Genomic DNA, 72,089 nt, shown 5'->3' with positions numbered 1-72,089 from the left:
CTTGTTGATAAGAGATCCTGTCCAAAAATTGTGTTATTTGGTTTCTTACTTTGACTTCCATGATTAACTTTGATGCATTTTTTTCACTGGACAAAGCACTCAACCCCAATAGCCTACTTGAGTCAGATACTGGTCAAATATTACTCAACAAGTATTCAGTACAAATTACAATTACAAATGTATTTTTTAACATCTATGATTTCTCAAAATTCTAAGATTTTACAGAAAAGAAAAAAAAACACATCAAGTGAAAATAGCAGATCTACAACCTCGCAGCACATCACAATGAAACACGCTGTGAGCTTGTCTGCTATTCTCACATCATTTGAAAAGGGGCTTGAGTGGTTTTGTTAATTCATGTGGGGTTTCTCTTCCTAGAAATGTAGAGACAAGGTACAATATTTGTCTTTGAAATGTAGTGGAGTTAAGTATCCAAAATACAAATGTACAGGTCATTTAAAAAAAAAATCACTTAATTACAGTACTCAAGTAATGTACTTTGTTACTGTCCACCACTGTTGGACACATGCTTTCCCGTTACAATACTATGTATAACTCCCCATGGCAAACTGTTTGCCTCCTACACCATATCTGCTGGACACATTTCAGCAGACAAAATACTTGCACAATTAGTCCATACTGTGATGCAGAATGGTCAATTTATGTCGTACGATGGTGTCGCGCTCTGAAAATAGCAGATCTACAAACTCATTGTGAGCTTGTAGATCGGCCATTTTTGGTGCATGATGGTCTTACGACTAAGTATAAATTGGGCTATACGTTCATACCCCATCCTAGTGTACACTTTCACCCCAGTACATCAAGATGGTGAGGGTGTCCGTCGTACATTCTCTGTGGAAACGTCTTTGTCTTCATTCCATGGTTCAGTTTTCAAGCCCACCTCCTCACCAAGTACAGAAGTGGGAAATGTCAAAAGTGTAATGACACCGTTATAGTTTCTCTTATTTAATAACTGGCTAATAATCATCATCCATTTGCTTCAGAAATGGCCAATTTCTTGGCCAAAGTGAAAAAGAACACCACCACTGTAACTACATAAAAATATCGAAATCAAAGGTTACCATTTACTTTATTAAAAAAAAAAAACACGCAGATTTTACATGTAATTTAGTTTGTTTCAGAATAACGGAGGCAATGTTATAGCAAGAGCTAATCATGTAATGTAATAAACAAAAACATCTGATTAAAGAATCAAACTAAATATAATCATACAAAATCTATATAAGTTAATGTAAAATGGTCTCTAAAGCACATCAATTACCTACATTTTGTGAATACCAATTCAATGTTTTATATGGAAGGGACAACATAACAGCAACATACACTATGCAAGAACACAAAACATTACAAATAAGTGAAGTAGAGCATTTAGTTGGCATGGTGTGCAGTTGAGTAACACAACTTCAGAGTGTAAGGATAAGGCCCACCTAAACAGGGGAGAAAAAAAGAAAAGAAAAAACAATTAGAAACAAACACCACTCTCTGCAGATCGTTATATTGACTTGTTCAAAATTTTTGTTTTCTTAACTTTTTTGTACAATTAAAATACTAAAGAAAATGTACTTTAAGACCAATTATGACTTATTTGTTTGACTGTTATGTCAATTAAAACAGTGGTTCTCAAAGTGTGGTGTCCTTAGTTAAATGTGTTAATACAGAATCACTTTATTTTTTTATTTTAACCACTTTATCCATGTTTTATACATTGGCTATTCAAAAATAGATATACAAGCTCACAGCTTGTTACTTTGTGCTGCAATTTTGGATTCTCTTTCTTCCCTTTATTTTTTACATAAATCTCTTCTCTTGTGGGTCCCTGGCACAAAACATTTTCAGATGGGGGTCCCCGGCCAAATACATATCAATTAGGGGTCCTTGACATGAAAATGTTTGAGAACCACCAATTTAAAATGCAGCATGCTGAAGACTTACTAGGGTTTTTCATCTGGGTGTGGTTCATCAGGGCCAGGCCTTCCATTGCATCATTGATTGATTCCCACTCCAGTAAGCCAGATGAGCTCCGTTCACCTACCGCGGTAGAAGAAGCTGTGAGATTGGCTGCATCAGTCAAAATTGTGTGGATAAGTAGAACAATGTGTACAACAACACCTGCTGCTAATTTATGAGTGCTCAACACACAAGCAGTCTCACAATGTGACCGTCCATGTCTAGGGAAAATAATGACAAACTACAAGAAAATTAAACATCTTTCACAACTTTGTGTGTAATGATCCACCCTTACTTGATTACAAAATAATGACTACAGGAATGTAGCTGAACAGAATGTGTGAATTGGGTCAAAGTGTAATGTAACTCACTTTTTCCTGTGAAAAGTTTGACGCTGGAGGGGGGCTTAATTCCCAGCTCATCACAGACCTGAAAGAAGAGAGTTGTTTTCTGAGAATGCCTGACTGCATACAAACACTAGAGATCATCAACAACAAAAATAACCAGTCAGAAGGTGACCTTTGTTATTCTTACCTGATTGAAGATCTCTTCAGAGATGTCAGGTTGTCCATTGAAGAAGTGTAGGACATTGCTAGGATGCTGGATTCGGTTCTTTGCTGCTTGCTCTGGGGAAGTGAAGCGGTTGTTTCGGGAACCATGGAAATCCTTGAAGCTGCTACTGCCGTCCTCCAGCTCATAGCACTGCCCTGGCATGATGGCCTGCTGCTTGGACACACTACAGCCAGACACGGACAGTGTATATTATATCGTCGGTGTCCAGCCGGGAACCACTAACTCCATGTTCAGGTTTTTTTTCTTTTTTTCATAAATCGACGCTATTGAACACCCTTCACATCTGTGTAAAAAATCTAAACATTTGAACCAATGAAAAGTATTAAAAAGCGCCTCAGACGAAAACTCCCAACTCCATTGGATCCTCAAACTGTCCGTCAAAAACAAACAACTCCCCCCTCTCCTCTACACAGTGCTACAGCACAGCATTAGCAGTGTGCGGTGCGCAGTGAACGAGGAGGAACAACACGTAAACAGACTCCCCGTAGTCTGTTAAAACTATGCAGTGTACCTGTTTATCAAACTGCACTGACGCTAATGTTATGAAAACAAGTAATTATATTTCTAAAATCTATGAAGTGTTTAATGAGGAGAGCATTGTGATAAGAAAGACGTTCATAGCATTTCTGTCGCGCTAGTGTTCTACTACCTCTTAGCAGAAGTTATTGTAATATTTAAAGTCCTGTTTATTGTTGTAGGCCTATATAATAAGTGTCATGAAGCATCAGGGCATTAATTCACACGTTGTTGTGATGCATTGTGAGCTTGGAGATCCATTGTTAGCTTTTGGGAATCTGTACCCTTTTGAAACCTCTCTCAGCAGCGAGTGGAGCTACTGTTGTTTGGACACCTAACTCCATTTCAGCTTGATTTCTGCTCGTCTGAAACTTCTAACTCCACTCGCGCTGGGTAAAGTGTTGATTTACCCGCGATTTGGGTAAAGTGTTGATAATATAATGACACATGCAAGTATCTCACAATATATACAGTCACTATACCAACTTTGACGAGGTAGTATTGCTTTGTTTTAAAAATATAAGGTTTTCTTCATTTTCTGAAAAACGTATATCTTGTTTTTTCGTTTCCTGAACAATGAGCGTTTTGGAGTTAGCAGTTTCGGGCTGGACAGCAGAGATATGCAGTATCTTGCTAGCCCAAATGCACAGATAAGTTTACAGGGCAGATAATAATAACTTTATTTATATAGCACTTTTCTAAACATGAATCAAAGTGCTGCACAAATAAAATAAAATAAATAATGAGCAAATACAAATGCAACAAGAAATAATCATGAGCAAAAGATAATGAAACAAAGAAAAGCTTATTTACAGGAATGCTTTCTGGAACACATGTTTTATAAGAGTGATTTAAAAGATAGAATAAGTGAGGCGAATTGTCTCAGGTAGAGCATTCCAGAGTCTAGGAGCTTGGACGGCGAAGGCTCGATCACCCTTAGTTACAAGGCGTGATTTAGGGACCTTTAAGAGAGCCTGGCCTGACGACCTCAGGCCCCAGGGAGGTACATATGGGGTCAAGAGTTGTAATGAGGAGCAAGACCATTTTGAGCCTTAAACGTAATTAAAATAATCAATTCTAAAAACTACCGGAAGCCCATGGATGTCATTTTGCTAAATTGCACGAGCAGTCATGGCTTACCAAACATTGAGTTTCTGTCCAAAGAGGAAGTTGTTGTTGAGGTGTGTGATCGCTCTGTCCACAGAGTAACAGTCCCCCATCTCCACCATGGCTGCCCCAGGCTTACTCTTCATGAACTTGACCTGAACAAAGAAAAAATGTGTTACAAAAAAAACTGTCCAAACAGGACCATGCAAGTCTTGTTGACGGTGGGAGGTTTTGTGTTACAGTGGATGACCACTTTGAACTCACCCTCTCAACATTGCCAAAGAGACAGAAGACATTGAACACCCGGTCAGCATTGATCTTGGCAGGCTCAAGTCCATACACCATGAGGACCGGGGAGTCGGCATGGGGGCCATATTCAGGGGGAGGTGGCCCGTATCCTCCAGGGCCGCCGCCGCCACCACCACCACCACCCCCACCACCGTAGCGCTGGCCGCCGCCACCACGTCCACCACGCCCACCCATAGGAGGTCCCATTCGATGGGGTGGAGGTGGCCCATAGCTCTCGTCATTATAGTTGTGATAGCCTCCCTGAGGGCCACCTAATTAAAGACAATTATGGTAGGCATACGTAAACAAAGTGCTGAAATTTAATCTATTATGACATTTAAAACGTTATACATTCTACAGACATACCATAATCTGGTGGGTGGTCTCCCAAAAGAGCAGGCTGCCTCTGCCGCTTGTTGGGATTGGCATTGGGATCTAAAAGCATAAGAGAACAAAAACTGCCACTCCGCACTCACAAGTGCCAAATGGGTAACTCAAGGTACACGGGTCACTTTAAGCTATGGGACAAGGTTGTGACTGACATGCAAGAGAAGGGTAAGATATTCAGTGCCAAGGTCTGCAGGCTTGCTTATTTTTTTTATGTAGGAGATGAACATAATGGAGATTTTTTTGTATATACATAGTTTTTGTAAAAGATAGATTAACCCCTTAAAACCGGGAAAGCATCTGCGTAATCTTTTTGATTTTATACGTTGGCTATTCAAAAATAGCAGCTCTACAAGCTCATAGCGCGTCACTTCGTGCCGCACTGTGAGCTTGTAGAGCTGCTATTTTTGAAACATTTTTGAAACATCTAGAAAGTGTGAGAACTACCGATTTAGAAGGCATTTGTAGAACCGGCCTCGAGTCTTAATGGGTTAAGAACATATTTCATAGTATAAGCTCCCACATCTGTTATTCCAAGGCAAACACACACACACACACCTTGTGAATTGTTCCAATTGCCTTCACCGTCAGCATCTGTACAGGTACACACATCAAGTCCAAAATTAACATAGAAAAGACCACACATGTTGGCGATAGTATGCATCAATGCATTCCTTTAACTAGAGTTGTTCCGATACCGAGACCAGTATCGGAAAAGCTGCCGATACTGCCTAAAATGCTGGCATCGGTATCGGCGAGTATGCCAGTCTATGCCATTCCGATACCACGTCATTTATCACATGATATTTCATTTACAGTAATATTTTGATTGCTTCAGTTGATGTTGCACGACCGTTTTATACTCTTGTACTATTTACATTATGTGACTAGCTTGTAGCGGCACATTAATTATTAATGGAATTTGTATTTATTCCTAAGTCAGTGGTTCTCAAACCTTTTAATTTCAAGGACCCCCATAACTCTGAGTGTAAAAATGGAACCACGTGGTTCCATTTGGACACTCTTAAGAGTTACACACCTGTAAGGGTCCATTTACAACCCCCTCAAGGAACGCTGAGGGTTCCCAGACCCCACTTTGAACCACTGCCCTAGATGTGTTTAAACTACACACTGGTATGGGATCGGTACTCGGTATCGACCGATACGCAAGTTATGGGTATCGGAATCGGTATCGGGAAGGACAAAATGGTATCGGTACACCTCTACCTTTAACACCTAGATAATTACATGTTGCAACAAAAGTAAATTTATAAGATTGTAAGGAATCAGCATGGACACTATTATGTACCACCTGAAAACAGTTAGGCATGTTTTTATTGAACAAAGGAGACTATAGTTGACAATCCGAAAAGGAAAATTAACCCACATTGCACGTAAGCTTTTTATATACATTTATATATATATTTGTTTTGTTTCCACAATTATGTTGGTAGTAGCCAACATAGTGGGACCAAGGAAACTAACAGCTGATGCAAGGTTATCTGTCAATACATTGCATACTGAGCCTATTCACTGTCTGCATTTTACAAAGCGCAAGTACATTATTGTTTTCAAAACCTTTGCGAGTGGCCCTTTATAAATCAGATAGATTGCATCTGTATTCATGCAGTCTGTATTCATTTAAAATTAATACAGATACCTGCAATCTACAGTATCAAGCAGAACTCCAAATGAAGTAGCTACTTATATAAAAGCAAGAGTTGATATATTCCAACAGTATGTCAATTTAAAAAATACATTAAAAAAAAAGAAGAAACTCTCCAAAAGTGGGTTAAGTAATAGACAAACTGGATTTCTAATACCTGGGAGTCTCCAAATAAGTTGCTAATGGTAGTGTCCTGGTTCAACAAAAACTACCACGTCAATATTGGGTTAATTTGACCTTTGAGAAGTGGATATAAAACCAAATTTCAAAAGTTCATTAAATCATGAATCTAACTTTCAGGCATCACCGCTCACTGTGACAACCTGAGATATACTCCTTAAAAATAAGTGACAATTAAATAAAATCCAGGTCTGAAAATAAGAGTAAAGAACTTAACAGCTTTACTATTGTTTTTGTTGAGTTTCTTTTTTCTTCAATTTCTCCAAATGATTCATTATAAATTCTCTATTAACACTAATTTAATCAGGTTTGCCTCAAAATCTGAAGCCAATCTGTCACAGTAAACGCAATATCAATGATGAGGTTAAGGCTTAAAGAATTCCAGACCTGGCTTCATTATCAAAACTTTTCAAAAGTATATTATTTACATAATGGTTTGACACTTGTATACATGTACATTCATTCCCAACCAATCAGGTCATACTATTCAGCCATGTCTTTACATGTACTTACAGCACCACCACACGGAGCACAGTGGACACAGTGGGCAGGTAGGGGGCGCTCTTCTGCAAGGATGCTGCCCGCCAACCTTGTGACTCTGGCCTCAACTCAATCTTCCTCGTTTCCTCCTTCCTTCCTTTCCCACCAGAGTAAGTACATCCACACATCCAAGCTTGGTTCCGAGTTGCTGGTTGCTTTGGGTTTTTGGTTTTTTTTGTACAGTTGCAACAATAGGCTCACGTCCAGCTTACGGTGTTCTGACCGCAAAGCAGGGTATTTGCACCGTTTGAGACTGGGGTGTCTGCCTGCCCACAGACACACTGAGCCAAACCTGCATCACACGGGAGGCGTTAAAGGCATCACTATGGGCCAGTTGATAAAGTGGGGAGGAAAAAAAACAACGTAGAAACAACACAAGAACAGCACAGAGAGAAGAGGAGGGGGGGATGGGGGTAGAGGGGAGGGGGAATAGAGTACCAGAGTCCTGAAATGCAGAGAAAGCATTGGGAGAAGATTTGTTTGCATCTGTACTTGTATGCTTGATGGGTGTTTGATGCTTGTGTCTTCATAGGCCCCCCTGTGGTTGCTCTCCTCGTGTGAAAATGGCGACACGCGTGATGCTCGCTTTTGTTTTGTATAATAGCCGCCAGCCACTGGGAAACTGAAAAGGCGTCTAGTGCTTGTAGTCATTAAGTCATCTGGAATATCTGCAATGGTGGTGTGATGTCATGGAGATTTCGGCTCTGTGTGTTGCCGTGGATATTCAGCTCAGGTGTTTTGTCATGTGTTCAGCACAGGAAGGGAGAGTGATAGCAAAGGAAGCCCATACACCCAAGTCAAGAGATGAGCATCTGAACGTCTGAGAAAACGAGTGGCCTCTGTTTTTGTTTACTGCCTCAGTTATGTGGTGTCATCTGTCTCCGTGTGACGATGTGTGTCTGAAAATTCCTCTGTTGCGTCCTGTGGTTGTGTATGGCGGTCAGATCCAAAAAGGGCTGGGGAAGGTGTGGCCTTAAACGCCCACACACCTGACTCCTGCCCTCACCACACATAATGTGTTTAGTAAAAAAAACAAAAAAAGGGGAGTCTTCAGAGCTCTGGTGGCGATGGCATGTGCTGTACTTGTAAGAGGATGACGGATGGTTATCAATCTATCAGATGAGCCTGTGGTGGATATGCGGGGTGGGGGTGTCTGTTCACGTGGCCATGGAGTATTTCTGTCCCTCACCGTGATCAAACGTGGTGGCTACTGTCCACCACACACAGTAAAATGGATTCCCATGTCAGGTGGTGGTAGGGGTGATGGTGGAGTTGGGATAAGGAGGTACTGATAGTTGAGGTTGTGTGATTCCAGTGTCTGTTGCCCCCACTGTGTCCGATGTATACAGAATATTTGTGGCTGTGGTTGCTGTACTAGCTGTAGGAGTTGAGGTGAGCCCTGTATGAGTGTGCACAGTGAGGACACAAGGAGTACCTCTTTCTCGTAAGGCAGCCGAAAACTGACAAATACCTCTTGAAGAGGGTCTGATGGTTACACACCTGCATGAATCCTGTGGTGTGTATATATATATATATATATATAGTGGCCATGGTGTGTGTGTACGAGAGTAGAAATGAAATGTACCAAGGGGCTAGAACTGAGATTAAGGAAATAGAACAATTACGTGTCCCAGAAAAACTAAAATTCAACGCACTAACAAAACACAGGACCTTCTCTAAATATTGAATTAGTGGGCTAGCTGAAAGCTACCACACCAATGTTATCGGCGCTTTTCATTTTGTATACGTTTTTGAATTTCAGTATAGTTTCATCAGACTTTTTGCACATTATGAAATAAAGTCACTAGCTTAATGAGCAAGCAAGTATCATACAGTACTTTGATTAAACAGTGACAGTGCAAGTCCTCTTTCATCACAATGTGACAAGTGCCTGGCAATGTATCTGTAATTAGGGGCAGTTAGAATGCATTGATATAAGGGATAGTTTAGGTTATACTTTTTATTTATTGATATACATCTTACCCCCCTATTATGCAAGCATGCTGAAACTAGGGATGTGACCAAGTTTTGCAATTCGATTAATTGGGGGCATTAATAAGTATATTAAGTAATAACAAAAAAAGACAATTCAACGTCAGCAGGAGGACACGTTGCTGCTCACTTCAATTACATGGAAATCCCATGTCCTCCCTGACTGCATAGGGCGGCAGATGTTCACTATAACCCCCCAATGTTTTAGTTATGGAGTTTTATCTGTCTGAACTATGAATCTGCACATTGAAGACTAGTTTAAATACGAGAAGGAGGTGTTATTTCCTACCCGACCCTCTCCTTCTTGTGAGGTCATTGGACATTGGTGTGACGTCTTCATGGGTCATCAAGTACAGTATTACCACTACCATAACTCATACGTGTTGCACAGTGATTGCACAGTTCTCTACCACGTTTGACAGTCATATGCAACACTAAATCCATAAAGCCTGATTTACGTACATATACAAACTTTATTCTGCACTGCACTGTTTTTTCATCTCGTTGGGTAAAAATCATCCCACATCTTGAGGGAATGGAAGTAAATTCTTATAGTGGAAAAGTAAATTCCTATATAGAAAGGGAACATGACGTCACAACCATTGAAAGTAATAGCTGAAAACCTCACAAGATGGCACCATCTATCTATTGAACTCAATGGACCGGGGGACAGTTTCAATGTCACATCCCTAGCTGAAACTAGCATCAACTTGCATGTTGAAACTATAGCAGTACTTGTAGAGTAAGTGCATTGGTCCATTTGGTACGTATATGAACTACTGTTTCAGCAATGTGTTTCCATGACAATTAAACTAATTTAATGAAAACATCAGCCAGCATTAAATCTCATATAGCGTATTTCAGCTCTACATTTGAATGGTAGGCCTAAAAACAATGCTGTAATATAGAGACAAGTACATTTCAAAGTCAAAGGTGCTTCCATTTTGTGTGTGTGTGTGTGTGTGTGTGTGTGTGTCTATACACCACTGACCGCAAACTGCCCTGTGGTGATCGACAGGAACTACAGTAAGTATAAACATGAGGAAATCTCCAATATGTTGTGCATTTGAAAGACGATACCAAACAGTGTGATACTCTCTGGAGTGTATTAAATTATGGAGGAATGTGAGGGTGTGCAACAGCATGCTCTACAAGGACTGTGGGGTATTATGTGAAGGTTTGTGAGACTGCATGTGCTACTGTGGCAGGTGGCAGGTGCAAAGTTGAAAACTTAACATGCATGACCTTGCATAAAATAAAATAAAAATCGGCTGCCGGTGAGGTTGCTCCTCGTGCCCTTACTTTGTGGCAAGAGAAATAATGCATGAAGAGAGTGAAGGCATCACAGGAGTGCTGCCACTGAACACCAGCACAAATTCACATGGTGATGAATGGTTCAAAGGAATCATTCAGTGGCGTTCAAAGGCAACACCCCAGGAGGCAGGAGACCCTAGCCATCCCATATTGTGGCATGAGAGGAGAGGAGGAAGAAATAAAGTGGAGGGGAAGGGGTAAAGACTGTATATTACCATTGCCGCTCAGGTTGGGGTTAGTGTAGTCCCATGTGTCTTGGTCATTCTTGAACACATTGAGGCGTGCTGGCTGTGGAGAGGAACATACAACAATGAGGACTACATACAGTACCTTATGAATATCATTCGCTGTCGGGTGGAAACTGTTTGTTCAAAATGGTTACTTTTAAAGAAATGGAAAAGATAACCAGTGTTCCAATGGATCCCATGTAGTCATCTAGTCACAAGCCCTTGATAATACTTAATTGATTCAATATTTCTAACAGAAACACGTAACCACTTTCACTTTTGTTTTACCCCCTTTTTTCTCCCCAATTTAGTTATGCCAATTGATTGAATAGTTATGCCAGAGTTCCCTCCCCTGAACACGGGCCAATTGTGGTCGCATAGAAGCTCGACAAAGCCGGATGCACCACAGTGGATTCGAAACCCAAGACTCCACGTGGTGGTCAGCTACTTTACCACTGCGCCACCCGAGCACCCAAACCACTATTCACTTTTAAAAGCAGATCTTGTAGATTGACAATTGTTGCTACTTTTGTGTGACACTGTAGTATGACTAAGTAGGGCATTCATTTACACCAACAGAAAAAAACAAGATGCAAAGTTTCTGCCCGACAGGAACAATATGTAATCTTTCAACAAGCAAGACGGGCCTGGTGGCTTTAGGCGCTACCTCACCTTGGCGTATTCAATCTTCAGTGTGCAACAGCCAGAGTAGATGTCAGCCCCATTTAAAGAGGCTTTGGCCCTCTGGGCACTTTGGACTGAGTCAAATGTGGCAACGGTAGGTCAAGGATTGTGCTAATTACATGGTCAGAACTGACAAGTCAAATAATCTCTGCTTAGGAGACTTCCAATGACTGAAACACACTAACAGCAAATAGTGTGTATCAGAGATACAACATGCCAAATTGAAAAATAAAAATGGCGGCTGTAGGGGATATTTGTACATTCAGAATGAGTTTGTTAACGTGATTATCCTTGTCTCAGGACGAGAGAAAAAGATAACAGTTCTTGAACATTACATTCATAAGAAAAACAAAATTTGAACACCAAGTGGATCTGGAAAAGCAAGAAAGCTGTAAATGGATTATGACGCTGTACTCTGCAAAGGATATTCCACCATGGACTGAACCCCATTCTTCCTAAAGATGACAATCCTTTGCACAGGGCCACAGTTGTTGCAGATGGTGTAGAGTACATCCTGTTGAAGCATATAGAAATTGCAGTCAATCAATTCTAGTCAAATCACATGGGGACATTCAACAAGGGTATTTATCCCCTGTGAACGAGATATTTGTCCTGTTGAGTTCTTTCTCAACTTGAAAATGTACTTTCTGACACATGGTGAGTGAGATCGCATCGAGGAGCGCTGGAATGTCCGGAATGTCCACGTAGCAACACCTAGGGACATCTCAGCCCCGTGGCGACAAACTCAATGACACTGTGTCATAGAGTTTATGACACCTGTCATAGTTTATGACACCTGTGGTGTCAGAGTAACTCCAAATCGGAGGGGAAGAGGCGCGTTCGTTTTGGTTCACTCAACATCCCATTTTGATCACACCACAACAATTATTTGCACTCGCACAAATGCTCCCAAATTATCTTTTGAGGTTGCACAGATTACATTTTGGACACATTTGCAAACAAAATGGTCACAACGTATTCCAAGTATGAAATTTGCTCTTTTGAGCAATGGCTTACATATCCACATAAGGCAAAGACAATAAATAGCTACCATTCTGATAAATGTTAATTTTGTGTACACATGCATGTTTCATTTTGTTTTAGGTATGTGGGTCATAAGTTCATAACTTTATTCCAGTCCTTAGGCTACTACTAGACATTAACTAACCAGACAATGATGTTGGCTAACCGGTTGCAAAACTATCCGTTATCTCTACAATCTCTACTGCAGTGGTTCTCAACCTGATTTTGGGGGGGTCCCCAGGCAATTTAAGGACTTAAGACTTTTTTAAAGGGGTAGTTCACCCAAACAATAAAAATGTTTTCAATCGATTAGTCACCCCATGGAGACTTGAATTCATGGATATTCTTTTGTTTTGTCACATTCCTAAGGCAAAAATTCCGGTAAAAAAAGGCAGCCGTTCCGGTAGGACACACAAAGGAGACTCTCCTACCGGAACCGCTGCTGGTCATCAAATTATTGGCTTAGGAATGCAACAAAAACAAAAAATATCCATGAATTCATGTCTCCATGGGGTGACTAATCAATAGGGGAAATACTTTTGGGGGGTGAACTATCCCTTTAATACCTTAAAAAATGAACAAACAAACCATAAAAAAAGAGGCAAAACTTTTGAAAATAGACAATCTACAAGCTTGTAGGTCAGCTATTTTCACAATATTCATCTGTGGGAACTGAGTCAAACACGGGGTCGCGGCCTGAAAAGGTTGAGAACCACTGCTCTACTGCACAAAAATCTCGTAACGGTTAATAACCTTTTACTTCTTTAGAAAATTAAGTAGTTTCTTTGTGGCTGTGTTACCGTGGTAATGGGATAGATGGGGTTCATGATAGTTAGCAACAGCACGTTATTGACGCTGCGGGTGTCGTCTGGGTCTCCTGGCCGGGAGATCTTCTGGCTGGTGGAGTAATTGATAAAGGCAGGGTGGCCCGCAATGTAGACCTGGTTCTCTGATGCATAGGTGACAGCGTTGCAGGATCCATTCATGTCCTCGTACTCCACCAGGGCCTGACGCTTCTTGGGCATCATGACCACATAGCTAGAAAACAACATGTCATGCACACAATAACAATCGCTCATTTTGATGAGTAAACACAGTTGAAGGTAATAACAATAATTGAGCGTCAACATCTAAATTAAAACAGTCAGCTTCATTCACTCCTATCTTAAGTAGATCACCTGCTAACTTAAAGAACACATTATCTAATACTTAAGGAGCAGAGAATATGTGATATAATAAGGTCCACTGCTGTTTTCCACTCACTGGCAGTTACTTTTGAGGTTAGTATGGTGTTGTATGGGTATTGCTAAGCAGTATAATGGATCGTCTTTTTAAATTGACGACCATATATGTCAATCTTAAGATTACAGCTATTGAGATCTATGGAAACTAAACTGGGGTATAATACACAGGAAATATTCAATAAAATGATCAGTGTTGTTTAATTTCCAAAAACGTCTTGTTACCCGATGGGTAACATCTGTGGCTTGAGGGCAAGCACGTTCTATTTAGAATTTGTACATGTGTGGAGTAGCAGGACCGCAAAATCTTTGTATATGGGGAACATTAGCCTAAAATAGCAGATCTACAAGCTGCAAGGCTTTGTGAGGTTGTAGATCGGCTACTTCCGGAGAGTTGGTTGGGGAAAAAAGAACAGACCAAGTACAGAGCCAACGGTCAAGTTGACTAAATATTCAGGGTTTAAAAGTTTAACCATCTTAAAAATACACATTAGCATGAATCCAAATATCTATGAAATCTATGAAAAAGTTTAATCTGCAACACAATTTTATACAATATGTAGTTGGGGTCCCTGCTTTATCTGTCTCAGCTAATGGATCCTTGGGCTGAAAAACGTGTAAGACCCCTGGGCCCTGGTATTGTGGAAATGGATGGTGTTGTACCTGATGGCTCCAAACTCCTGCAGGGCCTCCGCCAGGTCAGACTCCATAATGCCGTCCACCAGGCCTCGGATGTGCACCACGGGGGACGGGAGAGTCTTATGGGGGTCATCATAACCCTCCTTTAAACCAAACCAACACGTCAGCCTCACATGAAGCACAAAAAAATGCACCAACTAGTGTTAATTTAAGCTGGATAATGTGATGGCTGCAGCAGTTAGCTACCTAACCTAGCCCTGGTCCAGATCGTTAGTGAGTTCTCTCTAACGCCCTGCCATGCGCGCTGCTTTGCTCATAGACCGAAAATTCCACTGCCGTGCGAGGTCTTCAACTTTAGTCAAAATAAACAAAACAAATTCGCTAATCACCGAAGGAAAGTAAGTTTTGTGTTGTTGAAAGTCTATTCTCCAGAGTGGGAAGCCTCTCAGCACCCCACATTCACTGTATAATACACCTTTGACGCAGAAAACAACATATATCCGCCAGATGGAAATTGTTGTATTTACTCCACTGCGCCCTCTACAGATCTGGTCAATGGTAATTTATATTAAACAGATCGGTAGAGGGCGCAGTGGAGTAAATTAAATAATTTCCATCTGGCGGATATATTTCATCTTCTGCCCAAAAAGTGTATTATACAGAGAAGATGGGGTGCTGAGAGGCGTTCCACCCTGGAGAATAGACTTTCAACAACACAAAAGTGACTTTTTCCCGGTGATTAGCGAAACAGGTGTTTATTTTTTTTTACTAAAGTTGGAGACCTCGCAAGGCAGTGGAATGTTCGGTCTATGAGCAGAGCAGTGCGCCTGGCAGCGCGTTAAGAGGGAACCCACTATTAAACGCTGTGGACCAGGGCTATGTTAGCTACCAGACCTAGCCCGGCCGGTGTAGCAAATCAAGCTATTGAACGTAACTCGTTTTAATTATTAAAAAAGGCGATGCATTTCCACGACTAAAGTAACAGAAGCTTAGTTATCAATTACCCTGTGCAATGCAATAGTTGTGTCCTTACTTTGATTACAGCAAATGAAACACGAGGAGCTTAGCTCTTCTCTGGTTAACTCGCTAACATTACACACCCATACTGCATGCCACCATGTAGTTTAGCATCACAATAAATAGCTACATTCACAAACAAAACGGGGGGGGAAGACTGGCTTAATTATTAACTTAAATATAAAAAATATAATAATAACACACCGCTGTCATCCCCCCGTCCTCCGTCTTCTGTCTTTTAGTTGCTCTGCCACCTTCTCCGTAGTATCGGCCCGCAGTAGCAGCCATGTTGTTGTCCTGTCTGTCCGACAGCAGCGCGCGACTGGTCGCAAAATGCCGAGAGGAACAGTACAGTACATTCTACTACACCACCCACAGCCTACCGTCACCAGCCTTTAGTACCCGCTTCTTTCATTCCCAATTATCCAGTGTGATCCGGTCTACAGTCCGTCTTCCGTATCCGGTTATTTGCACACACACATCCCTTACCAATTACTAGACCGGATCAGCAAACTGCTAAGCCAGTGGTTCTCAAACTTTTTCATGTCAACAAGAACCCCCAAATGTATATATATTTGGCTGCGACCCCCATCTGAAAATATTTTGTGCCAGGGACCCCCAGAAGAGAAGATTTTGTGTCAAAATTATTCAAAATTCTCGATTTTTTTTTGAAAATTTTGAAAAAATAGCAAATGTACAAGCAATTGCAGTAAGCTGGGGGGCTTTTTTTAATAATTGAAAAATATACACATTTGTGTATGTTTGTTGTGTACATTTGTGTATATTTTTCTATTCTTAAAAAAAGCCCCCCAGCCTAATGGCACCCTCTGCAATTGCTTGTACATTTGCTATTTTTCAAAGAACCCTCGAATTTGTACATTTTAAGTATTTGAAAAACTAAAAACCCATGCCTTTTTTTTTTGTTTCAGGTGCGCCCCAACAATGCACCTCTCTCTCTTTCATGAGTTTTTTCCTTTCGCCCATTTTTTACTGTGTTCTATTGATTATACGAATCCTTCATGGTAGCACTGGTAAAATAAATTTAGACAGGAGTCAAGAAGTCCTTCTCTGTGTCAATTTATTGTACGGATCGATCCAGGGAGTTCTCCAAGAACATTGAGAATACAGGGGTTCCCTCACACACACAACATTGGTCAGCTCAGCCAGTCACACAGGATTCTTTGTATTCATCTAGGGTCAACATGTGGTACAGGCCGACCTTTACCGAACCTAGATCATATAAACATTTAAAGCAAAACTGGACAATGAATATCCTAAACTAGACATGGCAGATCTTAAACATATATAATGTATAAAGTTTCCATACCAACATCTACCTTCTCGGTTTTTCACTCTCTGTGGGCAACACAGAGGATGTAGCACTGTACAGTATAGATAGGCAGGGGTCTTCAACAGGGGGTCCGGGACCCCTAGGGGGTCCTCAGAGTTACTACAGGGGGTCCGCCAAATCTTTGGGTGATAGTATTTTTCTTTTTACCTTAACCACTTGAACCCTAGTATCCCTTTTCTGAGGAGAACTTTAGCCAAAAATAGCAGATCTACAAGCTCACAGCGCCTGGCAGCGCGAGGTGTTGTGAGCTTGTAGATCTGCTATTTTTGGCAAAGAGGTATAGGTGTAGAGGGAAACAAGAGCAGACCAAGTAAAACAAATAAAAAGTATAATCTGAAACACAATTTTATATAGAGGGGGTCCCTGCTTCATCTCTCTCTCAGCTAGGGGGTCCTTGGCCTGAAAACGTTGAAGACCCCTGGTATAGACAGTTTTCTTGTTTACAAACATAACTGGGCGTGTGCGCATTCAGGGTGCAGAACCACTTTAAAAGAAACATGCACAACTGAGATTAATAAACTGATTAGTCAGCTATAGAGCCATGAGCTGCAGTGTGTGATGGTGAACACTTTCCCTCAAGTGTCTCAAACTCCATTAGGTACCAGTAAGACCTGAAGGATGCATTCCAGATCATGTTAAGAGTGCTCCGTTCATCCTTAATGTGCAGAAACCTGTTTAATAATTGCAACATACTGTACACGAACATGCATGCACAATGCACATGTAACAGCCACGTGACGTGCTATGTGAATGGAAACGAAGTGCAGCACAGCACGTAAGATACATTTCTTTGACACAAGACTTTCAGAGGTATTTTAGCTCCAGTTTGTTGCCTCCCATTTTCATTCTCTCTCTCTCTCTCTCTCTCTATCTCTCTCTCTCTCTCTCTCTCTCTCTGCATGTGTGCAAGACAGGAGATAACAAAACACCTTGCTATCTACTTAGATAACGCTCAAAGCTCATAATAATTATAATAGTTTTGTTTTCATCAATAAATTATGTCATCTGCTATAGTTTTATGCACCTTTTGTGTTTTTTGGAAGAGTTATAGGCTAGCTGTAGGCTACTGTAAATGAAATAGTAACACAGGAGATTTTGATTTGTAACATGAGGAAATTGTCATGCTTGAAATCTGACTGTGGCAGAAGTGTTATAGGGCGCAATGTCTTCAGTCATAGGATGTTTAAAACATTTGCAAAAAAAAAATGGGTAATAAGAAATAGCACATACTGCTAGATGAAGGATGAAGATGAATCTAATACATATGTAGGATGTAGCCCTCAGAAAAAGGTTAACATTGTGTACAAGAGCAGTTTCTGAACAGCTGGTGCCATGGGCAGTCACGTACATGCACTCTGTTCTTTACCTTGGTTTATGCGGGTATATCATGCAGCTCTGAAGCTTGACCTTAGTTAGAACAAGAAGAGACTCATACATGCTCATACAGCATTTGGGGATGTGGATTAATATCAATGTATCAATATTGTATGAGACATAAGCTTCCCTTATACATTGTATTTTTTAACTGTGTTCTATTTTTTACTGTGTTCTAATTAAAACAAATAATAATTCTTGATTTCTCTATGCTATCAGCATAACTTGCCCCTCTTCTTTCAGAAACTAATAGGGCATAGCAGAGGCGGCCATTTTGTGGTTCCACAGATAGAAAACCTATTACTTTTTCCCATAGAGATTGCCATCCAGGCTGGTGAATCATGACCATAAAACATTTGATTATGTGTCAAAAACATATTTGAAAACTGCAGAAAATTATTAAATATAGTATGTAATTGCCTATAAAGAAATATTGAATGTGGCACCACAAAATGGCCACCACGGCTATGCCCTATTGGTTGTTACAGCCACGCAAGAGGGTGCAGTTTATGGAAAAGTGGATAATAAAAGGATGATGGATACATTGAATGGAAGTATGGAACACATATTCATGCAGAACATAATTCTTCATTAAAATTTGTAATAGCCAGAGATAACTTTTATTTTAGAAAAACTTACACAATAAATTGTCACACTGCTCCATTGCTGTGTGTCACTATAGTACTTGTGAAAAATTGACATATGGACTGAACCACTATTACCAAATGTGTCATGCTGTGAAACTGTTGAGCAGATGTTACCCAAGTTCACATGACTCTTCTCAACATTCTGTAAGCTTATTGGTGCTGCTGTTGCTTTTGGTAGTAAAGTACAATGAAGAAACTTGCCAAAACATGTAGTTTGAATGAGCGTTTTAATTTGAAATTGGGATAACTCAAAAAGTTGACATAAGGAATGGATCATCATAAATATTCCATGTAACTGTTGCAAAACTCTTTTTCAGTTGTAATATTAGCGATGTGATTGGACTTCAAGTTTCGCTGCAGCTCTATTTACATTGGAAAAGCATTGTTACAGTAAATGGTTCAGTATCTTGAAGTCACAGTTTCATTATCATCTGCATCCACATGCCAAGGATGAAATCATCATTATTGGAAGTGTCATTAGTGGGTTGTTGCAGTACGGTCTGGTAGCATGCATCTTACATGCAAAATCTTAAAATTGTAATACTGTAGCTTAAATTCTATGCCACGTTTTCAGTCTCCAAGGGTTTCTGAATCAGATAGCCATAGAATATGTCTCTCTGCTTTAGAAGCTAACATCATGTCAGATATTCTTAGTACAAGTACAAAGATCTTTAAAGACCCCTTTTTATTCCATAGGCTCTGTAGAAGTGAAATAAAAGTTAATATTCTATTTAATATGGCACACAGGTATTCAGAGCAGAAAATGCCAAAAGACGGCATTGTACCAGAATAAATTCCTCAATGTAAGGTGTTTCTTCATGAAAAAAAAAAAAACGAATATCTGCCTTTCAAAACTAATTGAAAAGCAACTATTAGCTGTCTTTAGCCTAATTTATATTCTGTAGTACAACCGTGTGTCTTGTAGACAAGAACTGATTTTCAAGCTTATACCTTGAAAATCATTTCTTGTCAGCAAGCGCCACCGTTGTGCAATGACGTATAAATTAAGCTTTTGTAGCTAATTTCAAGGGTAGAATGCAATGTAAGGTTAATGTTGTACTAAAGAAATAGTGAGTGCCATACTTAGGCATACATCACTGACCTGTGTAGAAGATGGATCAAATGAAGCCTTTACACAGTTACAATCTCAATGTAATTATGACAACTTTAAATTACAATATTTAAATTACAATATTGTTTTTTATCCATTTCAACTCATATACATTAAATTACAAAGACATTAAATTACATCATTAATAAATAAATGAATATGACTGAATGTATTGAGAGGATGAATCATCTCTTTTCACACAGTGACTCCAATTGGCATATAGTAATTACATTCTTTTGCCAAAGCTGATTAAGCTGTGTGTTATTCTTTATTGATTATATATTGTAGGCCATTTGAAGCGTCAAAATGTATAGTGAGTTAAATAAAAAAATTAGGGGCCCACTGTATTCCTAACCTTTTTGTCATATAAGAGAAATTATACAATAGAAGATCATCTCCCAATGTGGTTTATCGGTGTTGTGCTGCTATTGATTTACTCATTAAATTGGAAGGCTAAAAAGCCATCTTCTCTGCCAAGCTCTTTGACCTAGTTTCAAAAGAAATAAGACCAAACTTAATACTCTTCTACAGATCATGAGGCATCAAACCTGTAACACGCAGTGACATAACTGAATACACTGATCATTTGACATCCTTAACTCAAAGATTGTCATTGCACATCATTGACTTCTTTTTGGTGAAAATGGTCTGTTTGTCACAATCAGGTCTGTTGATTGGAATGATCACAAAGTGGATGTGACACCCGTTCTCTCACTCTCTCTGTGCCAGAGCATGCATGTGTGCGAGTAGGTAAGTGAGTGCCTACGCATGCACCCAATTCCGCATGCGCTCCTATGAGTCACCACAGACGCCTCTCCTCTAAGGGTAATGTTAAGTTTTGTCCCAGGTGATTGACTCCCAGATATACAGTACATGTGTGGGTTTGAGGGCATGTTGCAGTAGCTGTTCAGAAGCCTTGTACATGGCAATAGGCCTCTAAGCTAGAGAATAAGATGTACAGGAACCAAAGGCCCACCAAGAACATTGTAGTTAACACTCTAGCCACTTTGGGCCCTCCCAATTCACCACCTATAGACTTCTTTCTGCGAAACATCAGCACAAAAACGGCGATGACAGCAAAGATGGTGAAAATTGTGACGGAGAAGGCCAGAGAGCCCGGGTCCACGCGGAACACCTCACCTTTGATCTCCCAATATACAGCGGCCACAGACCAGGCCACCCCGATGCCCAGGAACACATTGACAGCGTTGCTTCCTGTCACATTCCCCACAGAAGCATCAGCAGTGTCGTCCTGAGTGGCAGCCACTTTACTGGCAAAGGTATCTGAGTTAAAGAGTTAAAACATAAATGTAATCCATTACAATGTGAACAAGGTATACAGCAGGGAAACAAAATTTGTCTCTCACATACATACATACACGCTCACTCACTCACTCACCAGGGATGGAGGTGCCCAGTGCCACAAACACCACAGCGGTAACCGAGTCCCTCAGACCTACAGTACAGCCAAAGTGGGAAGCTAGGTCCCCAATAACAGCCGTCAGGAAGCCAATGACGGAGATGGACACCACGAAGCAGGCCCAGCCATTACAGATGTTAGTTGGCGGGACGAAGGCAAACAGAATCTTCCAGAACACTGATATTATATGCAGGAGATAGTCCCCGCAGTTTGGCATTCGTTGCTCCTGTCCTTCCTCGTCATCACCACCTGTTAAACAAGGTTAGTTAGTATTATGCTCGCCTTGAAAAATGTTTGCAACAAAAGTGTAATTTTACACCGTTACATCGCACAACGGTGCCGCTTGCCGACAAGAACCGATAATTGAGGTAAGCTTGAAAACTCAGTTTTGAAATGCTTATATGTATTATTCTATGGTACAATGCAGTCTGCTTTAGGCATGTCTTGCTCTGAATACCTGTGTGCTATATCAAATAAACAAGACAGGATCTAATAACGACGTGGTTTCCATTTTGATCTCGGACGTAATTTTAATGAGGATGTCATATTGACTCTGTGACATATAACACTGTGTCATATCACTGTGAAGTTTCCTTTTACTTAAAATGTAAGTTTTAAAAAGCTAAACATTTCAAAAATGATAAAACACGAAGAAGATTATTTGGGGATTTACTTCTTTGGCCTACTGTCTATATTGTTTTATCTATGGCCCTGAACAAACACTGAACAACTCTAAACACTCTTATCTTCTGTATTTCTGTGAAAGAGAGAAAACAACTAGGCTACAGTGGAACACAATACAAATTATACTAAATCAAAATGGCTGTCAGTGACCTCCGGTGACTGTGACTGCTTCAATGAACTGCTCTTTCCAGGAGTTAGAGCCAATCACTGTGCCCAGATTAGCGTCCCTCAGGAGCGTGTCCACAGTGTTCTGTAGGAACAAAGCACAGTTAGTAAAGAGACATACCATAAGAGTGAAGTACAAGTTCTTCAAATAAATACATCATGCATGGTGCCATGTCACTTTTAATTAAACCCACTTACACAATTTACTTTAAATCCGAAATGTGCTTAATATTTATTTTTCTTTCATGTCTTAAAAGTGGTCATCTTAACTTAAAGAATAAATGCTCATGTATCATCGTAAAATTTTTTTTTTTTTACTACTTTGTTTTATTGGGTTTTTTTGCACATGAAACAAATAGAGGGAAAAGGGAAGACATGCATGCCTTCACATTGAAGGAACCACAACAAAAGAAAAAGAGCAACAAAGCAACAGGGGAAATATTAAAACATAATCCAGCACAAAACAAGAAAAAAAGAGAGAAAAAAAACAACTATATTAACTATATTTAATTCTAATGCCCACACGTTTTCAGTGTGGTACATGAATTGCAAGAGCGAAAACCACAATTCATAAAATAATTCTACATTGAGAAAGACAGTAGACAAGAAAATATATGTAGAATCACAAAAAATAACTTCAATAGAAAGACATGAAAAAGTTTGGGAATGTTGCAAAGGCAAGGCGTTGATTGGTCTATCTAATCAATCTTAAGAGCACACTGCATGCTGTCACAAACAGTACCGGGTCTAGTACTCCGTCAGCAGCCATACTCTGTGCAATCTGGTGGGTGTCATAGAGGGAAATGTAAACACAAAAAAACTCACACATACTATCACTTGTTAGACCAAAAATACGACTGTATTCGTTCTAAGGTTACTGTTTAAACCAAGGTCTCCCAGAAACCAAATATCTACTGCTCGTCCAAGAGGGAATCCTCCTGTGGCAAGGGATATTGGGCTTATGAGCTTCAGGCAGGGCTACTTGAACCAGTAGGTGTCCTAACTGACACCTGGGTCAAGATTTCTCAATGGAAGACCACCTTCAACCACTGCAGATGTGCTAGTCACATTGTATTAACATACTCTACCTTACAGATTTGTTAAAATAACATTTCATTCATTAAAATAAGTCTGGGATTGCAGCTTTAAAATACAATTTATCTCTAAGTGGCTCAAATGTATTAATTCCAAATCCTGCTCCCTAAAAGGCCGCACTGAACACTGTCACAGTCACCGCTATCATTTGCAATAACACTTTTGGTTATGAATGAAATGTATATTATCTACAAATAAAAAACAAGTCTTTTGCACACCCACAAATGCGATAGGGGTGCAGGAGAAGACCAGACGAGGGCCCCAACGCACTGAAAGAAAAAACTCCTGCACACTGTTTCGGTCAATTAGACAACAGGTTATCTTATGGATTATTAAGATAACCTGATGAAGGTCCAATAGACCAAAATGTTGTTGTATTCCCATTAAATCCTTTTCTTGCTTTTGAAGACAGTGTGCGGGAGTTTTTTCTTTCAGTATTATCTACAACTACAAAATTACTATATTACTATATATTAGTACTATAAGTACTGTCTAAAACATTTGCTTCAAACACTGAAATGCTCAGTGAACTTGATTGCTAATCCACATTTCTATACTGGAAAACAGTCCTATGACAACATCTTACTACTTTAATTAAAATGCCCACGCAGTGGTGTATATGTCACAGGTAGATTGGCATTCCAGGTAGAATGGAAGTGGAGCGCTTGTTTTTAGGCTCGGTGCGGGGCTGCGATGCGAGGAGGACGGCGACGACAACAACATGGATATACAGACATACCAGCTTCAGTGGCGCACTTCGATAATCATTGGACTCCCCATCCACTACCAGTGGAAGTCTAGGTTTGACTCCCGCTTGGGACATTACTTTTTCAAACAACCGCGGACTACTTTTTTACGCGTATAAAGTATAGTTTTGGACCATGACGGAGGCGCGCCGAATCAGCAGACCTTGAGGCTGAGGAAGTCGCGCCCGAGCGCCTCCAGGCGCGAGTGCCCGCGACGACCAGCCGATGGTCTGCTGATTCGACTCAGCGCCGTTCGAGTTATGTACCGATAGGGACAGAATCGTAAATGATGTTGTGGGGACTGCATTTGCCCCTCTATGGTTTGCCCCAACTGCCACTCGCTGCACTAACATAGCCCGCCAGCCCTCCCCCTCAGGCTCGCCCCCTTGTGCTTCGCGTGCGTGTGTGTGTGTGTGCGCGCATGCATGTGTGCGTGCGTGCTCGTTTGTGTTGTGTGCGTGTGCGTGTGTGGTGTGGGACTGGCTTTTATTGCCCTCTAGCGTTGATTCTACAGAATTGCCTGGGGGGGCGGACGGGCGGTGAAAATAAGCGCTTCTTTTCCATTCTACCTGGAATGCCAATCTACCTGTAACATATACATCCCACTGGACACATGAGACAGAGAGAACGAGCGAAAGCGAGAGACACACACACACACACACACACACACACACACACACTAGCGAGCCCTTCGCCCCGCGGGAGTCCGCAGGGGTCCACCAGGATCAAAAACATGTTAAAAACATCTTTCAACTATATCCCTGACCTTTGAATTAAAATGTGTTTTTTTTGCCAGAACATTTGGCTTACTCCTAATTTAATGCCACCCAATGGCCATCATCCACACACCTTAAATTCATAGGACTCCAATATGACGACCTCCAGCCTGCTGTGCTCTCCCAGGATGGGTTTACCCATCTCTGAGATTCTCCTGGCGTCCTCCTCCTCTGGGGTGGGGTTGCCTGTCGGGAGGAAGAGTGATTACAAATACAACTGAAGCACTTAATTTGTTTTTAAGGCATCACACCACAACACAAGTATGCATAGCCGAAACCCAAACAACAGCTGCTAGCCTCTTTCACATATGAACCTTGGACAATGCAGGGAATCAGGTCGGGACATTGTCCGGTGATGCCCTTTCATTCACACACATAGCACACAGTAGGAGACTGTCCATGTCAGATGTGGTCTCCCATAATTGTAATAGTGAGTTTGGTTAAACAGCGTGCGGGAGAGATTCAAAAACCAAATGTGATCTTTTTTCTTAATTTCCTTCCACAGAATATGTCAGATATGAAAATAAAATGTAAAATATGTATAGGAATTGGACTGCTTCTCGAGCAGTCCTCCGAGCTAGACAAATACCATTTGTCTCCTACAGACTAGTGCACTGTTTCAGGTAGGACAGGGCTTTCAGGTAATGTAAACCAGTGGTTCCCAAACATTTTAGCTTGAGACCCAAAAGAGAAATGTTATGTCTCCCCGGGACCCAAGCTAGTGAAAATAGCCAATCTACAAGCCGATCTACAAGCTCACAACACGACGTGTTGTGAGCTTGTAGATCTGCTATTTTCACTAGTTCTTAAAAGTATTTTTCCATCTAATTAATGGATTTTTGTTTTAGTTTAGAATTATTTTGAAAACCGTTAAAAATGATTTTCAGGTATGACAGGGATTTTTTTATATCCTTTGAAATAATAATAATTAAAAACAAAATGTAGATAACAACATTGGGAAACAGTGATGTAGACTACCTGTAAATAGTCCATTCACACATCGGGCTGTTGAACATTTGCATTCTCACATACAGCCCCACCAGGTAATGTCTAGATAACTTCAAGGTTGCAGTGCATGTGTCAATGAGGCTGATATAGATGCATATTTATCTATTCAAACCACAACACCCATGTAATCTATCTTACCCTGGTTTAGCAGCAGTGCTGTGGAGAAGAACAGTGACAGATTCAATGCAATGGTATGCATACCATTACAGTATGTCAACACTTCCCCATCCACACCACCAGCACACCCGCACTCACAAACAAATCGTTCCTGAAAACCACTTGGGCTACCGTTATTTTCCTATTGTCTGGATATCCTATCTGTGTTTTTATACTATAGAATATTAAGTATCATTGCCAATGCAGCTATTATTTTCATTGGTTAAATATTTATAAAACCCACGGACACACTTCCCTACTTGTCTGTTGCCTAAAATAAAGAGATAGGATAACAGTCCAGTACGCACTATCCACTTTTTTTGTTTAACTCCCCCTCTTGTTAAGTGAATAATTTATAACAAAACGTTATAATCGATTCCGTTTCACCACCTCTGACAAGCACATATCCAATTACTGCATCTCCTTCTTGGCATGTGGGGGGGCTTGCAGGGAACAGGCAATCAATTCAAAATTCATAATTGGCTGCAGCACCTGTGCACCACTGAAAACGCGATAGCCTTGAGTGTCAGTGTGTAATCTTGGGTTACCGCGTGTGACAAGGTGCAGAGTAGTCAGCCCCCCCATTATGCTTTTGTTTTGACACTTGATCCTCTTCAACATCTTGCTGGGTTGTGTTTGGACTGTACAGTACTGCATTTGAATAGGAAGGAATGAGAATGGCACAGCTTGACATTCTGCACTAACTAATGTTGAAACTGATGGGAGAGTTTTAACCACTTAAACCCACTTAGTAAACACATAGTTGACCGGTATTGACCTCTACACCACATTTCTTTGCCGACAATAGCCAATCTAAAGAGCTTGTAGATCGGCTATTTTCTGCGAACGTTCCCCCAGAAGAGGGATGCTAGGGATGAAACGGTTAAAGGAACTACATAACCAATCATTACAATATAGATTACAGATCATGAAATGCACTGACCCGAGATTCCTCGCTTGAGCCACTTGGGCTCCTCCAGAACTACGAAGAAGTTCTCCTGCTTCTCATACTCCGCCACATTAATAACACGCACCTGTAGCGTCTGGCTGTGGAGATATGCAAGAACACACACACACACACACACACACACACACACACACACACACACACACACACACACACACACACACACACACACACACACACACACACACACACACACACACACACACACACGCACACACACACACACACACGCACACACACAGGTGCACATATATGTACACACAAACAGGCACGCATGCACACACGTAAAGACAAATATTTTACAATTAATTTGTAAAAACATATTTCGGGGAAACATATGCTACATAAACACATTTATTCATACCAACTCACAAAGTGTCACATAATCCACAAACAATCCCCTACCGCTTAAATATTTACATTCTCCCATCCCATCTAAATCACATCGCAAGTTAAAGTGGCCTAAATAATTAATCACATAGGACGTCTAAATAATTTAGCCTGCACGTGGCACGTGTGCACATGCACATACGTACACACTACTGTACACACGCACGCACGCACGCACGCAGACACCATAATTGCATGATTGCATGATTTGCAATTAAAGTTTATAACATAACATATGTGACAAGTACCGGTAATTGCTAAAAGAAAACAAAACGTTATTTCACTCAAAACCACATAAATGTCTTATCTGTCCAGAAACGGTTGTTGGGCGTACTATAGTTACATAACAAAGTGCCCCACTATGTGCAGTTAGCACACTGTGCAAACACAGCATATACCATGAAAAGTTAATGGGAAAAGGATCACCCAGCTGATTCAGAGATTCCCTCACTTAATCTGGGGGGGTATTATCAGTTGATGTGTTGTCAGTGGGACCTCCCTTATTTGGAAATGAGGACTAGCCCATACTAATCTTAAACCTAATTTATACTCTGTTGTATGTTGAAAAGAATGTTGTATGCCGAAAAGAATAGTTCTAACAATGTTGTTAGCTTGTAGATTTGGCTTTACTCTGGGTTTAAGATGTTCTAAGCACTGAAGAACTAATACAACCAAGCACAGACTTAAAACACTGCATGCATCAACTTTTACACAAATTGAGTTGCTTCTATGTACTATTGAGAGTCGCTGATAGGTCGGTAAATCCTTGAAATTGATAATATCTGCCACTGGCAATCAATAGATCTCTATTCCAAGAACAATATTTAATTTCCTTGTCCTTCCTTGACCTGGCCTCACCTGGTCTGTTCGTTGCTGAACTCCACCTCCCCTCTGGCCTCATCATAGTCCACCCCAGCTCGGGCAGTGCCGTCCTCTGTATGGTACGGCACTGTCACCACGCCTCTGGAGCCCGAGTTCCTCGCCACTGTCACCACCATCACACCGGAGCTCTCACTCACCCGCAGCAACTTTTGTCGGAAAGTGAAGATGCCAGCATGGTCATCATCTAAAATTGTCACTGTAGCCTGCATTGGGTCCACCAGTCGCCCTTTGGGCGGGGTTCCTGTCCCAATTTCATTGCCAGCCTCATCCAACCTCAAGTTCTGAAGACGCACAAAGAAGTGTTCATCTTCCTCGAAGACGTCATCATCCAAGATATTGACCTGGAGCAAAAAGCAATGAAGGGTTGATGCATATATCGTTTTAAATGCAGAGATTTTAAAATTGCAGCCATTTAAAGGTGGTGTAAGTGATATTTTATATATACTACTTACTATGGTATGGTAATGGACCAATTCACTCTTACTTTAACAAAAGAAAAATCATTTACACTACCTTTAATTAATCATGCATTAGTTTTCTAATACAATGTTCCCAATAATTTCTTTTTTTATTTATTGTCCATTGTATTGCTTCAATGGTAACACGTTTATTGTTACCATTGAAGCATCTACTTTGACATACCCCCGTACCATGATCACCTTAATCTCTTTCAGTGTTTCTCCAGGTTTGAATACCAGAGTCCCTTCACTGAATTCATAATCAGATCCAGCATTGGCCGAGCCATTTTCTGTACGATAGTCCACATAGAAAGTGTTCTCTCCGGTGCCTCCCACACAGATCACTGTAATGTTCAGAGTACCACAATTTTCTGTGCACTGGTATTGGGTCTTTTCAAAGGAAATGTGGGAGCATGTGGCCGTGTCATCCTCATTGGCTTTGTCGTTGTTGGCGGCTGCGCGTCGTGCCGCGGCATGTTTCCTTAATACATTGCCAGCGCCAATCATCAACCGTGTCGCTTGAACACGGTAGAAGGCGCGGCTCTTCTTCTGTTGAACTAGGTTAGAGTAGTTTGCCATCTCAATAAGCTGATCCAGGTCTGCATCAGGGTGCTTCTCCTTTTGGTCTTTCAGAATGCGAACCACCTGATCAAGAACGGAAATACAGTAACAGCAATATGAGGGGGAAAACAAGAATGCAACATCCATTTTAAGCAACTTGCGATTCACAGTGATTCTCCACCTTTGTCATTTCAAGTACCCCCTGTTTGATATGCATTAGGACACATATTATCAGTGTTATTTAACTCTTAGGGCCCTATTTTGATGATATATTGTACAGGGTGCAAATGTGTTGGTGGGTGTTAGTTTAGCAGTGCATTCTCTTGGCGCAAAGCAAGGCACATGGCGCAAAGGATTGTATAATTATAATCTCTGTGTTTTGGGCATGACCAGAGTACCGTCTGATCATTCCGTTGTTTAAGAGCTAGTTGCACCTGAACCATTGTGCATTGTTATTTAAAGGAGAACTGTCAGATTTTTATTTTTGTATTATTTGGGCAACATAAAGTGCAAGCTACTTACTGAAATAAATGCATCTCTTTTTCCTCCCCATTTCTCTCCCTCTCTCTCTACCCACCACATGTTTTATTTCTTATTAATAAGAATAATAAAGAATTCAGTGCTTGAAAAATGGTATATGGTAAATTGTATATCCGGTCCGGGCACTTAGGCTCAATGTAGCCTGACAGCGCATCGCGGGTTCTAGTCCAATTCCCGACGACTGTGCTGCGTGTCGCTCCCCGTCTCTCTCTCCCTCTTTCCTGTCCATCTTCACTGAAAACTATTAACAATGGCAGAAAAGCCAAAAACATCTTAAAGAAGAAAAAGAAAAAAACTAGAAAAGGTGCTGCTCGGAGCACAGGTCTCCGCCAGGTCAGGTAGGTTATTGTGGGCCAGCCCAGCAATGTTGATGGAATATGAAGAATCGGACAGATCTGTGCCAAACAGGACAATGTGGTATTGCAGGTGAAAGTGTTTTATAAGCCAGAGAGAAGTTAGTTGGAATGAGTATATCTGAGGCTTGATTTAGGCTCAAACCTTTTGAAAAACGTTTGAGGGACATAAACAATATGATATTAAATATTATTATTATTTTTTAAATTCATAGCGTAGATCCTTTAATATAGATAATATGGTCCAGATCGTTAATTATTTTTTTAACCTCAATGCTGAGTCTCGGATATGTCACCTACCATGTTGAACGTGAGTGTTCTGTTGAATTCGATTGGATTTGGATTGGAAGCAGTGTACCTGCCTACGTAGGCGCACCTCTTAACAATGGCTCCCCAAATAAATAGTAAGGAAATACCTGCACTGGATTTATGATCAGCTTAGGGCTGGTCTAATGCGCAATCTCTTTTTGACTTATCTCACTGTATTTTACTGCATGCCTGAGGCCCTATAACACAAGGCCCTAACACAATGAAAGCATCAGACGCTCACGTCATCAAACATACCCATTGTTTACAACGGCTGTAGTCACACTGGAGCTTTCAAAACCTGTTGACGCGCCCAGTGTGTTTTCAGTGTGTCAGGGCCTTTAGGGGAATGGAACTGTGATACATTTTTCAGCGCAACAGTGCTGAAGCAAAGCCACATGAAGGAACTGTGTGATACTGGATATAGTAACACCTACTGTAATTAAGAAGACATAACTGCAAATACTTTGCAACATGGAACTACAACACTCTCAACCTTTCCTACCTCATCCTTGTTGGGGTTAGATTCGTTGTCTGTCTGGGAAGAGACAGTCGCAATTGCCGAGTTGCCAGCACAGGCGTTGCCGTCAGAGAACTTTCCATCCATGACCCCGTCAACTCCCTTTGTCGAAGGGTCACCTTCCATTTCCACAACAATACCACGCCTCTTGTCGGCACGGTAACGCTTGGCCGTGTATTTGTAGAAGAGCAGTCGACGATCAGCAATCCAAGCCAAGAGCACACACACTGGGAAGTATACCAACGTCACTATAGCCTCCCACACCTGGTCCACAAAATAACAGTGAATTGAGTCTCAACGTTTGATTGAGAATGCAACAGTTACGATATTCAGGTATATCACACGACTAGCTTGAATGAACAGAGACAGACAAGAGACGAACTAGGGTGCAGCAGTTAATCGAACTAATAGTTTTAACCGATTATAAAATTAATGTGAAATGTCTTTTGAAAAATGTAACCAAAATACAGAGCAGATCTACAAGTTCACAACACATCACATTTTGCGGGACACTTGTACAACAAAGTACTTTCAAGTAACTGGTCAATCACACTTATCAATTCATTGATATATAAAAAATGTATAGAAAACATTTAATAAAACAATAAATACTAATTAATCGATAGATTAATCGCTAAGAAAATAATCAGTAGTTGCAGCCCTAAGACCAACACACAAAATACACACACCACATTACACAGACCTCTACGACTTCAGGTGAGATGACAGCCAGGATGAGGTACAGCCAGATGTAGGCAAAGATGCTCCAGAAAGCTGTGATGATGAACACTCGCAGGTGTTTTATCTTGCGAGTCTGTCCCTCAGGGATGACCCATACACAGATTCCAATGATCACAAACATGTTGAAGGCCGCACTGCCCACAATGGTGCCCGGACCGAGCTCCCCTGCGTGAAAGTTGTGCCCGATTACCTGACGGTGACAAAACATTGAGGGGACTAATAACACTGCATCCTGGTGAGGCAGGAGAGCAGTCATGTGTTCATACAGAATCTTGGATGCATTTCTGCTCACTGAAACTGAAAGTTGATGTTTTTCGTAAGTAGAAGCGTATGTGTTAAGAGTACGCTGGGAATCCTGTTTACCTCAATGACAGACAGTAAAATCTCAGGTGCCGAGGAGCCCAGGGCCATGAGTGTGAGATTGGATACGGTCTCATTCCAAATTCGTACAGTAGTCACAGTTACCTCTCCGTTCGGTTGGGTGATTTTCACTTCTCTCTCCTAGTAATAAATAAGTTTGCAGAAACAGCATCTCAGGAAGAAAACATAACTGGTGGAATCTACAATGCTATTCATATACAAATCACAAAATGTCATATAACTGAATACCCCTATTATCTATACAAAAATCATAACTCTAGGGCTATGTTTTATTAGCAAATAGGATGTAACTTTTCATTCTGGATGAGCAACTGTCTCTACAAATTTTAAGTAGACAAGAGGCGTCATCTCCATTATCAAGAGGCCTCTCTATTGACCATATTCATATGGCAGACATTTTGCTCAGAGGGGTATGATCAGATATAAAAGCAAAATGACCGCCGTAGGAATATGATACATTTTCTGTCTTGTCAAATCAAGACCTTTACACCAGGATGAAGAGAAAATTCTGGTATCACAACCATACCCCCCACAATAACATTTCAAATCAACTTTTGCCCAGTTCTTCCCAAGTATTTTTTCAATAACTCCAGTGCAGCTGCCTTTCCTCTGTCTCTTTTGTTATTATTATGTTTATTAACAACACAACTCACAGATAACCTTCAAAATGACTTGACATTCAGGGACTTGATTTGTAAACTTTAAGTGGAATGGCTTAAAGTATAATTAAACTTTGGTAGAAGTGTGACTGGTGTAGGTATCTTGCCATGATGTAACAAATCATTTCTATTTCTATTTGAATTAGGAAGAGGATCTGGCAGGTATGCTTCCAAGACTGATTCATTGTTTGTTATTAGATACATACTGTATCTAGCCATATTTGGAGTTACATCATGGCAAGTGAACTACACAACCCAAACTGCAACCGAAGTATAAAGGTGCTAAAAAAAATAAGGGTTTCAGTCCCAGTACCTGAGAAGTGATGACCTCTATGGAAGCCATGAAGCGATCTGCGATGATAGACACACCCAGGAACATGTAGATGAGACAGGTGAAGTACACTATTGCCCTCCCTGCCACCTCCCCCACAGGAGGGTCGAGTGGCAACCACACTGGCAGAAGGACACCAGGCCTACACACCACCTCAGTCAAACATTTTGCGTTTCTGTCCTTGCCCGTCGTGTTACCGGCGGTGGGCTGGGGCTGCTGGCCGCCTGACGGTGACGCACGCAACACCACCTGGGGCTTGGAGGCGGAGTTGCAAGGGTGGGACAGGACGAGAAGGGAGAGGAGGGCGAAAGGGAGGATAGAGGTGGAGGGAGAGGGGAGGGGTCCCATAGTATCCCTGAGCCAGGTGAGCCAGAAGCCTGCCTGGGGTCAGCAGCCGGGTCAGAAGACTCTCCTGAGGAGAGAAAAAGAGGCAGGCAGAGAGTCAAGAGCTTATTAGAGCTGCAGTTTTCAAGTTGCTACTTTATGGACCATTTTGATCATATTTGATCAATATTACTGTACATAATTGACTTCTGTATGTATTAACTATAATTATGGAAAGACAATTATTTGTATTATCAATTGTGAGTCAGCTCTATTGAGCAGTCCATAACATTTGCCACATAATATGATACATTACATGAGTCGCTATGAAATGTATTACATAATTTTCAAATGAATTAATTAATCAAATTATTAATGAAAACTATATATTGATTGTCTGAGGGACATGGTGATTGAAAGGCTGCCAAATCCTAGCTCATTGGCTCCCCCCTATGGTAACAGATGGACTAATGACAGCTACACGCACACAAGCACACACACGCACACACGCACACACACACAAAGATGTCTCACTCTCTACTTGAGCTCTTAGCTCAGGCTTCTCAACCACCCATAGTTGTGTGTCAGCTGTGGAAGAAAGATACCCTGTCAGCTCAGCTCGGATAGACAAGGCTAGGAGGAAACAGAGTTTTGTTCTAACCGGTACTGGATAGTGGCCCAGCCTAGTTAATGACTGGCCATCCAGGAGATCCAGTAGGAACCAGACAGTATTGTTTTTAATGACATCAACATATATGTTTAGTTTTTTGGTATTCAATAAAAGCCCCTGCCCTTTGACCAGTGGGGAACTTCAGCTCTTGCCTGAGTTTGATCATTGTACAAACACATTGTAGTTGTACCATTCCAGTTGTCTTTGTCACAATATTCTATGCATAGGAAATCTCTTCTGTTTTTCCTTATATTTCTAGTTGGGACGGATTTCACACTTCGCGTCCTGAACTTTCTTATGGCTCAATGTGAAACCCTCTGTTGCCTAAACAGTTTGCATTTCATTTTTTAGCTTTTATTCCTATGAAATCTGCATTCTGAACAATTCTAGGGGTGAATTGTTCTTTCTACAATTACAATCAATCACATTAGCCAAATGTTCTCCTCCCTGCTAGCTTAACCCAACTGATGGTATACTATTCATTAGTAGCCTACTTAGTTTTAGAGATTTGTTTAGAGTAGTATTTCTCAGGACAGCGTTGTACAGCTATCCAGATATTGTTTTACCATAGCCACCATCACAGAGGAGAGAGGTCTAAAGGACTGATATTAGCAGTAAGACTGTAAATTGACCCGTCCTAATCCATCTTAATTGCCCTTAAAATTACCTCACAGAGAAACTAAAGCCAGGTTGTTTAGTCTTAGAGAACCTGTGGTTGCCATTTAATGGCGGCACCATTTAAGTGGCCGGCAGTTAGTTAGGCTTTGGCGAAGGTAGGCCTATATAATTAATTTCCATGTTCCTTAACCACTTGAACCCTAGCGTCCCTATTCTAGTCTGAACATTTGTAACTAGCAGATCTACAAGCTCACAACCGAGTGCGTTGTGAGCTTGTAGATCGACAATCTTTGGCAAAGACATTTTGTGTAGACTGTAAATACGAGCGGGTCTAGAATAGAGCCCTGGGGGACCCCAGTCAACTAAGGATATATGGGTTTAAGTGGCAACTTGAGTTGCACAATTAATTTGCATTGTAGATGGATTCATCCAAATACTCTCATGTTGCAAGGAGACATGCAAAAACCAACCAAGTTTAAAAATTCAAAAAGGGATTACATTTTCCACAATGCAACCATGCATGAAATCGTGTGGCTTGAAGTGTCTGCGATTGCATACTTGAGTGAAGTATATTTCAAGCTTTAGACAACACAAGGAATGAAGTGAAATACTGTGTGAAATATGTTGCCAGACAGTTATGTATTGTAAATACATTACAACAAACCCATTATATACTCAGTGTTGTAACTAATTCAATCCAGTGTATCAAAGTGGCCATAATGCACTGATGTAGTTGTAAAATATTAGTGCAGCTTTTCATGGCAACGTGTTTGTATTACAGTTGGTGTTGTATCTCATGTGCAATGTTGTGGTTGTGTGCTGTGCCTTTTCACATTTTCCAGCGGGTGTTGACAACTGCAGCCACAGAGTTCTATATCAGAACCTAGAGGAAGTGTGAACCACCCTTTACTCGATGGAATGAGATAAGAGGCCAAATCAAAAGTTTATGCACACAAACTGGATGCATGACAACGCACGACACCAACACTAACATATTGCTATTATACATGCTCTATTTTTATTTTTCCTATTCTAGGTACACCTATTCTCCAGCTCTGTTGCATGTGTCTTTTTCAGTCCCTAAGTTTAGCTTATAACGGTTTCCAAAAAGTGAATGAGACATCTTCTGATCTTTACACCTTGAGAAGAGTGTTGGTCTACCTTCATCTTGGTGTTTGGCTGGGTCATTTTTTTAGGACTTGGTTGTTTAATGTCCTTTAAAATGTTCACTGTGCAGGTTGGAGAGAGAAATGTCTTTACATTTATGATTATGAATGTATGATATCTGGCCATAGTGTTCGGGGCGCTACCCAACTCTCACACCTACGACGTACCGCCGATCCGACTGATATGCCCATATGGAGATCTCTGTATCTGTCAGACTTTGTCCGTTTTATGCACATATATGGAGATCCCTGATGTCATCAGCATATGCCCATATACGAGCATGCTCCCTTTTGTGCCCATATGGAGCTGACTGATTTGTTTGCGCCTGATGACGACATGAGCCATGACGCCACATTGAGGTTAGACAACACACTCCATATTTGGGCGTATAGCTGCATTGGGAACTTCTTATGTGGTTATGGCTGAGTCATGGCGACATGAGCGTGAACAGTGACGTCAGAGGTCCGCCTGCCGGGCCGCCCACTGAGCGCAAATCTACACCAGGCCGGGTTGCCTACTCAAGGCTGTGTCAGTTGTGGGGTGCAATCAAGTTCATTTCTCACAGTAATGTTTTTTTTGATGTTCACCCATAACTACTAGCAGCTGACCAACAAGGTTTTTTTTATAACAGTGGATAAGCCGTTGTACAGGATTGGTAAAGGAAATGCTATTAAGCCATCGGGCACTTTAAACACTCTCTTCAAATCCACCCAAACCGTAAAATCACCAAACACATGCCCAGACTAACCACTGACAGCTAGTGTGGATCTGCAATACCGCTTGTTGTTATGTTGAATAGATCAACAAATCATCCCCCACCAGTCAGGTATGACATTTACTACACCCATGTGACATAACACATTTGGAATAGCATAAAGACTGGTGGTTCCGCCAGTTAGTGCACAGACAACGGGCTGCTCCTTGTGAGTGCAAGCCGCGAGGACTTGGGTTCGAATTCAACCCTCATATTATCTCACATGTCTCTCCTCTCTGCCCTTGGTTTCCTGTTTCTGTACATTTACCTTAGCCTGGTAAACCCTCCCTCCGGAAATCTCATTTCCATTTGATTCCAGGAGTGAGTCTGGCATGAAGGCTTGTATGGGCGTTTCTAGCTCATTACCAAAAAAACGAGCCTATCAGCGTCGTCGCTCATCGTTCTGTGATTGACAGCGACAGTTGGCCAATCAGGTGGCGAGTTCGAGTGAGCCCGAATGAAGCCGAGTGCAGCCTGAGTACAGCCGACAAAAGATGAACGGCAGCCATTGTTGTTTGTGCGAGTGCCTTCACTTCTTATTTTCGGCTTTAAAACGCTCTCAAACTTATTTTTTGAGGCACGGAATTTACTTTTAAGATATCGTTTGGATAGAATTGAGTTGTTTAACTTCATATAAGTGGTCAATTAATCATGACAGAGCCTATTTAAAAATAAAAATTCAGAGAACCGGCAGGGGCGGGCAGTGATACGCATGTATCGGAATAAGGAAACCTATTTTGGGCATGGCCATCTCAAAAGTCCCGTTGCGTCACATTAGCTCTGGAGGTGGTAAACATGCACTGCAATTGGCTGAAGGGGAACAACGATCATTGGCTGAAGGGCTTGTCAGTGAACGGTATTACTCCCGCCCAACTCCAGCCCACAGCCAATATTGCAGAATGGGCGATCATGCCGGACTCACTCCTGGAATCAAATGGAAATGAGATTTCAGGAGGGAGGGTTTACCAGGCTACATTTACCTATCTGAGGAAAGAAAAAGCATAAAACTGCACATAATAGACTCAATCTAAAAAAAATAGAAAAAGTGCTCCTCGGAGCACAGGTCTCCGCCAGGTCAGGTAGGCCTCCTGGTGGCGCTATAATAGGCCAACGTGAAAAGGGTGCCATTTCTTCTTAGGCCTTGCATGACAATCGGACACTGACTGCATTCATGATTTGAGGCATTTTGTTAAAAACATTTGTTTCGCTAAATTAGACCTGCTGGTGGCGCTATAACAGGCCAATATTAAAAGGTTGGCATTTGTTCCTCAACATAGTGTGAATGTGCGTGCAAAGTTTGACCGCAATCGGACGGTGTGTTCATGATTTGCGGAATTTTGTTCAAAACAAGCCAATAATGCAAACTTTAGATGTCAATCTTATCAGGATGGAATATGAAAAATCAAACACATCCATCGTGATCACATGACTATAGAGATCATGTGTACAGATTTGCGTGAAATTTGGATAAAATTGGAAGGAGTAGTATAAAATAATGTGTTTTACATAAGTCGGCCTCCTGGTGGCGCTATAAAAGGCCCATGAGAAACATTTGGGGCAGAGGTTCTGAATTGGCATCCAGGGAGTGTGTGTGCACAGTTTCACTGCGATCAAGACAACGGTGCGGGAGATTAGCTGACGGACGGACGGACACACGGACACGCGGACGGACGGACGGACAGGGGGAAAAACATACTCCGAGTCGCCATGCCTTTCGGCCTGGCGGAGACAAAAATAATATCAAACATATGCAGACCGTGATCCCTGGTTGTAGTAGGGGGTTAATACTGTGACATTGCCGTGAAATTCCCCACTGTCAGCTGTATCAGAGGAGACATGTGATTCACACTACACACTCCTCAACGACTAAATTGGGAGAAAATAAAAAATGGTAAAGATAATAATTTTGGATGGCGAGGAGCTACAGGGCATACCTGGGGTGCGTTCGAATATATAGCACTGAGCGCCCTGGCCAATACAAACTAATACGTGAGTGCGCTCCCGGTGCGCATTTCCAAACGCACGTACATGCCCGGATAGTGTTGACAATATCATCACAAAGTTCCAGATTCGATTCATAGGTGGAGACCTGTGTTACCATTCCAGTGTCTCTACTATCTAGCCTAAATAGAGCAACATTTTCCTGAAAAAACAGAATTAATTAATTATGCTATTCTACAAGTAATTTTCTTCTCCCCTTCTTTTCCCCCTTTTCTCCCTATTTAGAATTCTGCCATTCTGTAGACGTCACTGATGCAGTAACAGAGATCGTCCTCCCCAGCCGGCTTCCCACCATTGAGCCAATAGGCTCTGTGCATAACTGTAGTCCTGTGCCGTGTTTCCATAAGGAAATCCCCCTTTCCTGTTCCAGTTCATTTTCCTATTGCTTCATTTGTTTGGCTGGGCAGCATATTTGTCATTTGTGTTTCACGTTCAAATCTGCTGCCAAGCCAATCAAACAAAGCTATGGGACAATGAACCAGAACAGGGAACAAGGTATGCCACCTTCTGAAAACCTGGGACTACAGTAATGCACTGAGGTGATTGTGTTTGTTAGAGCGCCTAGCCAAGCCGGAGTCACCGCAGAGGATTTGAACATCCGCTGTAATGGGCAGGACTACGCTATAAGTTTACGAGACTGTATTCAACTGTTACATACATGCAAATCCTTTCCTCAAAGGGAAAAAAGACATAAAGGAAAATAAACACCCAAAAAAAGCATGTTTGGGTGAAGTATGGAACAGTATCGGCCACAAGAACTACACAGATGCGTAAAATCACCAAGCTGGTCAGTGTATTTAACCCATTCAATCCGGGGACACATCTGTGTCATTTTAGATGTATTTAGCTATTCAAAAATAGCAGATATACAAGCTCATAGCGCTGCACCAAGTGCCGCACTACCAGCTTGTAGATCTGCTATTTTTTTTAAAATCGTAAAAATGTGTGCAAATCTTTACAAATGTCTTCTAAATCCTAACAGTTGTCTGAAAAACTTATGTAGCCATAATATCAGTGATTCTCAAACTTGTTCATGTCAAGGACCACCCAAATTATGTGTTTGGCCGCCGATGCCCATCAAAATATGTTGTTCCAGCCTTCCTGGGACCCCCCAGAAGCAAAGATTTGAGTTAAAAATGTTGTTTCCAAAAATACATGTATTCAAAGATTTGCACAAATGTTCAAGATTTTAAAGAAAATAGCAGATCTACAAGCTCATAGCGCGGCAATACTTTGAATGGCCAAAGAATAAAAGAATGGTTATAGCTAAAAATGACACACAGATGCGCGTTCCCGGTCTTAATGGGTTAATGTGCGTGAAATACACTAGATGACGCGGCATTGGAATAATTTCAGTGTTCAACTGAACAGGCGCAGGTCAATGTGCAGATCAGAAGATGTTTTGGGTTTGTGTGAGCATGTGTGTTTACAGCAGAGGCAGAACAATGTGACGGCAGGGCAACAGCTTTCTGTCTCTCCTTCCACTAGTCCCACCCCTTCCACTCCCCCAGCTCAGGTGAGACCACATTGTTCTACATTGTGGACTGTAACAGATACTGGGGTGCTGCATCTTTGATGCTGCCTGTACTCTGCCAGCTCATTATGGGGTTGTGATTCAGAAACACAGCCCAGAGGTCCACCGCATCACATTTCACTTTCCAAGCCCTGCTATGGTTACCACGACCTCAGACAGAGGGCCACCTTACACCAGGAGGCTGGGGGGGCAGTGGCACACCAAAAATAACTTCCCTGGCTATTCACGTACCGTAAGAATATTGCGCCCATAACCAAGTGACATGTGAGACACGTATGTAAATTTAGCTCACATTATGCACCCATTACACAAAGATAACTACACACAGGTTTAACACACAAAGGCACAGCGCTAAGCAAACAAACATTTCTGCACAGGCACTTGCAGGGGGGCTCAGGGAGGACACCGGAAGTGTACTTTTCCTGGTTCCTGTAATATCTTAAGTGAGCCTACAAGGTTTTAACAAATCCACAGACTAGCAACGGTTGTCGCTGTTTAGGGTTATATTAAGAATACTGTGCAAAAAGGTGTGTTTATTGCCAAAACAAGATGACAAAAACTGAAACGTATCCAAAATGTTTCAAATCTTTGTCGAGGTGTTTGTGCAGTGTGTGGCATTCTCCTCTTTTTGATCATGGACCATGGTTAGCAACAAGTCCAGCCCCTGCAAACTCTTTCTTGGGATGTGAATATCTACTCCTTGAATAGTCAAACACACATCTCATGTTTTAGTATTTGTGATCATATAGAAAAATATGTCTGTAGGATTATACAGGAAAGATATTATGCTTTTGTGAAGTAGCCTAATTAAAGGAATTCATGGGGCCTTAATTATGAGAAGTGCGTTAGCACTAAACGTAACCTGCTATGGATGCTACTTCCAGCATGTATTATCTTATCATTGAGAGCCACTAGGCATTACGGTCTATGTAAAACCACAGAAACACTTGAAGCAACTTGAACCCTATAAGTAGAAGTGGCAGATTTGTATGTTAAGTGTTAAGTGAAGTATTTTCCTCTATGATATCCTGTGGGATGCAGTAAAGTCTCAAGGGTCAATATTAGAGCTTTAGGTAATCAAGAGCCTCTTGCTTGAAGAGCTGGATGCATTATTTATTAACACTTCCAATTAAATATAGTAAAGTATCTTTTCCCTTCAAGCGACCTACAAACAAGTGCACACATCATATGGGATCTTATATGGTCTAATATACGATTATTTCTATAACATAAGGACATTGCAGGACATGGGCTATCTCATGTTCTAGTAGGCTGGTCTTTGTCACAGGTGAAGATTTAACTCCCAGGTAGATCCACTCTCCCATCAACAGATCAGAGCCTCTCATTGCTGTTCTATTTGTATGGGCCTGCTTATAGGCACTCGTAATAATCTATACAGGAACCTCATGTTTTACTACTGTTTCAAAGAGAAAGAAAGCAAAAGAGTCTAAAAGCTCTACTAGCGGCCCCTAGAGGCCATGCTACTACTTACACCCCACGTGCCCAAAGTGGTTTGAATCGTCCGACCCGCAATGCTGTCCTTAGATTCTGGCTCTCTCGCTAAAGAAGCTAAAGAGAAAGGGGAGAAAAGAAGAAGAAAAAGCATTTCTTCACTTTCATTCAAACACTGTTAAATGGGTGTACTGTACGCATGTATCTGTATGTGTCTGTGCAAGCACGTGTGTGTGTGTGTGTGTGTGTGTGTGTGTGTGTGTGTGTGTGTGTGTGTGTGTGTGTGTGTGTGTGTGTGTGTGTGTGTGTGTGTGTGTGTGTGTGTGTGTGTGTGTGTGTGTGTGTGTGTGTGTGTGTGTGTGTGTGTGTGTGTGCGCGCGCGCGCGCGCGTGTGCGCGTGTGTGTGTGTGTGGGAAGGGCTGAGGGTGGGGGGTAGTGCTGAGAGGAGCGTGGTCCCCATCGCCTTTAGCTGTCCAAGAACATTGAGCTGTGTGACAGCCCATCTCCTCTTACCGCCTCTGACACGGTCACTGTCTGTCAGCACCACTGATAAGTGATTGCCTGGGATTAACTTACACTGATAGGAGCGCCAGCAAATAGGGAGTTAGCACCTTTTACCGTTTAATATTTCCTCCCTGTACTGTGACAGTGGGGTAGCATCAGGTGAAGGATGCTCAATTTGACAAGCAGAGCGTTCAGATAGGAGAGTATGAAACGGAGAGCATGACACAAGCAATTAACAAGAGATTAATATTTTAAACTTCAGATGCGAGAGGTATAAGGACATGACAATTATGAGTTGAGTAAGCCAGGATTTGAGGAGGTGGCAATAAAATACTTGGTTATGGTTATGTAATGTTATGGTTATGTTTACCACCATGTTTGCTCTAACGCACTAAGATTTTAAAAAATGAGCATGTTAAATGGGGGTAAACACAAACTACTAAGTCTACCTGTAAAAACCTTACTGTACTTACTATACTGTATTTACTGGACAAATCGGGACATTTTGTTGTATTTTTAATTTGATATCGATCTCATGTCATTGATGATAGTTATGGCACAGTGTAAGGAAGCTTCAATGGTTCGAACAGCCATGAATAGAAAGATCAAAAGACCCTCCAAAATAAAACAAAATTAAAAGCCTTTTCCGTCTCCTGCCATGGCTGCTGATAAATCCAGGACTCACTGGTGATGCAGGAAATTTGTATAATGTTATTTGTGCAAGTCGTGCATGCAGTTATGATATAAGTGAATATTCTTCCTTATATCCTTCCTTTCTGTAATGATATTATTCCTTATATGATTCTTTGCTGTATTGATATTATTCCTTATATCCTTCCTTTGCTGTAATGATACTAATAGTTCATGCTTTAGATGCTGGTGAACATATGCAATGGTAAAAGTACTGAAACAGCGAAGTCATACAAGGTCTTTGCTATCATTCTTACCATTTAAACCATATTCTCAACACAACACCATGAAACTTCATGTATTAGATCACTAACACAATATCTGACATATTTGGTGGTCAACGGTCAAGGTCAAGAATGTAAATTATTGGCCTGGACCGTTGGTGTAGCAGTCCAGGCACCTAGGATCAGTGTAGCCTGACAGCACGTTGCGGGTTCGAGTCCCGATCCCGACGGCCTTTGTTGCATGTCACTCCCCATCTCTCTCTCCTCATTTCCTGTCAGCCTACTGTCCTGTCAATAAAGGCATAAAAGCCCACAAATAAATCCCCCCCAAAAATTAAGCATAGCGTTAGTTCATGCAGGACATGGAAGTCTTGTAGCCTGGTAAACCCTCCCTCCAGAAATCTCAATTGTATTTTATTTCATTCAGGAGAATCAAATTGAAATTAGATTTCCGGAGGGAGGGTTTACCAGGCTAGAAGTCTTGCACACCTCAGCTGTAATCGGCTGTCAGTCAGCTGATGTGGACATCAGCCTAGCCTCCTATACCCCATTCACAGCTCTGCTGGTCATTACGTCACACATTCATACTTCAATCAGAGCTCACGCCTTAACAAAGAGGTTCCTTTAAATACGGCTTTGCATTCACTAGATCTCTGCTTGTCTTGCTGCCTGCTTCACTGCTGCTTAGCTGCCTCCTCCACCCCAGAGCCCACCTTTGGCATAGGCTCAAATACTTGTGATATTATATCATGTTTTAAGTTTCAATTAGGTCTGCTAATTCAAGCTAATATGTCAATGTAGTGCTTATTGTTTGATATTGTATCCCTTTGGGGGTTTTTGCTTAACATTCCCCGATTTTGCTTAGCATGCTGCTTGGAGAAAATTCAGGGAATATCTCCAAGAGCGGAGCCTTAACTGTATTCCATTTGTTGCAATAAATGGTTATATCTACTTTGACGTGAGTGTTCCTGACTGAAAAGAAGGTAAATTATTGGTGGTAAAGAGGCTGGGGGTTTGAATCCACCGTGGTGCATACAGCTTTGTTGAGCGTCTATAGGAACAGAATTGGCCCGTGTTCGGGGGAGTTAAAGTGGGCGGGGAGGGTGATATTTGTCACTGCACATACTCCTACGGGCTCCACCTGTCAGCAGGGAGTGTTGGGCGGGAGGAGTAGGAAAGAGGCTCTACTGTACATCCTCCCGATGGGGGCTCCTCACTGGCAGGTGAGTCAGTAGGATACAACAGCAGTGACAACACACAAATGTGTGTGGGGAGGAATTAATTGGCATAACGACTAAATTGGGGAGAAAAGGGGGTAAAAAGCAAAAGAATCAGGTAAATATTGTCATACATAACTTCTGAATGGACCATCGTAGAAGGATGGAAATTGTTGCATGTCAAAGCTTGTCTCTGCATTGAGACACTGAGGCCATCTAGTGATGACCCACATGGCTTATCTATGCTCTAAGTTGCACTTGTTTCAATTTACATTAAGAGTTTTGATTTGATTTGTTTGATTTGTTTTGTAAAGCGACTTTGGGTACTATGAAGTATGATGTAGTATTATTATTATTATTATTATTAAGAAAGTGGCATTGGAAATGGCAGTTTTGGAAGGGTAAGACAAAGCCTGCCTTAGAACTGAGGCCAATTCTAAAAACGGCTTATACTTTTTGCTCACGCATAAAAAAACAAAAACATTACAGCATAATGACATCTGTTCAAATTACACCCATAAATCATGGCTTTTAGATAGTCTCTGTGTTTGCAGCCAAACTAAAGAAAGGAAAGAGATCCGGCCCTTTAATAAGTAACGCAGGCTTTGCTGCTTTATCTCCCTGTCCAGGAACTAGGTGAATCACAGAGTGTAAGCCAATCTATCTCCCGGCCTGGCCCCAAGGCCAGACAGACGGATACTAGACAGATGGGGAGTGGGCCAACCCAATTGTAGAACAATTACTTTACTGCGTTTAGAAACCGATAAAACTGTGAAACCTAGCCGATCTGAACACTCACATGTTTACAAAGGAAGTTATTGATCCAGGGTTTTCAACTCATTAAAGGGGTTTGGCATACTATAGAGGGAATACACGCAAGACCCTACCATTCTCTTTGATTTGAAAGTCATAAATCCTCATGAACTCACACACTTTGTCTTGTTTATTTATTTTAGTATCACTTACGAATTCTTACAAACTACAAATTCATATTTTACAGACAGTATATATATACATATGTAGCATGATATCAACCATTCAGATGCTGTTCCTTTACCCTTGAAATTGGTATCCTCCTAACCCTTGTAATGGATTCTAGGAAGTGGTTCAAACCACTTCCTAGGCTCGTTTGGGGGTAAGGAACAGCACATGCAACTTCTAAGGGCCAGTTTCAGTCTAGTTTCTTTAGTGCAAATAAATTCTTTACTGTTACTATTAAAGTGTTTGTGTGCATTGCATTGAGATTCTGTCTCGTATTATAGTATCATAGTGTTTTGTTCATCAAAGTTGCTCTTAGTCTGCACCTGACCCATGCCAGAACAACTTTGTGACCCACTTTTGGGCTCGACCCACTGATAGAGAAACACTGCCCTAAATACGGGCGGCACTGGATCAGAAGTTAGAGCGGTAGTCTGGGTATCAGAAGGTCTCCGGTTTGATCCTCAGCTCTTCCATGCTTCATGTCGAAGTGTCCTTGAGCAAGACACTTACTTAGTGCTCCCCCATGCGCTCCGCGGGGGAGCAGTAAGGTTTTGTTTTCTACTGCACTCCGCTCAGTAGAGTGAGATAGGAAAGAAATGGGACAACATGAAACAGAGTTCATTCATGAGGCTGATTCAAATCCATGACACTGGCAATTAGGTTTATGCCTGCCTGGTGTGCTCACTATCTGACTGAGCTACCGGGGGCCTAGCATTCTATGAATGTTATTTCATTGTGAATTTCCTTTTTGTATGGGGAAACCCCTTAAAAATAAGATTTCCTGCCATTTAATTGGTTTAGGATGTTCTAATCGGTTTGTGAATGTTTACCAATATGACTTTGGCAATTAGGTTTATGCCTGCATGGTGTGCTCACTATCTGACTGAGCTACCGGGGGCCTGGCATTCTATGAATGTTATTTCATTGTGAATTTCCTTTTTTTTTATGGGAAAACCCCTTTAAAATAAGATGTCCTGCCATTTAATTGGTTTAGGATGTTCTAATCGGTTTGAGAATGTTTACAAACTCCACCGAAGCCTTAAATCAGCCACATTGTTTCCACGTTAAGTGACTCACCAGGGGATGTATAATCTACACACAAGGCCTGAAGCGTTGGTCCAAAGGAAGCAAAATAAACACAGCAAACTAAGGTTTGTTAAACAGTTTCCTAGTTAGGTTGTTTTCATTATGGACTATTTTCCACCAATGTTTAAACAAATGTAGAACTGTTTCCACACACTAGTTAAGCCAGTCCAGGTTTAGTCAGTGTCAGTACTGTCATTGTCTCATGTGTCTGGGGGGGGGGGGGGGGGTCAAAAGACCTTTAGACTGGATTGATATAATTTCTCTTACAGTAGTTGTTAATTTACATGATGTATTTGATTTTTCTTCACTGTACTGTTCTATGCAAGCTTTATTTTTATTTTTTTCCCTAGTTTCTATTGACTATAAAAAATACTTATAATATCAAATGCTGTCTATATTCTTTGTCAAAATAACACTGCATGTGTTATTTGACAGCAATGATGATACCATTTTGCATGGTACCGAACAATACATTACTACTAGAGCAAGACTGAATGTCCTTGTGTGTGTGTGTGTGTGTGTGTGTGTGTGTGTGTGTGTGTGTGTGTGTGTGCGTGCATGCGTGCGTGCCTGCGTGCGTGCGTACGTGCGTGCGTGCGTGCGTGCGTGCGTGCGTGCGTGCGTGCGTGCGTGCGTGCGTACGTGTCTGACTGATGCCATGTGTCAGTATGGCAATAATAAAGAACCCCTGTCTGACTATGTGGTTGATGTGTAAACTTGGTAGTGGGGCTTTCTCATGACACATCTCTAAAAATGGTAGCAATGTCTCACTCTGAATCATTATTTTTGCCAGGCCAAAAAGCCAGCAGGCGAAGACTATGTTTCGCCCTTGTCCCAGGGTCTGTGGGCAGATAATCGGCTGGACCGATGGGTGTGGAACTTTGCATGCACACTCCCAATAGGCGATAGAAGACACTCCACCACACATTTTTCAAATCCGCCTCATTGTGGCGCTATACCAGGTTTCAATTATTATTAGATAACTAACTATATTTCTGACCTGAGTGCTACACAGCCAGAATCAACCAGTAGCAGAACAGGACCAGCAGGAGGCCCAGTCAGCATCAATCAGTAAAAGAGCAGACTAGGTAAAAGCAGGTATTGTCTGCTATTCACAGTCAAATGGCAGATTGTGAAAAAGGTGTAATGGAGAAAAGGCATACTGTGTACACTAGTGGTTCTCAAAGTGGGGTCCTTGAGGGCGTTACGGGGGTACACAGCAAAATGAGTAACAGTTTAACCACTCTTACCCTATTTTATACATCAGCTATTCAAAAATGCAGGTCTACAAGCTCACAACGCGTCACATCGCAAGTTCGCAACATGTTGTGAGCTTGCAGATCGGCTATTTTCAAAACATTTTGATGAAAATTGCAAGAATTTTGAACAACACAAATATTCTCTTAAGACTTAACTGGTCCCTGGCACAAAATATTTTCCGATGGGGGTCTGCGGCCAAATACATATCTATTTGGAGGTCCTTGACATAAAAATGTTTGAGAACCACTGCTGTACACCACTGATATGGTAGAGATGATGGAAGTATGTGCAGGTAGAGGAAGACTGTGTGGTTAGAGTTCACAACTGTAAAGTTTATTTACATGAAGTTGCTAAAGGCGCAGCTGAAGAAAGAAATAAAAGTTGTCAGTTTGGTCTGACATGCTAGGAGGGTCACACAGACAGACACACGCACGCACGCACGCACGCACGCACGCACGCAGGCAGGCAGGCACGCACGCACTCACACAGACTTTGCAAGAAAAGATCACTGGTGTAAAAAACAATAAATACAGATTCTATTTTAAATTATAAATTAATTATAATGAACTTAAAGGAGACAAGTCTTTCTGATTAGAACACTCACAAAGTAGTAGAGTGACTAGAGTCCCTGACAACCTCAGCTTAATCTTCAAATCCAACATACTGTGACCATGAAGAGTCGCGCTAAACCAAAGGATACAGCAGATAAGGGAAAGAGCATACCTCACATATTAACATATGATCTCCAAACAAGCATAATACATCCATTACCATTGCAAGACACCACAAAAGAGACAGCAAAGGAGATGAAAACAGTACTTATTAGGCTAAATGTGTAAACAGATAATTTTAATCAGACTAAAATATCTGATCTTTTAATATCTTATCACAATAAATTGCTGCCAAATCTAACTTATATGTACACTGTGTTAGAATGTATCTATCCTTATTTGGACTACACCAGCAAAGCAAAACACCAACACATTTACACTAGCGGAGATAATATCAATCTGCCACATAAGTCATTATAACACTGCCTAGTCAACAACAATCTAATTTGATTTATTTACCATGATATCACATGTTATTCCCTAGGGAGTCTTGATGGTCAGATGTATCCATGCTCATCTCACAATACAAGAATCCTTCCAACATTTGTGATTAGATTTGAGTTGTGAAAGTCAAATATATCCAAATCATTTTGCTGACCATAAATGGACGGAGTACAGACCAAGTTCCAACACTACAGACAGACTAAGCTATAACAAACATTGTATGGACTCTTTCCAATGGGAAACTCTAGTCATGATGGCCAAATCAGGCCTAAAATAATATTATTATATATCATAATAATATAATGTAAAATCAGAAACAATGTTGTGTAATATGACCGAAGCACTACAATATTTCACAATCAACTTCTTGTATTCTAGGCAAAATCCAGTCAAAATATTAAAAAGATGAAGAACCCCTCCCCCAAATGAACTGAATAAAATAAAAATAGCTGTACATACCTGTAATATAATGGTAACACAGACCTTGTGGTATCAGAATGAAACTAAAGGATGAACACCTAATACAAATCTAAACTTTCGAGTGTGACTCTTTAGAACAGTTTGACACGTCACCTGGTTTAGTTATGGTCCAGTACCTCACAGTTAACACAAAACCTTCCCACTTCCACCCTGCTTTACATTAAAGTTATATTTCAACAGGCTCATCCAGTTAGTGCATGGACATTAAATTGGACATCCTCCTTGTGAGTTGCGAGGATCCGACTCCCATAACCTAAATATAAAATGTCTCTATGTCTGGCATGTCTCCGATCTCTATGATTTCAGTTTACTCCACTATCTAATAAAGAAGAAAATATTATATATTATATTTCAAAATTCTGATTTTGATATTTCAGGAAACTCTCTACATATACACATCTTCCCACGTTGTGTGAAGAAGTGGCTCACGAGGCACCCCAGCGCAACGCCTTGTGAAGATCGGCTACTTTCGACCAATACATTTGGTATAGAGGGACAAAAGGAATGGACTACGTATAGAGCCCTGAAGGACCCTGGCCAACCAATTATTTAGGGTTTAGGGTAATTATAAGTGTTTTAATTGGTTCTCACCAATGTGCATGCACTGTAGATGTGGTGATCGCAATGGAAAAATAACTCAAGTCGCACACAGTCTGCACAACTTGCTCTCAGTGTGTCCACTGCGTCAGAATGCCATCAATCTGGACAACAGTACCGCAAGCTTGGCTGAGCACATGGCTTGGTTTACAGAACACTATGCACACTTCCATCCCTTTCAGCTGCTCAAGTGTAGCGATCTACTTTCAATTGTCACTGCTCAATGAGACAATTTCTACTGATTAACCCTGTGCTCTGTTTCATAATCAGTCCTCGGGTAGAATTGTCTGGTCTCTATTTGTGTAGGCCAAGACTTTCTACAGTCACCCACTGTCAGAGAGAATAGGGAGCCATTTATTCTGCCCCATGCCATTTGCAAAATCCCCCTGATTGTAGCTATACAGCTCCATCATTAATTACTGTAAAACGCATCTAGGATATCTAGTACTGTGACTGTGCATTAGTATGCTGCAGTTCATGTTTATTTTATGTTGTTTCTTTTATTGTATTGAGACCAATAACAAATGTCCAATTTGGATTTGGACAATAAAGTTGTATCTTATCTTAACACATTTAGACCTGAGGCACCTTCTAAATCCTGATCTAAGTTTTCTGAAAAACTTAAAATATTATTCAAAAATGTAAAAAAGATATATGTTGCTATATACTGTACATAGCAACAAGAACCCCAAAAGGGGTTCCCGTCTTGAAAGGTATAGTTACAAATAGGGGTTCCTGCCCTAAATGGGTTAAAAAGCTGGCTATGTTCAGGATAATTTACTGCAAATTTGAAATGATCATGAATCAATATACTGTATAAGTTGTATGCTTTTGGGAAAGAGTGATGCATGACTCCACTGACTGGACTGACCTACCAAATTAGAGTAAAAACTTCATTCATAAACCCGGTGGTGTTGAAAAGCATAGTAAATCTGGATTTGGACAAGTGGTCCAAATCTTGAGAAAAGTGATTCTCCTCAGTTGATTTCAGGTGTCAGATGGATTACACAGAAACAGATTTGATAACAGCACTTCACCCTTGAAGGTCGAACGTCTCTCCTCTTTTCTGCTACCAACTGTGTGCGGTTCATAGTCCATCTAACAGCTGAACCTCGTAGACCAAAACTTTGCACCTCTGTTCCCTCAGATATTTGTACTCCTGCATGCGCCTCAGGTAGTCAATAACTAAATAACGGCAAGAGAGAGAGAGAGAGATAGACAGGGAGAGAGAGGCTGCATGGGGCCAGCGGCGAGGTCGACAGAAAGGGGTTAGTAGACAAACTGCCAGCAGACAGTGGCTCCTGAGGTTTCCATTACCTGTGTCACTCTGCCCGGCCACTGGCGGCCCTGTCACCTTAGAAGGAACAGCAGTCTCATCTTCAGTATGAACCCAGACAGAGACACCAGTTATGCAATATTCAGGACACGGTCCGAAACAATGAACCAGCAAAAACACACAGAGAACGCACACGGTTCTCCTACTACTCACTGGCTGTGAAAAGAGATCTGGCAAACTGTTGATGACTGAAACGGACGAGCCGGACAATCAAGATCTATTCAGCAATAGGCATTTATCCATTACACCAAGAAAGAGAAATCACTACTCTTCAATCCATTTGTACACAGTTGTTTTTCTTTTCTTTTTTACATGGCTCTGTGTGAAAAATATGTCCCGCAGCATATCGTCGCTGTCGGGCGGAAACCTTGTATTTCCAAAGCCGTTACTGTTCAGAAAATCGAAAAAATAACCTGTGTTCCAATCATAACTGTAAAATATGGTTCCAATGGATCCAATATTATTTAGTCAGAAGCTCTTGTTAATACTCTCGTTAATTGGTTCAATGTTTATAAAACCCACAGACACCCACAGTCTTATTCACTTTCAACCTGGTGTCAACTATTTTGGGCATGTCATTATAGGATTTGTTTTAATATATATTATTTTTAAATTGTAAATATCAAAACATTGCCATCTACAATATCTAACAGATCGGCTATTTCCTCTACTTTTGTGAGAAATGTATGACATTAATTTACGAAAAAAACCTACAAATATGAAATACGGCGATATAAGGTTTCTGCCAGACAGCGACTATATTCTTTGATCCTATCATATTAATTAGACAGCATTAAATGGTGGACACAGCAGGAGAACAACATCAAACAACAAGGAGCCCCCCATCAATATTTCCCAGCAAAACGTATTCATAAACATTTGTCCATAGACGTTGTCAAATGCATAGGTACTGTAGCAGTGCCCTTTATTCCTCGCCATGCAGGCCTGGATTCAGGTTAACAATTTAGTTATAACAACAAAATGCGAAACACAAAGTGCAGAGGCAGCTAGCAGGCCCACACAGACAAAGCAGTAGATGAGGGCTGAATGAAAACAAAACAAACCGACACACACCACCTCTCCCTCTCTCTCTGACATTCACTCACTATTACTCACTCGCTTTCTCTCTGTCTGACTCTCTCTCTCGCACACGCGCACGCGCACACGCACACACACACACGCACACACACACACACACACACACACACACACACAGGAAAATAATGCCCATAACAGCACATATTACTGAAATATAAATCTCTGTCCAAAAGGCAAGTCCTGTTGTATTGTTTGCCCTTTGTGCTTTGCTGGCTCGCTATTTGTAGGTAGTGTAACTATAATTTAGATTAAGACAGATTAATTATAAATTACATGCTGTGACTCACACACACCAAATTATCTCAGGTGGCGATTACTCATTGAAATTGTAAGGTTGGCTCCTTAGCAACCATAGGGGTGAAATAATACCATTAGTGCTTAAATGAAAAGAGACCTATCTTTAGACCCCAGACTTGACTCACAAGTAGTGGGTCTGATATATATACTGTATGGCCCAACTGATGGATCCACGGGGAAACGTGAGAGAAACGTGAGGTATAGTATAGCTGTTCCTTTTAACTCTTTGTCCAGTGGCACACTATGATGAGGTACGTGTCAATGCCTGCGTACAATGATGAAGCATTGGTTTACGTGTGCTGACATGCAGGGTGGTTGCATTTCAGGATAAGTGTCAGAGAGCTTTAGCGGTAGATTACTTGGATTTAGCCTCTGAACTCCAGCAGATACAGTTTTTTCTCTTTGTTTGTTTAGATGTTCTTGGAATGACCTAAACAGTCCAGTTATACTCTTAATGAGAATGTTCGTAATGTAGTAACAGTAAGAGAGAATGTGTCCCGTTTCTGTATGAGGACAGGTCTTGCCTGTTATAATATAACGAGAATGTGCGAAAAGTGTACATGTGATAAATGTGGGTGGCGTGTATAGGGCAGTTTCATTTAGGTTCTTTGAGGTGGTATCTATGATATTGTGCACACAATCAAACATAATAGAGTGGCACCCAGGGTGTATCATGCAATCAACACCTCATGTCTCATACATCAACTCCTAACAGCCCCACTGGCAGCCAGAGGTATCATGGACACAAGGAATAGGTTGGCCGGTTACTGTAAATAGCAGAATGGTCTGTTAGACGATTGATGCTTTTATGTCTGTCAGGTATCAGCTCTAGATTTTCATCAATATCAGGAACTGTCAACAGGGAAAGCAGATGAGAAATGATTCACTAAGTTACATATACAGTAAGTGACCAAGAGAGGAATATGTAGAAGTTAGAACCTTAAGTCTTCACAGCCAGTGAAACAATGGCTACATTACTGTCTGAAGAGAAAGCTGGGAAAGTGTCAGCTAAAATAAATGCCAACTAAAGAGTTGCAACTCTACCTTTATGTTAATGAGGATGCACATGACAGCAGACTTTGGAACAAGATGTAATGAAATCCCGTCTAATTACCAGCCGCCAACAGATCCCATTGTGTCTTATGTAGGCTATAGCCTAATCATTAAGGTATACATTTGGACTAATGCTGCAATAGCAACCTTAGTACTAAAAGAAAATAATAAAAACAACGAAATAAAATGGCTATGGTTATGTATAATGGTCATAATTGTAATTTTGTCAAATTCAACCAATTATGGTCAGATTCAAGTAGCCCTATATGAGAAATTGGAATTATGGGGGGATGCCCAATGATTGATCCAACAAAAATGCCATGCCTGTGAAGCATAATCATACCTCAATCAAATACTGAATATTTGGGATGTCTATTGCACAAGATGTATATAAACTGAATACGGTTTGTTTAAACTTACATTTAATATATATAAAACATGTCATGTAATAGGCTAAAGCACAGTAGGCTACTACAGTAGGTATTTCGGATTGTAAGTATTATGTTGCTACATACATTTAAACCACATAAATCAAATGTAGCTGATGTATGAAACTTATATCGAAACTTAAGAAACATGATACTTAAGTTTTACTTTGGATCAATATGAATTTCTTATCGATTCTTACATTTGTATAGATAAAATGTCAGAATCAAAATATCAGAATCGATCAAAGAAAGACACTCTGGATCCAAAGCTACTCTTAACTTATTAATAGTTACCTTGAACCTACTACAACTACAGCCTATTATTTTTGCCGAAAATAATTCGAGGATGAAAAATATAGATCAATACTTAACGGTCACCGAAGTCGCGTCCAAGTCGATGCACCTGTTACTTTGTTACTTGAGTCTTAGTTGTCTGATCGGTCCTTACCTCTGTCTCTTATGGCACAACTCCACCAGATGCGGGCATCGCTTCTTAAACACTCAAAACGGACGCAGATAAAAAGTCTCCTCGTCTTGACATACAGCGCACACACTTTACTTTACCGTTTAAACAACTCACATTCCACTGGGATGCTACGGTCCATGCGGTTAACCATAGACACACACCACACACATACACACCCCCACCCCCACATACACACGCGCACTGCGCAAGTGCTAACCCGACACGTTCATTGGTGCAAAAGGAGTCGAACAAAGTGGAACATGCCTCGAGAACGTGCAGCACAGAGATGCCGGTCAAATAATTAGGCGTATTTCAAAACTAAAAAAGTCACTTATAGAATGTGTTCAGAGAACTTCAGACATGTTTTTATCGCATAGCAATACCAGTTTAATTCATCATAATCGTTTCATTGTTGTTATTAATTATGACCTTGGCTTTATCTGCTTGACCCAGTACATGGGGAATCACTCTCATCTGCATAAGCATAATTGATACCATGACCATCAACTACTTTATCAGAGAGACTGACGTCTGTGGTCAATGATACAAGATGCATGTTCTATTCCTATTCATTCTGTTATTGTCCTTAACTCATATCTCCTGGTAATGTCATGTGTCCAATATTGTATATATATTCTCCATGTGTAATAAACTTCAGAACTTGTCATGTGATACTGCCTGGTGTCATCTTGTTCTGCTGAAACATCACTCACCACCCTTAGTTAGAGGGAGACTTTTAAGGGACCACAATTATCAACTAGAAAGAGTCTATCTGGCTATAAAGTAGGCCTAAGTTGTAATAGTTGGGACTATAAGCTATTTCTTTTTAACAGGAGGGCAACGACTTAAATAGAGGGACAGTTTGGAGCATAGATGTTTAGCATAAATACAAAAAATCCAAATAAAAATAGCCTATTCCATCCCCTGATGGTCACCTAACTCTACATCCATCTACCCTCTGTCTGTCTGTCTGTCTGTCTGTCTGTCTGTCTGTCTGTCTGTCTGTGCACACGTGCGTGCACGTGTAATCATTCTGTAATAATTCTCAGATTTCCTAAGAGAATTACTGTTATTGTTGTCTTGTGTATTGTGCATCTGATAATGCAAATTGTTTATCTGACTCCGTTTGCCTCAACATCCTGCCTCAACATCCTGATTGATATCACACACAGTTTAAAATATTGAGTATTTATTAATATATATTCTTTCTGCAATGAACCATATTATTTATTTAACAATTTCTATGATCATTTTTTATGATCATCCCAATCTGATGTTTCATGATCACCATTCTAAAGCAAATCATTTGGGCACTTTGTGATAGCCACACCTCCTTTAAGGACTCCCAACGGTGCAGGACTAGCAGTTGGATCTGGTTGGTCTCACAAGGACTGCACTGCCAGTGACCAGTGTAGGGAAGAACTCCACCATGAAACTGTTCTTCAGGCGATGTAGAAAGTGAACATACCTCACCCCAGGTCCATAGCCTGAGAACACATGGGAAACCTACAGACATACAAACATACAAATGAACTTCTCCAAGTGTTTTTGACACAGACAAAATAATGATCAAGGCCTGAATCCAGGGGTCATCGCCATGCTGGCTTGTGGTGGACATTTTTGTCAAAATTATATTTTTGCCATGGACATAGAAAATGAGTAGACATAACATATAAAGAGCTAGTCCTTAATTACAATTACAGATCTGAGAGTGTACAAATGGAACCAAATGGGGGGTCCATTTGGTTCCATTTTTACACTCTCAGTTATGGTGGTCCATGAAAATAAATCTTTTGAGAGCCACTGTCCTAGTGGACTCCTAATGTGCCATACATAGTGTCATAGTAAATCAGTGTCATACATATTCTGAAGAAACCCTGGAGACCGACATTCAGTAATTGGGTCTTATGATCAAAAATGGGGTCTTATGATCTTAAAATAAGAATATAATAATGGTGTGTAAACACAACTAAAATTTTGCCAAGGATGAGGCCAAGTCTTGTCACGGACACATTTGTCAGTGTACTGACATATTGAGATGACCCCTGCCTGAATCTTAACCAAGACTGACCTCTTTCCAGGTGTGTGAGTAGATGCTGAGGTCCTCAGTTGGGTTGACAGTGTGCTCTGAGATCACTGTCTTCTTGTCAGCCCCCAATAACTTCACATGCAGCTGGTAGATGGACTCATGCACCTGACTCTCTTCATAGCTAACAAACAAACAGAAAATAAAAGCTATGTTCATATTCAAGTGTCATTACTGAAACATTGTGGTGGCAGCACTTGCATGTTTTGCTGGGAATCTCATAGAAACAGATGATCATGATACATTTGGATTAAAGGCGCTGTATTTCTAACATACAGTGTTTACCATATTGCAAACACATCTCAAAAAGAAAACAAAGGGCTTGCAAGTCAATCTCTTATGCTCCCAGATTTCATGAAAATAACATAACATTCAGAACATGAAAAAAAGCTTAACATTTTTCGACCCTGCACGCCCGGTATCTTTGTCGTTGTAAGCTAATCTAAATCTGGGTGCACAAGCACTGTTTTCTTTTTGTTATGATTTTTTCTAGGCTGTGCGTATAATCTACATGGAAAAACACATCATTCCAACATGAGCAATATATAGCTATATGAGCAATACAAACCCTAAGCCATACCCTATACACTATGCACACACAGTGCAGTTGTACCCATTGCGACAGAGTTGATAAGACAACAGTAATCACATGTAGTCAGACGACCATATAGATCTCCACCTGCTGATCCGTCTGGTGATATCTACATTCAATGAATGGGCTAAAACTATGGTCTAAAAAAATGCTAAGACTTTAGGGCGGTCCTTTATATTGGGGTGGTGTCAGGATTGGTTTTCAAAGCGTAGATCTGTTCTAGCCCATACAATTAATTTAGATGTATCAGTAGGTAGAGAGCTCTGATCGTTTGGCTATGTGAGGCTAAGACAACAGTGATAATGTAATCGCAAATGCTTTCCATCAGGGAGGCAACCCACCAGTCTTGGATGACTATGTCAGGCTGAAAGTCATCCAGCAGCTCATCCCATAGTCCCTCTGCCTTCAGGTCTACTACCTGCTCCATGGAAAACCAGCTGAGGACAGACAGAACATGACAACACTGTAATGCCTAGTGAGTTCAGAGGGGCTGATGGGGGTGGTGTTCAGTTAGGCTGGGCGTTGGTGTCAGATGCTTACTTGATATACTTATTATAGCCAGGTGGCTGGCTGATGTCTGATCCAAAGTAGCACTCACCTGTACTGAGGAAGTTGACAGACAACAGCACCTGGTGGAATGCCACTGGAGTCATAGGGGAGGACTTCCCTGTTTGTGGTCCAGCCCGTGAAGTCACCTGTAAGTCATCACAACATTACACATAAAAAGGTAGCCTATGTTCTTTTAGTTAAAAGTGTAGTTTGTTTAACAAACTTTATTCATTTCCTGCTGTAAAACATGCCGTCTCTCACCTTCAGGTTCAAAACGTGGCGGTCCATCTCTGGGCACACCGGTCAGCTCTGGTTCAGGAGGAGGGGTGTCCTTAGTCAAACCTGTGACAGAAATGAGACAAAGGCACAACTGTAAGGCGCCACACCAAAGGCATGCACTATAATCCTACTGTAAATATCACAATGTCTGTGTCCCTGACAGGGACACAGACATGTTTCAGTAATAAAAAAGAAGAAAGAAATCAACCAGGCCTTTAGTATGAGTGGCCAACACCCATACCAACTTTATCTACATTTGAGAACCTGTTGAACTCTGATATGGTTGGGGTTGTGTATTAGTATTGTAATATCTTTCACCTATAATGTATATGTACATACTATATATATATATATATATATATATATATATATATATATATATATATATATATATATATATATATATACACACATATATATACACATACATATGTGTATATATATATACAGTATATATATTACTGTCACATATTACAGTATATATATTTAAATCAAATAACAAAAATTCAAAAATAGACCAGTCATAAAAAAATCTAATAGAAATAATAGAAACGCTTTGCATCTAAATAAATTGATGCAAAGCATGATTCACAGCTGAATCATGTGACAACACAATGAAAATCACTGTGCTCTAAACACTGGATTAGCAAAAACTAAACTATTTTGACTCAGCAGGCACTTGCTATTAGACATGTTAGACATGTCACTGTCACAATTTAACATCTCCATTTGAGCAATGTTTCACCAGATGAGATTACACCACAATGTCACAACACTGTACACCAGTGGTTTGCAAAAATGTTCATGTCAAGGACCCCCAGATGTATACGTATTAGGCTGCCAACCACCATTTGAAAAGATTGTGTACCAGGGACGGGACCACCCGCAAAATACATTTTTGTTTGTCAGATAAGATTTGGTAGCCTACAGAATTCTACAACTGTCTAATGTGTCTAAAGCCTTCTGTGGGTGGTGAAATAACAGTGGAAAGAATGAAGCGTATGATACATTCTCAATAGTCATTCTCATACATTCTCTCATTGGGCTATACTTCTAGCCGGTAAAATAATATTGAAATTAAACCAAATTTAGCTGGGAACCCCCTGGAACCGCCTCAAGGACCCCTGGTCCCTGCCTGCACCCACTTTGGGAACCACTGCTCTAGTACACATTCAAATCTGTCAAGAGAACACTAAATGAGTCTGTGGCGCTTTGATGCAGGTTTTATATTATAGACTGCATCAGTGGTTCTCAAAAGTGGGGTCCAGGGACCCCCATGGGTCCTTGAAGGGGGTTACAGGGGGTCCCCAGCATTTATTTATGTTTTAATATAGCTTTAAAACCAGTTCAACCAGTTCCCTTATATAGGCTACATCATCTATTTGAAAATAGCAATCAACAAGCTCACAACGTGTCGCAGTGCAATGAGTGTGAGCTTGTGGATCTGCTCTTTTCAAAAATGTATCTTTTTAAAATAAACATATTTTCAGATGGGAGTCCACCACGGGCAAATTAATGTAAGGGTCCTTGACAGAAAAAGATTTGAGAACTACAGAATATTGGAACCCGGCTACTTCTGCCTTGTTTTAGCATATGTTTTAGTGGTCAATGGTGACGTCATCATACCGTGAGGCGCAGGGTTCCTCAACAGATTCCGGCCGAGGGGTTTCTTCTCGCAGACGGACTTCCAGTCCACGGTGTCTGGCAGCGGGACGCCCTGGAGCTGCAGCTCACTCTCACACCTCTTCTTCCATTCATCGGTGGACATGTTGGTGTGTAGGTTCTGTTTTATGAATGAATCAGGAAGTGTCTAGTAGTTACTACAGTCCAATGATTCCATGCCCCACCCTGGTGTTGACATAAGGGGTGTTGCACAGTCTGTCTGTCTGTCTGCTCCCCGGTGTCATAAAGTATGGAGACACTAAAGGGTCAAAATTCATCTCGATTCATTTGCCGGCCGGCAAATTAAGAGATATATTGAAATTATACTGATGGAAACATACTATTCATTCCATGTGCATTGTAATTTGTCCACACTTTACTCCCATGTCTCACACACTATAGGGCTAGTCAGACTACAAGTCCAAAGTCATTGATTTTATGAATTCGCTTCGCAATATGTAAAGATAAGATAAACGGTAGCTAAGATGTCATAAACCTGTGTCATTAAATGTAAACATGGACATGTGAAGCACACCCGGAACACAACTATAGCTTCAGGAAGCACCAGGTTCCACCTAGTGGAGGGGACAGGACATAACCATTTTCTGGCAAATGCAAAGAAAATCCTGGTGGTATGATGGACGCCTCCACTGCTGACACGTTTAACCTAACCATTGGTGGGTACCATATCACATAGATACACACAGCCCTCCCCTACATAGAACACTATATACAGTACACTAAATAAAAAGGATGGATTTTAATATATTTATATTAATATCTCTATACTAAAATGTTCTGAGCACTATGGCATAATCTATTGTACTGTATTAAATATAGATTATAATGTTTCTATTCCATTACCATGTATTAACATTTATATTATTAATTTGTACATTGTGAGCCAATGTTCTAGTACTATAAAACTATAACCCACGTATGCCCATACACACCACTAGAGGGCAGGCTTATCACTGTATATGGCAAATGGCGATAGAGAATCTCTTAACCACTTAAACGCTTGCATCCCTGTGTGGGGCCCGGCATGTCATAATGGGCCGAACATTCGACAAAATAGGCAAACATTTGGAGAAAATAGCCGATTTACAATGACATTTAGATTCAGGTCTATGAATGTATTTAGTTGAGGACTTGGGTCTGAACACGCAACAGTGCTTTGCTCTGCTTGTTATTATTTAACAATAATATTTGTTAAATTAAGGCCTATATCAGCAGTTTGCATGAGCATCAACACTGACAACTAGCTGATGCCTGATGAGCTATTGTGAGCATTCCTAAACTTAATAAACAATGCATCTATAAACACAAGGATAGAAAATCTCATACAAAATGTAGTTGAACTGAGAAATTATGAATATTTTGCACAGAAATTTGAGTCAAATATATATAGCAAAAAATACATAAATATATATAGCAAAAAACAGGAGCCAGGTGTAAGAATACAAGTAGAGAGAGTGTGTGTGAGAGAGAGAGAGAGAGAGAGAGAGAGAGAGAGAGAGAGAGAGAGAGAGGGGGAGAGAGAGAGAGAGAGAGAGAGAGAGAGAGGGAGAGGGAGAGAGAGAGAGGGGGAGAGAGAGAGGGGGAGAGAGAGAGAGAGAGAGAGAGAGAGAGAGGGAGAGAGAGAGGGAGGGAGAGGGAGAGGGAGAGAGAGCGAGAGAGGGAGGGAGAGGGAGAGAGAGAGAGAGAGAGAGTGAGAGATGGAGGCTAATTTATGGTTCAGCTGCCAGGGTCATGAAGGGCCATGCCCTATAAGGCTTGCATGGTTGGCAGAGATGCAGGGGGCAGCAAAGCCTTGTTCACAGCAACCACACAAACACACATGCACATACGCACGCGCGCGCGCGCACACACACACACACACACACACACACACACACACACACACACACACACACACACACACACACACACACACACACACACACACACACACACACACACACACACACACACACATAGATGTGCAAACCCACACACGTTACATTTCTGAAGGCTGGACCTACAGCAAACTATAGTACCTACAACAACAGTTACAACAACATACATACAGGCATCTGACAACATAAAATGCATTTAATGTTTCGATTCAATAATGAAGTGAAACTAAATGGAAATTCAGGCAGAGTGTCAGGCTAGAACTCATGCACACAACACCTTACAAATGCACCCAGAGTGAGCGATGCTATTTTTTGTTATTGTTGCTATATTGTGTTGAGGAGCCGAAACCAAATAAGTGTATTTTTGTGTACAAGTATATGAGATGTAATGAATATAACATTTTAAATAGTTGTCTAGAGTAGTATAAAGGTCTTGGCTCACAACCATTACAATTTACAATTTAGGCATAGCAGATGCATGTGACTTACAAAGTGCAAGATTAGCGTGATGGCATGAATCCTTGTCAAAAGAAACCTCAGGGCAAATGGTCACTTTTAGGTTAAGTGCAAAGAAAAACAATCCAGTGCAGGATACCAGGTAAACATAAAACCTAGCATCAGTATAAACAACATGCTATATATAATATAACATTTTTAGCATTTGTCATTGTGCTCAAGCAAAGCAAATACAGTTATTTAAGGAAAGAACCAAAAACAAAAACAAAACTCTGTTTTGTCAAAATAACAATTTGGAAATAAATCATGTTCAACAGATTAGATTAATGATAGTGTTTGTCAGCATAGGTGTCTAAAGGAAGGAAAAAGTGTGTCCCTCTGCTAACTCAGTCCCTGAGTTGTGTGAGAAAATGTAGTATTGTCTATCTAATGTCGAGAGAATAGAGGTAATGGAGTATTATCTGTTGTGCTCATGATCATTTGCTTTGTATCCTTCAGTCATTAAAATCCAATTCACAGAACAGTGTGAACCCCTAAGTTAAGTGTGCTTGGGGTCAATGAGGCTTAATTTGCATGCATTTGTTCATTAAAGCAATGCTGTGAATTTTTTAAATAGTTGCTTCCTCTGTCTGCACACAATGTCACTTAAAAATAGAAAAGAATGTTGGCCCCACATGCCGAGGCAGATATTTCCATCAGTTCTGACATAACCTGGTTAGAGCTCTATTTTAAACAACACTTACATTTTGTGCCATTGCTTTTCATCGGTGATATAAAAAAAAACAGTGATCTTCTGGTCAGTATAAAGATTGAAAAATAAATGTGTCATACTGACCACAAGATCACACTTTACATGTGTTGACTAGGGTGTGTTAATGCTTAGATGCATTCCCCTTTATTCTGTTCACAGGACAGCTGAGAGCTGACACCTGTCTTCTGCCACTATGCATAGTGGTTGTTACTATTGACCAGATTGGGTTGATGGAGCCTGGGGGTCACCCCTGGTTCTGAAGTGATGAGACAGTTGAATAAATAGTTTTGCTTGTGCTTCAGGGTTGCTGTGAATCTTTTTAAACCTTTATTTAAACAGGGAAACCCCATTGATCTCATTTGCAATGGTACTATTTACAAGCAAATCATTCACAAATCACCAGGTTATCAAATAATAAAAACATAATCATATAAGCAAAGAGAAATACAGTCATATAACATGCTAATAAAATCACCATATTAGAAACATTGAACACATACAACTGATAAAGATTATGACATTGTATAAAATATACACAGGCCTTGATGTCAAATTCCTTCATCACATTTTGTTTTACTTAACCATTGGGATTTTAAGGCATCCGACTTGAAAGCCTCTTGAAAGCGTCCTATGCTTAAGGAACACAATAACTAAAAGCAGTTTTCCCAGCTCAGTGTTGACTCGAGAAACTTCGAGACCTTGTCTGGTAATTACTCGCCATGTAATGAGAGATGGTAATTAGGTAGTATATTTAAGATTGCTTTATAAATATACAGGACCCAGTGCGTGTTCTCCAAGTGGCCAGGGATGGCCTGCCTATTGCCTGATACAAAGTACAATGGTGCGTTCTAAAATGATCCCCAGTAGTAAAACAAAGTGCTGAGTGATTGACCCTGTCAAGCTGTTTCAAGGTGGTAGAGGCAATGTGTATGTAGATAATGTCACCATAATATAGTACTGACAGGAATGTAAATTGATCGAGCTTCCTATCATCACATGAGAAACATGATTTATTTCTGTAAAACAATCTCACATTTTAGTTTTTGCTGCATTTAAGGAAAGTGTAAGTTGTAGAAGTGAACGGTGGATAGAATTTAAAGCTTTCTTCAAAGCAGATAAAGCTCATTCCAATGAACAAGCAGACGTACTTATCAGCATAGAAATGCATCTTGCAGCCATTTTAAAATGAGACAAAGGTATTTGAGATTGAAAAGTAAAACTTCTTACTCTATGAGGATGAAGGGGATATGCTTAAATTGTACTCTGTCAAATGACAGTGTGGGACAGTGTCAATCGCTGAAAATAACTGAACCCCCCCCCCCAAAAAGTCTATTGTGTAAATCTTTAAATTATTGCATATTTACAAGCTCACAATGCGTCTCGGTGTGACACATTGTGAGCTTGTAGATCAGCTATTTTCAAATAGCAGCGGTATAAAATAAGCCTTAATTGTATGTTACATGTATGTTTTGTAATAACAATCAAAATCTTTAACGTAAATAGTAACTAAATCAAATCGTTATAGTGGAGTAAAAAGTATAATATTTGCCTCTGAGATGTAGTGGAGTAGAAGTAAAAATATCAGACATTGGAAATACTCAAGTAAAGTAAAAAGAAATACCTCTAAATTGTCCTTAGTAAATGTACTTAGTTGCTTTCCACCTGTTGGCCTATAGATGAAAATATATACTTTCCCTGGAGATGAGGCATGGCTCCATGGGTGTAGATATAGGTTCACATGTTTTACTCAACGCCCATGTCAACAGTGGTGCGATCACATGTTCACAGATTCCATGGTCACATACTGTACAGCATGTTACAGAATGTATAGGTGACCTCCATGCATTCAGCTGCACTCAAACATTTAATATACTCTTACAAGCATTCTTCATCTGGAGTGCATGCTCTCCATGCATTTTGGTCCAGTTTGTCCCATTGTGGGTGGTGTGCATGTCCGCTCAATTGCACGACTTTTTGTGCAATTTGAATTTCCCTCGACTTTCTGGAAAGGTTAAAGCCCTAGCATTCATACTGTACCTTGTTGTACGCCGAATAGCGGAGATAGACAATCTACAGTTTTACAACACGTTGCATTGTGACGTGTTGTGAGCTTGTAGTTCTGTTATTTTGCTATACTTTTTTTTTGTGAAGTTTTGATAAAAAGAAGGAAAAAAAGATAATGCCTTTATGGCATGCCCAAAATAGGGACGCCAGGTTGATATTGGTTAAAGTGACCTTCTGAGAGGGAAGATTGACAAAGAACTGACCCATTGAAATTGAATCAGTGTTCTAGGTAGGTAGGAGATTGGTGTGTGTTCGGCTGTGCAGATGAACACCCAACCCTGGTATAATTATAGCCTCCTCCTGAGTCCTGACCACACTCTGTACACGTGACCCTGCTGGCTCTGGTTTCAATGGGGTGCAATAGCAGCCACCAATACGTATGTAAATGTTTACACCACCCTCACTCATTACACAGGCTTCCAAAAGAAGGTTATGTGAAAATATTTGTATTTGGATTGTCAGTTTATAAAACACATTGTGTGGGCAGATCTTTTTATTTTTTTATTATTTTTTTAATTTATTTTTTCAAAGTAACATGAATCAATGAATGGATGGATGGTTTCAAAACAAATTTTGCCCCACTTATAACACAATATAACTCAATAATACTAGAATAAGTAAGAGTAATGACCAAATATTGTTGGACCCCATGTTGTGTATGTGAGCGTCATGTGTCTATGGCTCCAAAGAAAGACAGGTGGCAAATTTTATGTCAAAACTGTAAAAATAGTCCACCGTAAAGGTATTATATTTAGAGATATATATCACCATTCTGTTCAGTTGTTGGGCCTACCATAATTCTGTCCTTTTTGTTTCAATGTTGTATATATTAAAACCCAACTCTATAAATCAGTTACTACTATTGATAATAATAGGTCTATAGAAGCTTGCATAGCATCAGACATGGGTAATCAATTCTGACCCACCATAGGCCTTTCATGCAAACCATTTTATTGAACCCTCAGAATTATTCTGACAGTAAGCCGCAAATGAAGGTAAAGATCTGTGCCAGTAAACCACTTTGCTAAACACTATTACATGACAGTGTTAATATAATGTTTTCTTCAGTATTGTTGGACACAGCTGCAACTTGCCCTCATGCTATCCTGAGCCTCCCTAAGGGTCAACTTGTATTGATTCCAAGGAAGGTGTCCTAAGGCCACAGACCAACGATCATTTAAGGTCTGAATACATATAGGCACTGACCCTAATAGGGCTGAGCTGGGAGGGGATATATTTTACCTACTGCCTGAATGTGATTTTGCAACACTATATGACTACTGCAAACATTATATTTAAGATAAGACCTTTATTGATCCTGCAAGGGAAATGAATCACTTAATTTAAATGTAATCACCTTAACCTTAATAGAGAATACATGGATAGACAACACTCTTCCTCCGCCAAATCTCTGTTTTATTGAAACTGGTCAACGTAAATGAGGTCAAAGTTCAAACCATTTCAATTACATGGAAATGTTGAGCGGTGTGCTCACAGATGTGCTACGCATACAGGTGTGTGCACTCCCTTTATAGGAATTTAATGCTTTGATGCTACGCATAGACAGTATAGGCTGCAGTCGCATGCACACTCCATTCATAGGAAATTAATGCTTTGATGCTACGCATAGACAGTATAGGCTACAGGTGCATGCATACTCCTTTCATAGGAAATTAATGCTTTGATGCTACATATAGGCTATAGACGCATGCTCACCCCCTCCATAGGAAATGAATGGTTTGATGCTGTATGTACAGGTGCATGCACAAAGCCTCCGTACAGTCAGACAGTGATTCTCAAACTTTTGATTTCAAGGACCCTCATAACTCTCAGAGTTACAGACCTGTAAGGGTCCAATTGGAATCCCCCCAAGGAACACAGAGGGTCCCTGGACCCCACTTTGAGAACCCCTGCAGTAGGAGATGAATGGTTTGAGGTGATGTTCAGTATTATGAAGGTGATCAAGAGCAGTCTCCTCTCCACGTGCGGCAGCACACAGCAGCATAATGAGTGAGGATGGTTGTGAATGATTGGTCATAGATTGTTTCCAAAAACATTCAACATTGAATATTTGGTTCAAAGCTTGGGCAACTTGGGCAACTCGGGCAATTGCCCAGGCAATAAAGCTCCTGCCCAGTCTAGCTGCTGAAACGTGGGCCAGAAACTAAGAAAAAAGAAAAAATCAACATAACAACAACATTCAGAAGGGCAACTCAGGCAATTGCACAGCCAATAAAACGCTACACTTATTTGAAAAATGTAGTTACTTTGTATATTTTGATTATTATTTCAAAACATACAGTAACCACTTCAGCCCTATATCGGCCATTTGAAAATAGCCGATCTACAAGCTCACAGTGATGCATTGTGAGCTTGTAGATGGGCTATTCTCAAAAGATTTGTATACATTTGAAAACTTAATGGGACATTTTGTATAATCAGTACTTTGACTTTTTTACTTTAAAGGGATATTTCACTTTCAAAAATAATTTGGGTCATTTTATCGTCTACTCAGGCTTTTGGGAGCACCCCGGACAGTTTTTAAGTTGCTTGATTCAGTATTTAGATATTTGATAATGATGATTGGGGATAAAGATTCGGATTTGCCCAGTCAATATTTTATTTCACCCTACGCCCCTGGTTCAAAGCCATGTAGTTTAAAGACATGGTCACTTTAAATGTAATAGTATCATGTACGCTGCTATGCGTGAAGAATCCAATGCAAAACATCTGATCTGTGAGACATAAAGCAACAACAAATGAAAGGCATGGCTCGCATTGACTTACAACATTAGTTGCAAATGCAATGCTTTGCTTTGAAGCCCCTTCTCCCTATTTGTCAATTTGGAAGCAATTGTTTTTGTGCCTGCATGGGCAGTTTTCATATCTTATGGAGCTTGAGGGAATCCATAGCTGTCATGAGGAGGAGGCCCACATGCGTCATATCATGACCTGGTTGCATAACTGTTCTAGTCTTGCATCAGGCAATTAACTGTATACAATGTCTTTGGCCATACTGTATTCTAACTCTCATTCTCATTTTCTTAACACTTAACACTAAAAGTACAGATTTTGTTAAAATAATAATGATGAATCAAATATTGAATAAATCAAGCCTTTTTTTTTTACTGATCCATAACACCACTTGAATCCCTGCAATGGTTTGTTCTTTCTGTACAAAGATGATAACAATTCCTCGAGAACCTCTACTTTTGAAATGTCTACGGCATATGCTGCAGTATACACATTAATGATATGCAGTCAAGGAGAATGTCATGTCTGTTGAGGGACACTGGGCTGGGAGGAGGTTCCTGGCCGGGCCTCAGAGTGATAGTAGGGGCCTGGACAGAGACAAATTTGGTAACACCCCCCACCCCCGCCCCGCTTGTAGAAGGACAGGCAGCAGACAGCTGTGTAACAGGACACAGATAGGGTGTCGATTCAGGGCAAATGCACTGTGGAAAGGCCTACACATCACCCACCCACCCCCATCTCTCGACACCGGCAGTCACAAACTGGATGGGGGAGGGAAACACTGTGAGCGTACGATGGGAGTGAAGTAAGGATACAAATATGAGTGGATAGGTGAGAACTGGGCGGTGGCCAGAGAGTGTGTAGCATAGGCTGGAGGGGAACGTAGTGTACTATATACGCTGCTCATATAGAGACAGGCTCATAGGGGGGCCGGCAATGACAGGAATGAATGGATGAAGCAGGTGTCGGGGGGACAAGCCAGGCTGTTGCCAGTTGGCTGGCACACAGGCAGACAGGCAGGCCTGAAGGGAGCCCCCTTCCCAGCTGGACCGGTTCCTAATGGTCCCTATCATGGATCTCACTTTAAACTGTTCATGCAGCTACAGTACATCTGACTGTACATCTGACTCTGAAACCATAGACCTTTAAATGCACAAGTCTTTTGGACAACATAAAGTCGTCCAAAAGTCTTGTGCATTTAAAGGTCTACTATGGTATCATCGCTGAATGCACCGGAGGTCTTAGATAGATTAAAGAGATTCCATTTGATCCTCCATGCTGACACTGGCAGGCTGTAGTGTTAATTCCATTACAATAATGAGATTTAATCCCCAGGAGGATATTGACACATCAAAATGTGAGCCCAGATAATACTCTGCAAATAATTATGTCTATGAAAAAGCAACCTCGTTGCAACTCCTTGCAACATGCAACTACTTGCAACTATTTGCAACCATTATCCTTAAAGGCAGTTGCAAGGAGCTGCATTGGTGTGGACTGGCCTTAAAACTGTTTTGTTGCAAGGAGTTGCGACTATTTGCATTGCTGCGGTCTGGCCTAAGATGCTGTGTATCTCAAGCGTGGTTGAAAATGTGAGAGACAGTTGAGAGCCTAATGAACCAAATGTCAAATAGCATCATCTTTCACCTATACAGCAATCTATCTAGGCATTGGTGTTACTGTCTGAGAACTGTTGTCCCACAATTGACATAAAAATCACTGCAGGTCTGTATCATGGGTGCATTGGCTTAGTTTCTCTCATAGTGTAGGTCAGTGGGTGTGAAGTCATCTGATCATGTCAATGAACTCACTGAAACCATGTGTCGATGATTATCCTATCCTACCTAGATCAACACGGATCTGTCTGATTTTTCATTATCCATCCTGATTGGCTAAGATTTGCATCTAAAGTTTGCAGAAGTGGCGTGTATTGAACAAAATGTCGCAAGTCATAAACGCAGCGTCCGATTGTGGTGAAACTTTGCACGCACATTCCCACTAGGCCACCCTTTTCACATTGTCCTGTTATAGCACTCCCAGGAGGCCAATTTCTGCCAAACACAAAAAAAGCATTTTAAACATTTATTACTCCTACAGATTTTGTCAAAACATCATGCAAATCGTTACACATTATCTCATGTGATCAAGACTGATCTGTCCCATGTTTCATATTCCATCCTGATAGGCGAATTTCGAACATTCCTGGCCCACAGTAACCTACCTGACCTGGCGGGAGCCTATCCTCCGAGGAACACTTTTTCTAGTTATTTTTACATTGTTGTTGTTGTTGTTCAAAGGGACACTGGCAGGCAGACAGATACAGAGATCTCCATATATGGAGACAGACAGACAGACGGGTACAATGGGACTCTGACAATGGGTATTGCATAACCGGGTAGGGCAGGCATTCCCTATTTGCATCGTTCCTAAGTAGACCGGTCTAGTATAATAAACCCAAGAAGAATAAACAGTGTTTTACAAACTCCATTTCATGTATAAGATCTGCCAAATATAAAGTACCTTTCCTAAATGGACTAACAACACCCTACATTTCTGAACGACGTTGTCCCGTCGACACCACCAGGCCATTGATATCCTCTAGTCTATTCAGAGGCTTCTCATGGTCCCACGAACCTGCCTGAAACAAAAGGGTGATTTTGTTTCAGGCTTTTTCTGTGGCTGACCCAAAACGATGGAATAGCCTAACACTTCCTGTTAGATCTGCCCCTTCCCTTGACACGTTTCAATCTTGACTAAAAACACACCTTTTTTCACTAACCTTTGACCCACTCTAGACTGTTTTCCAGCTGAATCAGTTAGATTCTAGCTGCATTCAATATCTTGTCCTGGCCTTAGATGAACATATGACCTTCAAGGAAGGCATATGAGTTGTTCTGACTGTTGGATCTACAGTAACTGTTAGAAGAACACGTATGCCTTCCTTGAAGGTCATATGTTCATCTAAGGCCAGGCCTAGATATCTATACTGCTTAGTGTATTCCAATTCTGCTATCCCAAACAAAAAACAAAACTCTTTTATAGATGGTTTCCTAAAATTAGCAATTCGTGTTCTGTCTTTATTTACAACAAGCATCCCTTTCCAACACCAATAAGCAACAATATTCTGCATATTTTGCAGATCTGGCTGATATTCAGGTAATGCAATTATATAATCTGATTCTGCATACAAAAGTCTATCGGCTACTTTGACCCCCAATTTGGAATGTCTTATTCTAAAAGCTAAATTGTTATCATACATGGAGAACAACGTTGGTGACAAAACATGTTTTGTTTTGTTTTGTCTTGTCTCGTTTCCCACCAAACTGTGGGAAACCGTTCTTAAGTCATTCACCTGAACACAAGCAATGGGTGCTCGCTAGAGAGCCGGCAAAACATTTCTCAATTACTGATGTTGTTATTAATCTGTATTCAAGGAGCTCCCTTTTTACCCAGTTGAAAGCCTTCTGAAAATCAATACAAGATTTTGCTTTACGAAAGCCATTCGGTTCATAAACAAGTAGGCCTGACCTTTCAAGTTGATCTGCAAGTCTTGTTTAAATAGACAGTAGACAGTACTTGCAATAACTTTTTTCCTCATACATTTCTGCCCCACTAGTGAGAGTGCAGGACACATGGTACATCCTTTTGATTGGCTCCAGAGGAAACTGTAGAGCTCAACTGTATCTGTCTATAGGGCAACACTATGAGGATTCCCTACTCAGCACTAACCCCACACTTGAATGTTTTATTGATGATGATTTTTTTACAGTTCCACCATTGCATACAATAAAATGTAATTACATTACATTGTTATTACTTCTGGACTAATAGTTCAGAAGCTGATGAAACTGATACTAAATCAAAAGCCTGCTTTAGTTATGTTCAATTGTTGGCATCTGTGGGCCCAGTGGCAATTAAACAAAGGGTCATCCTTTTTTCCCTGTCAAGCAGCTGTCGTTGAATACTACCACAGTCATTCATGATTTCTGCTCATCTCCTCCACAAGAGAAAACAGGCTGTTGGGGGGGGGGGGGGGGGGGGGGGGGGGGTATTAACTCATATCAAAGAGGCATTCATCAAATCTTGACAGATCTTGACAAAGCATGACACAAGGACGTCTGTTATTCATGGCACGCTTGGCAAAAGTGTTGCTCAGCTTTTTTACTCTATTCCCCTCGTGGTGACTCCTCCTATTCTTGGCACGGCCATGGTGGGTGAGGGGTGGGAGACTGAGGGTGAGAGAGGTGTGGGTACAGCTGCAGCCCCCTTCCTCAGATGTAAATGCATGCATTTTGTCAACCGAGTATCAGGAACAGGCTGTAGCCAATGAGGGCACAGCGAGCACCAAGTGGCCCAGCCAATGGCAATGTGTCTGCCCAGTATATAAGTCGAGAGTGAACACTTGAGAGTTGGGTGACTACTACTTTGTCTAGGAGAACAGGCTGTAATCCCAAGGACTGTTACCTCAATTCTTGTCTCGTGTGCAGGTAACAAAAAGAAAGATTTTTTTTCTTCTGCCGTAAATCTCTGATAATTTGTTGAAGGATGGAACTACAGATATCTGGAGACCTACATGGACATTTAAGAAACAATTCAAAATAGAAACAAATGCTGGTGCATCTGGATTTTATTTTTGGTCCATGGGTTTGTATTCATTCAAAGGAAGAATGCATAACATTTTGGGACAACAGATTGGACTCTGGGACAACTTTATTAATTAAT

At 40.9% G+C, this 72,089-nt stretch overlaps 4 protein-coding genes across 6 annotated transcripts in view; 1 reads left to right on the top strand and 3 right to left on the bottom strand.

Moving 5' to 3' along the window:
* Nucleotides 1-1,073: 1,073 nt before the first annotated feature.
* LOC311057617 (heterogeneous nuclear ribonucleoprotein L-like) lies at nucleotides 1,074-15,749 on the bottom strand. Of its 3 annotated transcripts, none has more exons than XM_084074622.1 (14): nucleotides 15,567-15,749; nucleotides 14,370-14,488; nucleotides 13,266-13,503; nucleotides 11,871-11,956; nucleotides 11,431-11,527; nucleotides 10,747-10,819; nucleotides 5,398-5,433; nucleotides 4,819-4,887; nucleotides 4,429-4,724; nucleotides 4,198-4,319; nucleotides 2,503-2,704; nucleotides 2,340-2,397; nucleotides 1,954-2,079; nucleotides 1,074-1,448 (listed from the first exon to the last, which is right to left on the bottom strand). In XM_084074622.1, the coding sequence occupies exons 1-14, from the start codon at nucleotides 15,648-15,650 to the stop codon at nucleotides 1,390-1,392; spliced, it is 1,665 nt and encodes a 554-aa protein (XP_083930748.1). In that variant the 5' UTR covers nucleotides 15,651-15,749; the 3' UTR covers nucleotides 1,074-1,389. The 3 variants fall into 3 exon arrangements, with proteins under 3 accessions (XP_083930748.1, XP_083930750.1, XP_083930749.1); XM_084074624.1 differs by having other exon boundaries at nucleotides 1,954-2,049; nucleotides 15,567-15,748; XM_084074623.1 differs by having other exon boundaries at nucleotides 1,954-2,067; nucleotides 15,567-15,746.
* Nucleotides 15,750-18,966: 3,217 nt separating this feature from the next.
* On the bottom strand, nucleotides 18,967-33,142 carry slc8a2a (solute carrier family 8 member 2a). Its single transcript, XM_084073346.1, has 12 exons — nucleotides 32,967-33,142; nucleotides 31,977-32,114; nucleotides 31,576-31,803; nucleotides 30,858-31,136; nucleotides 28,794-29,237; nucleotides 28,111-28,475; nucleotides 26,839-26,942; nucleotides 25,878-25,895; nucleotides 24,805-24,917; nucleotides 22,100-22,199; nucleotides 21,245-21,514; nucleotides 18,967-21,129 (listed from the first exon to the last, which is right to left on the bottom strand). The coding sequence occupies exons 1-12, from the start codon at nucleotides 33,030-33,032 to the stop codon at nucleotides 20,753-20,755; spliced, it is 2,502 nt and encodes an 833-aa protein (XP_083929472.1). The 5' UTR covers nucleotides 33,033-33,142; the 3' UTR covers nucleotides 18,967-20,752.
* Nucleotides 33,143-54,645: 21,503 nt separating this feature from the next.
* nccrp1 (P1, F-box associated domain containing) lies at nucleotides 54,646-59,643 on the bottom strand. Its single transcript, XM_084073345.1, has 6 exons — nucleotides 59,409-59,643; nucleotides 57,765-57,845; nucleotides 57,553-57,649; nucleotides 57,296-57,391; nucleotides 56,348-56,486; nucleotides 54,646-55,782 (listed from the first exon to the last, which is right to left on the bottom strand). The coding sequence occupies exons 1-6, from the start codon at nucleotides 59,548-59,550 to the stop codon at nucleotides 55,636-55,638; spliced, it is 702 nt and encodes a 233-aa protein (XP_083929471.1). The 5' UTR covers nucleotides 59,551-59,643; the 3' UTR covers nucleotides 54,646-55,635.
* A 12,093-nt stretch (nucleotides 59,644-71,736) lies between these two features.
* Nucleotides 71,737-72,089, top strand: part of ckma (creatine kinase, muscle a) — a 4,167-nt gene continuing 3,814 nt past the window's right edge. The window contains exon 1 of the mRNA XM_084073344.1: nucleotides 71,737-71,854. The gene's annotated coding sequence lies outside the window, so the exon portion shown is untranslated. The remainder of the gene's footprint in view (nucleotides 71,855-72,089) is intronic.

The sequence above is a fragment of the Gymnoscopelus microlampas genome (genome assembly GCF_963454915.1).
Source record: "Gymnoscopelus microlampas genome assembly, chromosome: 12".
NCBI lineage: Eukaryota > Metazoa > Chordata > Actinopteri > Myctophiformes > Myctophidae > Gymnoscopelus > Gymnoscopelus microlampas.
The sequence above is the reverse complement of the archived record's forward strand: the minus strand, read 5'-3'. Positions and strand labels throughout refer to the sequence as shown.

What these genes read in the sequence shown, in the direction of transcription:
- slc8a2a (XM_084073346.1), bottom strand. Translation starts at nt 33,032, where the DNA reads ATGTTCCTGGGTGTGTCTATCATCGCAGATCGCTTCATGGCTTCCATA. An exon ending in TTTTACTGTCTGTCATTGAG is followed by an intron (nt 31,804 to 31,976) that starts GTAAACAGGATT and finishes TGTCACCGTCAG; the next exon opens with GTAATCGGGCACAACTTTCA. An exon ending in AAACACTGAAAGAGATTAAG is followed by an intron (nt 28,476 to 28,793) that starts GTGATCATGGTA and finishes TTTTTGCTCCAG; the next exon opens with GTCAATATCTTGGATGATGA.
- LOC311057617 (XM_084074622.1), bottom strand. Translation starts at nt 15,650, where the DNA reads ATGGCTGCTACTGCGGGCCGATACTACGGAGAAGGTGGCAGAGCAACT. An exon ending in CAATTGGAACAATTCACAAG is followed by an intron (nt 4,888 to 5,397) that starts GTGTGTGTGTGT and finishes TTATGCTTTTAG; the next exon opens with ATCCCAATGCCAATCCCAAC. An exon ending in GGACAGAAACTCAATGTTTG is followed by an intron (nt 2,705 to 4,197) that starts GTAAGCCATGAC and finishes GTCTGGCTGTAG; the next exon opens with TGTGTCCAAGCAGCAGGCCA.
- nccrp1 (XM_084073345.1), bottom strand. Translation starts at nt 59,550, where the DNA reads ATGTCCACCGATGAATGGAAGAAGAGGTGTGAGAGTGAGCTGCAGCTC. An exon ending in TGTCAACTTCCTCAGTACAG is followed by an intron (nt 57,392 to 57,552) that starts GTGAGTGCTACT and finishes GTCTGTCCTCAG; the next exon opens with CTGGTTTTCCATGGAGCAGG. An exon ending in ACTCACACACCTGGAAAGAG is followed by an intron (nt 55,783 to 56,347) that starts GTCAGTCTTGGT and finishes GTATGTCTGTAG; the next exon opens with GTTTCCCATGTGTTCTCAGG.